General features: G+C 43.7%; 2 long non-coding RNA genes across 2 annotated transcripts; one reads left to right on the forward strand and one right to left on the reverse strand.

Annotated features, from left to right (window-relative positions):
• Positions 1-7429: 7429 nt before the first annotated feature.
• Positions 7430-12192, reverse strand: LOC310766717. The gene is made up of 3 exons (XR_014550386.1): positions 12081-12192; positions 11117-11269; positions 7430-7644 (listed from the first exon to the last, which is right to left on the reverse strand). It is a non-coding gene; the product is annotated as an uncharacterized lncRNA (long non-coding RNA).
• Positions 12193-20683: 8491 nt separating this feature from the next.
• Positions 20684-48943, forward strand: LOC310766751. The gene is made up of 3 exons (XR_014550402.1): positions 20684-22266; positions 48161-48270; positions 48826-48943. It is a non-coding gene; the product is annotated as an uncharacterized lncRNA (long non-coding RNA).
• The last annotated feature ends 23146 nt before the right edge of the window (positions 48944-72089 follow it).

Here is a 72089-nt window from a genome sequence, read left to right on the forward strand (position 1 = left end):
ATTACTAAATCAGCCACGTTAAAACAAATTTAATACATCCCCCCCCAAAAAAAATTGGTTTCCCGCACTCCATTCTTGATGAGTCCAAATGTTTTTCTTGTTGCCACATTATTTCTAATTCACATTCCATTCCTTATAATTAACCTTATACTAAACCACTGAGCCTCATGGGCTTGCCGATCAGAAGGTTGGCGGTTTGAATCCCCTTGAGGAGGAGCACCAGTGATGGGGTGAGCTCCCATTGCTCTGTCCCAGCTCCTGCCAACGTAGCAGTTCGAAAGCACACCAGAACAAGGAGATAAATAGGTACTGCTGTGGTGAGAAGGTAAATGGCGTTTCCATGTGTTCTGCCTTCCATCACGGTGTTCCGTTGCACTAGTAGCGGTTTAGTCATGCTGGCCACATGACCCAAAAAACTGTCTGTAGACAAACGCCGGCTCCCTTGGCCTGAAAGCAAGATGAGCGCCGCAACCCCATAGTCACCTTTGACTGGACTTAACCATTCAGGGGTCCTTTACTTTTTACCTTTACCTTATATTACAATGGCTTTTTGTTGTTTTTAAACTTATTTTCCTTAACCATCAGCCATCCACTTGCCAATTTGTGTGTGAGTGGGGTAACTTTTAACTTGCCCAACGACATGAGTGAGGGCCAATAGTTTGGGTCTTTCCCAGGGAAATCACACTAAAGAAGAATGACAATTTCAGGATAGGGATTAAGAACACAGAAAAAAATCTTATTCAACTCCATCCTTCCCAGTGTGAACACTAGTGGAAGTTTTTGCTTTTGCCCAACTTCTCTTCTCTCTTCTCCTCTCCTCCCCCAACCCCCACTCCTGTGCCCATGCAGCAAAGCAAACACTGGAATGTGTTGCTTCTGCTTAGAACAGCTAATTTTTCAATTTACATACATAAACATACATAAATAACCTGCCAAAACTAATTACCTCTCTTCAAACCCTAAATATATTCTTCCACCCTTCCCCACTCAACTCTGTCTTGGTTTAATTATTTTTGCATCAGTTGTCATTATAGAAGCTAGTTTGGACTAAAAGAGGATAATCAGAAGTGTCTTGCTGATTTAATTTGATTAATTAAGATGGTTGCTTTTGTCTAGGTATACCCAAGCAGAAATGGAGGGTCTGTTCATATTTTCATATTGGTGGTTTCTGAACAATGAAGAGGTGGCTGAGATTGAATATCAATCGGGCAATCAAGAAAGTGCCAAATAAAGGATTTCCAAAACTACCAACTGGAATTACAAATTATTCTTTGAAATAGTAGGTACTGGCTTGGGTCTGTTCCCCCAAAGCTGATGGGCATTCCCATTCAAATGGTGTGTGTGCACTGCACCATGTGTGGCAGGGCTTACCTGGGCCTCCACAATATTTTATTCAAATTGGCCTGACGATTGTAATAAGGTTGCGCCAGAAACGGAGGAGCTTTGGTGTGACCCTTTTATAATCACCTGGCAAGTTTCTGGAAGGCACATTGCCAGTTGTAAAAGTGTCTTCCGAAAGAGTGTCTGGGAGGCCGTGGCTGCCACTGTGGGAAGCAGCAGAGGAGGAGGTGGCAGGCAAGCGTGTGAGGGGGCAGGAATGAGTGGGTGTGCAGGCAAGCAGTGGCCGTATGGTAGTGGGGAAGGGAGTGTGAGCAGGCAAATGACAGTGGGATGGTGGTGGTTGGATGCAGGGGCCATGGTGCGTTCCGGCTCCTTTATTCCTAGAAATAAAGCCCTGCTTACAATCCACTTTTGCTCAGAAGTCTACATGGGAGATTTCCAATAAAGTGCTGTACATGATTTTGCAGCTTTATACAATTGCTTTAAAAGGTCTCCATGCAGGAGCTCAAGGCCATTACGTTCAAAATGATGAAGCATATATTTAGTTACCTGCAGCCTAATGTGGAGAAATTCCTAGTATTTGCCCTCTGTAAGATCTGCCTATCCGTAGAAAGGAACTTATCTTACACATTTGTTTTCAGACTGAAAGAAAGCTGTGGTGTATATTAACAGTGCTCTCTAAATGATTATTTATCTATTGGAAGTATAAATTCAGTATGTGTGCACTGAGCCAGGGTTTAGCTCTTTAATTTATCATAGAACTGTTTTATTTGCTATGTATCCTCAAAAACTCCATCAACTGGAGCTCTCATCACCTTTAACTTGTATTCCACACACTTCCTCTGGTGCTTCTTGATATTTATTCTTTATGTGGTTTGTATTTGAACGGTGCTGATTTTATGTGTGTTTGAGGGCTTTTGTTTTTGAAGAAAAACAACAAGCTTGTCAGCTTGCCTCCTTTTTTTACAATGCAGATTTATTTTGACTCTCCTGTGTACATGAACCATAACTAACTTATTCTTCATCTATACAAGGCAAGTCAACACATCAATAACCCTTCTTGGATCTTCTGGTATCTCACAGAGACAGAACTGATCAATTCCGATTGCACACATAAACAATAATGATCTTAAAGTCATAAATATTTAAAGTAGACATTTCTTTATCTAATACTCTTCTGGTAAAAAGATGGGGGAGCATTAAACATTTAATGTGTTCTTCAGTGACGTATAACTTTCACTGTTGCGACATGTTTATATTGTTATTAAAGCCTCACAACTTCCCTGAGCAAAAAGAAAGGTTCCGAAGCAATGTTTCTGGATTTGGCTTCCTTTGGAGGAAGGGTTACTAGAGATGTAAGGTGTTTCTGTAATATTTGGGTTTATCTAAAGTAGGAATATAGATTCATTTTCAGCCAGCGACCGGGGCCTGACTACAGACGGGTGGGTGGGGCTACTCACCAGCCAATCACCTGAAGTCACTATGACAGCAGGTGACCCATATTTCCTTTGTAGCATAACTTTTGTTCAAGCCACACTGCAAAGGAAGATCCAAGTGGGGGGTCTGCAGTCATTTCAAACCCAGCTTTCTGTAGTAGTTGACTGTGCTATGGAGATCTCTAGGATTTAGAATCCTGATCTTTAATTTAGTAGAGACATATCCCTTTGCAGAAGGTCCCTTCCCAACACAAAGGGACAGGGACACAACAGGGCAAGGCCAGCAGCATGATCGTGAAATGCCTGAGGAGGATTTACACATTCTCAGATCCCAGCGGTGCTGAGCATATCTGAGTGGGGCAGTGGGAAGAAGAGCAATACATCACCAACATGGTGCTGTTCAGATGCTGTGGGAATAGAACTCTTACAGTCTCTGAGCATTGCAGCTGGTTGCAGCTGAGGCAAGTGTTAGGATCATCCTACTCGCGTGTATGACCTTGGCAGAGACACATGCCCAACTGGCATGTTCTCTCCCTCCTGGTCAGTTGGTCGGGAGCTTTAAAAGCTTTCTCCAGCCCAAACATCACAGCGGCTGATACCAAAAGGCATCAGCACACTTAAGGATCCTGTAGAGTATTAGTAGTGTGCGTAACAAACTCAGCAGCACAGCATTTTGGCTAATTTACTTTTATTTACATATAATACACTCGGAGTATTCTGACTCAGCTCCTTCCTCTTTCTCATCAGACAGCAAAGAGTAAGAACAAAGGACAATAGTCCCACTTCACAGAACACAGTAATACCAAAACATCCTGTCCCCGTCACTTCCCACTCTGTGGAATGAAAACATACACCATCATGTGTTAGAAAATAAGCCTATGACTGCAAACATGGAGCAGGAATCCTATCTGAGTGGGGCAGTGGGAAGAAGAGCAACACATCACCAACATGGTGCTGTTCAGATGCTGTGGGAATAGAACTCTTACAATCTCTGACCATTGGCCATGCTTGTTGCAGCTGAAGCAAGTAGCAGCCCAAAAGTTTCTGGAGAGGAGTACCAGATTGGCTATCCGTGGTCTACATCAGTGTTCTTCCATTTGGGGTCCGTATATGTTGTTGGACTACAAAACCCATCATCCTCTGCCAACTTAGACAACTAAGGTCAGGGAGGATGGGAGTTGTAGTCCAACAATATCTGAAGACCCAAGGTCAAAGAACACTGGTCTACATCAAAAGGGACTTGGTTCTCACTCAAACTTGGGAAGTAATGCTCAGATGTAATCTGTTTTACAGCCCTCGGTCCATCTTCCCTATTATGAAATTGGAGAGGACACTGATGTGTCCAGAGCATAGGTATGGGGCTTTAGGGTATTTACTAAAGGCAAAGGCAAAGCTATGGGCTGAATCTTGTGTAAATACTGTTGTTGTCTCTATGTAGTATATTTACATAAATGCTGTTAAAATGCTCGCATTCCCATATTATATGGTTGCTGGAGACCCTTGGAACAGCAGATTGCCTGTAATCATAACAATCAACTCAGATGTGAAAGCTCCTTGTTATGCATAGCAGAAAGGTAGTAGCTGTTGCTGGTGTCAGCAGAAGCAGGTTGACAGACGCAGAAGTGCTGAAGGTCAATGGAAAATGGAATTGTGGACCAGAGTGCCAGAAAAGATAAAACCACAAACAAACGAGGTATATCAGAGCTGAGAGAAGTTACGGCTTCTCTTATTAAATGTGCAGAATCGCTGCTTCTCTGCATTCCAACACTAGTGATTTCTATTCAAAGCTGTGTCTGTTGCCTTTAAGTGCCTGAGTAAAGGGAGGCGATTGAGGCCTCTGAGTTTGCAATTCAAGGGCTGAAATGGTCTTTTGTCATGCATGTCCAGCGAAGAAGAATGAGATGAAGAAGAAGAATGAGATGAAGAAAGATCAATCGCCACTCACATGCACAATGTGTTGGGAGGGAGGGGAGGGATTCAGCAACAGTCACAAAATGGCTATTTCAAGAAATTTGCCGTGGTTTCAAGGACTTTCATTATTCTAATAGACCTCATTTCTGCACACAAACACAAAAACAGCAAATGGAAGCTATTGTTCAGTGTTTATAGAGTGCCGAATTCTGATACGTGAAACCTCAAGTGTTTAAAGAAGGGTCACATTAACACCATGCATTTTAAATGCTATGATGCCCCTATTTCTCTTGCAGAGCTAGAATTCTCAAAGTGGTTTAACCATCAATCCCTCTTCACAGAGACCTCTGAGAATCATAGCTGTGAGGGGAAAGGGGGCTTCCTGACATCTCTCAGCACCTTTAGCAAACTGCAGCTCCCATAATTTTTCAGGGGAAGCCATGACTGTTTAAAATGGTATCATAGTGTTTTAAATATATGGTGTGAATGTATACCTTCCAACATGTTGAGGCTGAAAACTGGGACCTGCGTCTTCCCAGGTGCATGCCTGCACAAGTTACATGAGATGCATGAGAGCATGGAACCCAAAAATGTGTGTTTTGGGCTCCCCAATCTTGTGCGTTTTTTGGTGCTGTGCTGAGAGCACTGTGCCCAAACATGGGATGTCCCTTATTAATGAGGGCAATTGAGGGTTATGGTGAATGTAGCTTTGGTGTGCCCCTTTTAATGTGTAAATTGCATCCCGGTAAATACGGTAGTTTGTGTTTGAGGTGATGTGAGCCTCTGAGGGCTGAGCAATTATGACCTCCCAAAATGTCCAGATTAGTGGGTGGCAAAATGAGGGTAGGGACTGGGGACACAGTTCAGCAAATATTCTTGGGGGAAGAGCAGTATGCCTCAATAGTGTCGCTTATCATCAACGAGCAAGCAGAGGTTTATCTCCAGCCTTAGCACTCTCTATCTGACAGAATAAACATCTTCCTCAGACAAGGCATTGTTAATTTACATACTGCATTGTGAATTTACAAGGTTCACTGCCATGGTTCACAAACAGTGGTGACGGTCACCGTCTTAGATGGCATAGAGAATTAGGCCAATTCATGGAGGAACTGGATACCTATGGTTCTGTGCACAAGCTGGCCTGTCTAGGGCTACAGGCTGGTATATTTCTCTGGCTAAGCAAGGGCTCCCAGGTACTGCAATGGCTGCACCCACTCAGGCTGCCCACTGACTCTCCCCAAGGAAACCTATAATCATCATCATCATCATCATCATCATCATCATCATCATCATCATATTATTTATACCCAGCCCATCTGGCTGGGTTTCCCCAGCCACTCTGGGCGGCTTCCAACTGAATATTAAAAACAGTACAGCATCAGACATTAAAAACTTCCCTAAAGAGGGCTGCCTTCAGTTGTCTTTTAAAAGTAAAATAGTTGTTTATTGCCTTGACATCTGCTGGGAGGGTGTTCCACAGGGCAGGCGCCACTACCGAGAAGGCCCTCTGTCTGGTTCCTTGTAACCTTACTTCTCGCAATGAGGGAACCGCCAGAAGGCCCTCAGCGCTGGACCTCAGTGTCCTGGCTGAACGATGGGGGTGGAGACGCTCCTTCAGGTAGCATCCAATGAGGTAAACAAATAAAGTGAGAAATGTTTTTCAGAGATTGTAGCTTATTAACACATAAACCCAATACATTTAGTCTTGAATGAGCCTTCTTCAGGGTCTTGTTTCTTTACAAGCTGCTCAAAAACCACCTGTTTTTAAGATCTTACACGACAGAGCTAATTTTTGAGCAGCATATAAATAAGCTGGTCAGACACACCCTAGAAGAAGGCTCTTTTGAGATGACATGTATTGGAATGACATGTATAACTGTCATTCTTTCCAGAAGCATTGACTCTCTCAAATAGGAAGTTCTATAATAGCTTCCTGTTCAGGCTGAGGTTTCTCCTGGGCATCTTCCAGGCTCTGTCCTCAGCTTGTTGCTTCTGCCTGACAACTTGCTGGATTGAGAAATACTGATGAGGGATAGTGAAACATCTAGAAACCAGCCTGATGCTCCTCCACTTGTCACCTAATTAAAAGAAGAAGAATCTGCTGAACAGCTAAAGGCATGTGAATCGCTAAACTTGAGGTGGTTTTCTTGGTCTTATTTTGACTTATTGTGAAATTCCTCAGGTGTTTCTGCCCCAAGCGGCACCCACAAGCTCACTTCACACCTGGCTTTGTGTGAAATTTCACTGGCAACTCTAATCAAGCCTGGGCCCTGTGGCTGACTGCAAATGGTGCAAACAGTGAAATGCTGCAACATCAAGTGGACTGGAAGGACACATATCCCACAGCCAATTCCCTTCTCCTTTGTCAAATAAAAGTCCTCTGTCATATTATTAAACAATTCATAATTCCACAGGGCTTGTCAGACTTCCAAGGTTGGACCTCTGCAACTGCCCGAGAATTATAACAGCCCTGTGATATTCTCACTACATTTCACAAGAGGTCTGATGTGTCTGAAACCTGACAGCTGTCAGGGTCTTATTGCACCAAGCAGGACAGATCATTAATAACTGCAGCTTTATTATTCTACCTCCTTCTCTCCAGGCTCATATTGCCTTTCATCTTTTTTATTGCTCCACTCAAGAGCATCAAGAAAATAAACAAAGCCGGAACAAATGAATCCAATAGAAACACATATTAAAATACATCCATACATTATTTTATAGACATGTACGGCAGTAATTTCACTTATGCTGTCCTTGGTTAAATGTTCATGCTATCCTTACAGGCTCTCTGGTTCGATTTAAGGAGCCATAACAACACCTTCTCCATTCTCCGTCTCTGACTAGCTCATCAGGGAATATGGGTCATGTCAATTACTTTCAGTCGGTTCGCTGTGACTATCCCTGAACGAAAACTCCTGGGATTTTGCGGGTATTCATAACGAATCTGGAGAGCCTGTTCAATGTGGAGAAAATGCATGGAACCATTAAAGACTGATCTCCGTTGTACTTGTGTTAGACTCCACCTATGACCTCTAAATTACTATAATTAAACACAGTACTTTCAAAAGACAATTAGAGTGGGAGGTTCTGGCATTGTCAAATGTATTTATTTGTATTATTAATGGTAGTATCCAACTAAATAGATCCACTAGCACAAGAATTTCTGCTTGTGCAATGGAACTTCCTCTCCTGTCCCCATTTGGCCTTGTTCCTTTCTGAAATCTGCTCCAGAAGATTTTGGGGAAATCCCAGAGCAGATGTAGGGGGTGGGAGCCGGGGGGCTCACAGGGAAAGGAGAGGGAGGGGACATTCCCTTGTGCAGCTAAAAGTCCTTAGTTGGTTACCATTTAGTTGGTTAGTTAAATGTCCATCCCATCCTTTCTCCCAAAGGAGCCCAGGGCAACAAACACTAAAATAGTAAAAACAATGGAATTAAGAAATAAAAACATATTAAAAACATCTAAAAACATTTTAAAATACAGTGGTACCTCAGGTTACAGATGCTTCAGGTTACAGACTCTGCTAACCCAGAAATAGTACCTCGGGTGAAGAACTTTGCTTCAGGATGAGAACAGAAATTGCGCGGCAGCGAGGTGGCCCTATTAGCTAAAGTGGTACCTCAGGTTAAGAACAGTTTCAGGTTAAGAACGGACCTTCAGAACCAATTAAGTTCCGCCCTGTGGAACGAACGCCCTTCCAGCAGATGTCAAAGCGATAAACAACTACCTGACATCCAGAAGACATCTTAAGGCAGCCCTGTTCAGGGAGGTTTTTAACGTGTGATATTTTAGTGTATTTTTGGTTTCTATGGAAGCCGCCCAGAGTGGCTGGGGAGGCCCAGCCAGATGGGCGGGGTATAAATAATAAATTATTATTATTATTATTAACCCGAGGTACCACTGTAGTCACATACACACAGAGCCAATAAAATCAAGGATGTAAGGATCAGTATCTACTAGCTACCAGATGCCTAGGTAAACGAGAATGTTGTTAAGTTCATCCTGAAAGTTAATAATAAGGGAGACAGATGCACTTTACCATTCCACAAAAGGGACACTGCCACCAAGAAGGTCCTGTCATGGGTTAGCATCAAGTAGCCAGTGCTCAGTGGTGACACTACCAATAGGGTTTCCCCAGCTGATTGTAGGGCCTGAGGTCATTAATAACACTGATTGTGGCTGCATACCTTCCAACATATCTCCAATGAAAATAGAAACGCCGCATTCCATAATGATAATTTTACTATTTATACCCCACACATCTTACTGGGTTGCCCCAGCCACTCTGGGCAGCTTCCAACATATATAAAAACATAATAAAACATTAAACATTAAAAAAAAATCCTATATAGGATTGCCTTCAGATGGCTTGGTGGGTCAGATAACTCCATACCCTCCAACACTTCTCAAATGAAAATAGGGACATCGTAAGGAAAAGTGGGACATTCTGGGATCAAATCAGAAACTGGGACAGCTTCTCTAAATCAGGGATGTCCCTGGAAAATAGGGATACTTGGAGGGTCTGTGGTTTCCAGGACCGAAATGTTGATAGGAATTTCACTCACAGCAGTGAAGAGTAATTTGATGCCATGGCCTTTGGCTACTGCAATAAAGTTTATGATGGCGATGACAAAGAGTATTTCATCTCTCATTTTGATGTGTCTTGTTTTCATGGTGCACTTTTTAGAAAGTACAGGAAGGATCATGCTCTGCATCAGAGAACAGACAGGAAACATCAGGGGAACAGAGGGTGGACTTAAACTCCCATTAGCCCCAGTCAGCACATGCAGTGGTCAAGGATGATGGGTTTTGTAGTGTGTAACAACATCTGGAGGGCTACAAGTTCACTATGCTTGCTTTATACAGTATATTTCTAGATAGAAGCTGTAGGGAGTGCACTTCTCTGGAACTGGCTTGGGCATGATCACTAATAACGAAGCTCAAATCACATTGTGGCAGCCCTCTAAGCATGGATTGCATTCAATTTATTTCTGTAAATCTGAATATGGCTGAGATTACCAAGTAGCAGCACTGGGTGGATTGCAGATAGTTTGTTCAGAACTGTTTTAAGAAGAATGCATAGAGGCAACTCTCTGTGTTATGTCACCTTGAACACAATAAAGCCTCATTCATCTAGATCTCTTCAATATGGGTCCATTTGAGGTGGGAAAGGCACATATTTTATGTTCCCCATTGCTCTATAGCTATATGCTTTATGTGTCTATCTATTTTGGAGGCCTTTCTGTTGCATACAAATTTTGTAGCATTCCTGGTGACTGGATGTGAATGAGGCTGTGCTCTATTTGAAAGGGAAAATAGAAGGGATTGGTAAGAGAAAGCATTTTTTAAAAATGCTTTACGGTTCTTGTCACATTCATCTTCACAGGTACAGGCAGGGAGAAAGCAATTTGTCCAAGGACACAGGATGATCTTCATGGATGCTGGGGAGAATGGGCTTCAGGTTGCCACGTTCAATTGTCATGTTCAAATGCAACATGCTATTGCTGGTGCCCTATTGCCCACAAGCCATAAAATAAACTTGTTCGTTGTGCCAGAAGTTGCTGCTCCCCAAAGGACTTATATGTGATCTAAGAAGCAGTGAATAAATACCTTCATGCCAGTTCTAGAACTTTCAAGATATTCAAGCATCTTCATATGCCTTAGTCTTTGTAAAAACAAAGGTAGAGCCAAGCAATGTTTTTTTTCTGCCCGCTCTGCCAAGTGTTTATATTACGGTTTGTTTATATGCCGCCTTTTGGCTAAAAAAGAACTGATGCACAGATACAAATATATGAACAATACAAATGCTAAACAAAGAAAACAAAACATTAACATTTCAAGAGTATTAAATCCCAAATACAAAAAAGAAGAAGTTTCCCCTCAAAACTGTTATACGAAAGCAAAAGTGAGGCAATGGATGCACCATAGAGGAGAAATTTGATCCAGTTCACAGTTAAAGCTGAATCTATCACAGGCATCCTCCAAAACACAGGCATCCTCCAAAATTCACACTTATCCAATTTTTTGATGCGGTTCTCCAGCCATGTGGAGGGGAATGTATGCCTAAAAATCAATATATTCATGAAATTAACACAAAAAATGTATTATAGTAGGATAAAGGGTTGCACAAATGTGTGCGTTAATCAAAACTGCATACAAAAATGAGTTTATTAGGAGAATTCATACTAAAATGCTTTAGAATTTTCCGGGAGGGAGGGATTGCAGATTGCTGCAGAAATGTGGGGAACTGAATTGAAGATTGGGAAAATGAGACCATTCCATTCCTACTCATCCCTAGTATCAGCCCAGTGGATGAAAGAAAGAAAGAAAGAGAAGAAGAGATAAAAGTCACTTCACAACAAATTGATTTCCCAGCTGCTTCTCCTTCCCCCACCTCTGGTGCTCTAATTTTGAGTTTATTCTTACAAACGTATGTTTGGAACCCCATAGCGAAGGAAAGTGGTGTCAGGGCGAGGGGACAGTCCACGGTGGAGAAACAGCAGGCTCAGCAAAGGTTCAGTCATTCGTACACCCACCGCTTCTGTGTTATAAATCAGTCCATCCCGGAGGACCTTTTCTCTGAAAAATAAGAAAAAGAAACCATCAGGGTCATGTTAAACACACAGGCACACTTAACTAATTCCTGAAAGGTAGCATCCATTGAAAGCAGCCTCTAAAACAGATCTGGCACAGATTTGGCTGTGCTGTTCGAAAAAAGAATAGGAGAATAAATGGGCACTGCTTTTCTGATGTGCCCTCCTTACATTTTCTGCTCATGATTAACTTGATGTATGGAGCCTTCTGTTTTCATCAAAACAAACCACCTCCCTGCCCCTAAATCTCAGAATCCCATGAAGGGTGACTGTTTGACTTTTCTATACTCTTCACAGTTACTTCACTTTGTCAGGACAAAATGTTTCTCCGTCTCTGTGATTTCCCTTTTCATTTCTGAGGCAATACCACCATAGCCCATCCCTTTCCCTCCTTTTCTTTCTTCTCCTCTTCCTTTCGCTCCCTGAAATCTGATCTTTGAAGAGGATTGGACAAGGTGTGTTATCTTTGTGGACTTCAAACACCCGATGCTTCTTGAGAAGATCTGAGCTGTTTGATCTCACTCTCCCCCTCTCCCCCTCTCCCTCTTTGTGTTTTTCATTTCCTTTTCCAATAGTGCTCACACCATCCCTTTCCCCAGACCTTTTGTTCTTCTCATAATCCTATTCTTTTATTTCTCTCATAAACTTATTTCACCTCACAGATGCCTCCCACTATGCAACCCTCCCCCCTTTAATATTGATGCCTGCTACTATGATACTGAGCTGCAGTTTTTCCCATTGACTCAATCCTCTGAATTGTGTTCAAGAGCCTAGAAATGAAATTAGGAAACCTTTACCTTTCTGTTTAGCAGGTTGTGCATGATAAATTATTTATATATATTAGCAAGCTTATATATTTCAATGGATGACCTATGAAACTTCTGTAAGTAACTTGTGTGTGATGTCCTCAGGTAGGGGTGGTGTGGGGGGTTAGGGTTAGGGTGGCTTTGTCAGTTATGCAGTTCAGTTCCCTGTGGGGAACTGAATCATACAGCTAAACCCTCCAGAAAGCAGGGTTGAAGTCACTGCTCATAAGCTGAATGATGTCATAATTAAGTTCCATGAATGACAGGTGGGTTGTCCCTCTTACCCGTCAGACCTGGTCCATGGGTCTGGCAACCAAAACAGATCTGGCCTGTTAGGCCAAAAAACTTCTCTACCCTGATCTACAGGATACCTCAACCAGACGATTCCTGTTTCCCAATCTGACTTTATGTAGCATCTACCTACAGTACTTACCCCAATACTTTTTACCAAACTACCATTAATGCAGGAACATTATTATAACTCTCCTATTGAATTATTAGGCCTTGCTTCAGGTTTCCTTTTTTGTGTGTGATGTTCAGCTTTGTGGGGCCCATAGCAGCTGGATCAAGCAACCCAGCAATGCTTGCCAGGCAACTTCCATGTAGGACTTCAGATATGGAATTACATTTTATTTGTTCTCTCAGACTTCTTTTAATTTAAAAAAGTTAAACTTTTAAACTGCCTCCTTCATTTTATTTTATTTTTGTAGATCGCTACTGCCATTATTTAAGGGACACAGTTGGCGCTGTGGGCTAAACCACAGAGCCTCGGGCTTGCCGATCAGAAGGTTGGCGGTTCGAATCCCCACGACGGGGTGAGCTCCCGTTGCTTGGTCCCTGCTCCAGCCAACCTAGCAGTTCAAAAACACATCAAAGTGCAAGTAGATAAATAGGTACCACTCTGGCGGGAAGGTAAATGGTGTTTCTGTGTGCTGCTCTAGTTCGCCAGAAGCAGCTTAGTCATGCTGGCCACATGACTCAGAAGCTGTACACCGGCTCCCTCGGCCAATAAAGCAAGGTGAGTGCCGCAGCCCCAGAGTTGTCCGTGACTGGCCCTAATGGTCAGGGGTCCCTTTACCTTTACCTTTACTGCCATTATTTAAGCTGTCATATACTTGTATGGAACTTTTCTGTTTCTTAATTGTACATCTCATTAAATGCCTTTTTAGGAAGCCAAGTGATACATAATTTTAAGAATGTATAATGTAGCATGCAAGTGTGGAGTACTGCCTTAGGATACTAATTCAATTCCCTACTCAGCCATGAAGTCCACTGGATGACCTTGGGCCAGCCACCATCTCTCAGTCTAACCTACCTCACAGAGATGGTATTTGAGGGAAGAGAACCATGAGCACTGCCTTGAGTCCCAGGATATTCATGTAATAAAATGAGTACATAATTGTGACATGGAACTACTATATCTTTCTATCTATCTTTCTATCTCTTCTCAGTTTTATGATTCCCATTCCCTGAAATGTCAAGAGGTAGGAAGCATGAGCAGTCTTGCTTCTCAGATTATTTTATTGCTACTCCCTTCACCCGCATCTGCAGTAGCCATTACAGACCCTCATCCATCCATCCAGTCACCCAAACCCAACTTCAGAGAATGCTACGAATTGCAAGCCAATTGAATTTGATATACTTGCCCCCAAAGAAATGTATTTAAAGTCTGAGATTGCCTTCAACTCACAGAATTTAAAAAATAACCTTGTTTTCCCCAGCCTTCCGGTTCATTACGAAGTAGCAGGGGGCAGGCAGCTCAGTCAATCCTCTGGCCCGATGTGTCATCTTCACCTGGAACAGAATCAGTGTCCTAGCCTTCAGAGGCTCTGGGCTACAGCAGTCATATGGACAGCAACAACCCACTGGACACGGCAAACATATTTTGCTTGTGTCCATATTTCTCTTGCCCTTGTTACATGAAATGTCTTTCTCGACTGTTGACCAATCACAAAGGGGGGAAAAGCCAGTTGTTTCCAAACGATGCTATTAAAAAACAAAATGACCCGTCTTGTATCAAATGGCACACTTCCCAAAGTGATAAGTAAACTTGCATTTTCTTGAGCACTCTGTTTGAGCTAATAATTTACAAGAGCATGAAAATAGCTGCCCTGACAAAGTCTCTGGCTGGTCAAAATACAAACCCAGCCTAATGTCTGGGCTGTCACACTCCAGAATAATGTACATTTCTCCACCAACAAATCAAACTGCTCTGTTCTCTCCCTTAGGCAACCTTTTCTTTATTACCGTCTACAGCTGTCTGCTGAGCCAACTTTTCAGTTTGGTACAATGACCCAGTGGTATTCTACTGTAAATTCCCAAAGCTTATTCACTCTGTCTTCTGAGCTGCGAGTGTTGGTGGAGAACGGGGCTTTATTTTTATTGTGACAATAAATTCTCCTTGTGAGAGAACCAAGCCCTTTGCTAGTAGCACCGTAGGACAGAATGAGGGCCCAGAAACTGTGGAAAACAAAATGTTCACAATAGAAGCAACCGACTGGTAGGGAAGACAAGAGATTTGTTATCCTGACTGGACAATATTGGCAAGGGAGATCACGAGCACCTGCTTACAATACATTCTTGGAAATCCACGATTGTTGGTACAGAATGCGAGCCGCCCCCAGGAAGCAAAGTGGTAAATGCTAGATCAGAAGTGAGGGAAGTTTTCTAACCTGAGGGCCACAAACCCTCTCAGGCAACCTTTCAGGGTCCACATTCTAGATGGATGTGAATCTTACACAGCAACCTGGAAATTTGCTAAGGCTCAAAGAGAAAGTGATTGGCCCATTGGCTTAGCAAGAATTTGAACTTGGGTCTCTCCACTCTGCCCAACGCTGGAGTCCAGGTAGCTAATTCAGGGCCCTCAAGATGTTATTGATCCCCAACACATCTCAGCCTCAATCAGCATGGTCAATAGTTGGGGTGGTTCTTCCAAGACAACAATGCCCATTTACACCACAAATAACTCATAACCCACCTACTTTCAGCAGCCAGAAACACCATAACCAGACACTGGAGAGACCTGTCAGGAGTAAGTATGGACCAATAGTACCAAATAGTATGGGAAACAGCCCTACTAGAAAAATTAACGAATAAACTGAAACTGACACGGGGACAAACAGAAGAAGACGCCTTTACCCCGGTATGGCTCCCCTTTATCACATACACAGCCCAACAAGACAATGACAATAATCCACCAACAGCATACAAATCAATATGGCTAACCTGATCCAAAACACCCACCCACCCCACTCACACATGAAAACAAAGATCACCACAGCCAATCACAAACAAACAACCACACCCTAGGCCAACCCCAACCTCAACCTCTCTCACCACCAAAGGAACACATGAACAGCACAAGCAACGCTGACACCAAACCCTACATACATTAAGCATAATAGAAACCTCGCCACCCGACCCCACCCCCACCCATCTTCCCCCCCTCCACCCCTTTTTTCTTTTCTTTTTTCTCCCCCTAGTGTCTCAACAAATGAAATGGGTTTGTAAAAATGTTACATAGAAAAAATACGAGAGACATTACACATACTTCTGTAAAACAAGAAAATCTTTAATAATAATAATAATAAACTAAAAAATAATAATAGTTGGGGTGATGCGGTTCCAAAACATCTGGAGGGCACCATTTTGGCCACGCCTGCTCTAGCCACTTTATTACTTAGCCACTAAAACTGAATGGGTCTAAACTTTTGTGGAATGGCCAAAAGTTGCACGGGATGAGATCAATTCCAGTCATCGCATTTGTGGATCACCAAGTCCATTCTTGTGTTCCGCATGATTTAACAGGAAAGCAGATCATTCAGAAAGTTCAGCTTACATGCTGGTTAGCCTGCTGCTCACAACAGTAATATGACTTCTTCTTTTTTGCAGGTCAATCAAACATCAGGCGGAGACTCTGAAGCTGCTTCTGGACTTAGGAACACCCCTTTACAACAACTGAAAATATACTTTATTGATATTCTGCTAGAAAAGTATTCTAATAATAGCGTTCTAGATGAATATAAAGGTCTGGCTACTGAAGTGAAATAAATGTAGCATCCATCGATGTGCTCATATTTGAATTATTTCATATCACCACGGAAAGCAGTGAGTTAAAATTGATGCATAAAGTCATGATGCTGAATATTTGATTTTTTAAAAAATGTGGTAATGGTTGTAGTAACTAGTAGACCCCTGTGTATAGGGAAGTATATAAATTCAAATAAATAATAATAATAATAATAATAATAGTAGTAGTAGTAGTAGTAATAGTAGTTTTTGGATCACTGTTGAGGAGGGGAAGCACATACCTTGAATGAATGCACACAGCGGGTGGTAATAGACTAGGGTCTCTCCTCATATCTCATACCCTGCTTTTTGAGGACTGAAAGGCAAGGTACAAATGCTTTTGTATGTAAAATGAATATAAAACAACATTTTCCATTCCTGTGAATTGGACATACAGTGGTACTACGGGTTACATACGCTTCAGGTTACATACACTTCAGGTTACAAACTCCACTAACCCAGAAATAGTACCTCGGGTTAAGAACTTTGCTTCAGGATGAGAACAGAAATCATGCTCCGGTGGCACAGCGGCAGCAGGAAACCCCATTAGCTAAAGTGGTGCTTCAGGTTAAGAACAGTTTCAGGTTAAGAACGGACCTCTGGAATGAATTAAGTACTTAACCCGAGGTACCACTGTAAAACATGAGCTTTTAGAAGAGCATAGCCCTACAGATTTGGAGAGCTGCATGTCATCTAATCCACATTTCTCTGCTGTTACATGGAAGAATATGTAGGAAGTGACCCACAAACCTTCCATTCCAATACGTGGCATGTTCAAAAATGCATTATGCTGAGGTTCAGGAGTGGAAAGTTTCTCATTTTTTATTTGCCACCCAGTTAGCTGAATATTTTTATTAAAATACCCTGCTGAAACTTCCAGCTTCAGATTTGGTCATTAGCTGAGTAACCTGCCAAGGTAATACTCTGTAGTTAATGACCTTATTTTATGTCCTTTAATATTCTTTGTTCCTACAGGGTTGTTTACGGCAATGAATAAAATTATATGATCCATGCATAAGATCAAGGAATAGAAAACAGAGCAGTGAAATTAATGTATATTTATCTATACCACAGCTGAAGAAATATGGATGGACGTTTTGATGGGTAACAAAATGAATTAAACCAAAATTAATCACATGGCAACTTTGTCTGATATAATAAACAATTTTTTCAGGAGGACCTCATAGATACAGGCACCATAACCACACAGTCACTTGACACTGGGCACTCCATTCACTTTGAGGATGTTGCCAAGGTTGGCCACATGAATTATTTGGAAGAATTCCAGCCAAAGAGTCCTTGAAGTTCTACCACAGTTGCTCGAATGAGTGGCTCAATGGGAAAGCTGGCTTTATTTATTTCCTTAATTTTTAAAGGCAGTTTTCAACTGCTCTTCATTAAAGTAAATACAAAATTGTAATAATAAAGCCATTTTAAAAGCAAATAAGAACAGTAAATATTAATCAAATCCCAAAACAGTTCAGCAAAGGTGAAAAAAATCATTTTCAGTTTTCTCCTGCTTTCCAAATAAGGCATGTGGGTGTCCGCAGCAGAAATATCAGAGTGGAGGTGTGCATTCAACTTTATAGTCAACGGTTGTGCAATCTGTGTACCTGTGTACACAAACATTTAGGTTGCACACTTGCAAATATATGCATATGGCATTCAATGGATGTACAGTCCATGCACCTATTTGCAAAACATGGGTGGTACAAATCAACAAGTGTACACTCTTTTACTCAAACATATGCACATGCATAGAATAAGTGTGCACTCATGTTCAGTGTAATGTGTGAATAAGCCTGAACCTCTTTTTGTACATATTGTTCTATTATAGGTATACACATTCTAGATCTAGGATTCTAAGGTCCTAGCCTAGGATCCTTTCTTTTCATTTTATCAGGTATTAAACTTGTGTGTAAATATGGTCTGAAGCTCAACATCAAAAAAAACGAAGATCATGGCCACTGGGCCCATCATCCCCTGGCAAATAGAAGGGGAAGAAATGGAGGCAGTGAGAGATTTTACTTTCTTGGGCTCCATGATCACTGCAGATGGTGACAGCAGTCACGAAATTAAAAGACACCTGCTTCTTGGGAGAAAAGCGATGGAAAACCTAGACAGCATCTTAAAAAGCAGATACATCACCTTGCCAACAAAGGTCCGTATAGTTAAAGCCATGGTTTTCCCAGTAGTGATGTATGGAAGTGAAAGCTGGACCATAAAGAAGGCTGATCGCCGGAGAACTGATGCTTTTGAATCATGGTGCTGGAGGAGACTCTTGAGAGTCCCATGGACTGCAAGAAGATCAAACCTATCCATTCTTAAGGAAATCAGTCCTGAGTGCTCACTGGAAGGACAGATCGTGAAGCTGAGGCTCCAATACTTTGGCCACCTCATGAGAAGAGAAGACTCCCTGGAAAGGACTCTGATGTTGGGAAAGATGGAGGGCACAAGGAGAAGAGGACGACAGAGGACGAGATGGTTGGACAGTGTTCTCGAAGCTACCAGCATGAGTTTGACCAAACTGCGGGAGGCAGTGGAAGACAGAAGTGCCTGGTGTGCTCTGGTCCATGGGGTCATGAAGAGTCGGACACGACTAAACAACAACAACAAACTTGTGTGTGACCCACGGAAGACAACCCCGATCTTGTAGGCCAATTCTCTGAGATTACTATATTCAATGTGGAACTTGAATCTTGAGTTTTTGTTAACAAACAGTTTGAAAGACCTTGGTCCCTGATAATTTTTTTCATCATCTCTAGAATATTGCATTCTCTTAAATCACAATTATCAACATGCCTACACAGAAGTCAGACCCAGTGAGTTCATTGGGGCTTACTCTAATGGTTAGCCTTAGAATGCAAGCCAGAGATTTTCAGGATTGTAAGATTTTGTGAAGCCCCTTGCAAAGGGAAACATCACTCTGGGTGATAGTACAGCTGTGTGACTTCCTTTGCAGAATTAGTAATCATAATAAAGATGTTGGCTGTTTGCAGTATGGTAGCGCTGCAGAGAGCTTGCTGGGGAGACCATGCATTAAAAAAAAAGGACTCAAAAATAACTTAAACAAGGTTTTAATAAGAAAAACAAAAACTCCTTTTACACTAAATACATTAACAACCAAACCAGACCCAACCACCAACCCATCCCCCAGGGTAATGGGAGAACTAGGTGCTGCTCCTTATATACTACACCCAAATGCTGACACACCTTAATCAAATACAACTCAGCAGCACCTGCTATGCTTCACAGCTGCAAATCTGGGTCTCGTTATCTTGCACTGGCCCTTGCTCTGGCCCCTTAAAGACATACACATCGGGTGGAACAATGATGAACCTTTACATTTAAAGAAACCATTCAACAGTACCAAGGTGATTTCAAGATTAGAATACTGCCATGTGCTATATATGTATGGGGTTATGGAAATTACAACAGATGCAAAATGCAGAATAGTGGGAATGCAGTAGCTAGATCTCTTCTACTGAGAAAACGCCATCCTCCTCAATCAGCCAGCAGTCTCTCTAAGAGAGGAGTAGGAAACATTTGGCTCTCTAGATGTTTTTAGGCTCCAACTCCCATTGGCCCATCCAAAATGGTCAATAGTTAAAGATGAGGGGAGTTGTACTCTCTAAGAATGCCTGGAGGGCCACAGATTCCCATCCCTCCTTGGCATTTTCACTCATCAGTGAGCCAGGATTAGCTGAAACTTGCTGTTAAATGTTCATTTTGCCATTGCCAGGCTGGGTGCCTCATACTGTGCAGAGCAACCCTCAGAACTACCTGTTCTTGATTTGCTTTAAGTACCAGAAGTGCCATGTAGATGGAATCAATTTACACTCTGATGTCTCAGCATTGATGAGCTACAGAGCCAATTTAGGTTCTATTTAAATGCATGAATAAGATGAAAGCTTTTGAAATTAAGTGGTTTAGTTGTTTGTAAAGTAACACAGGATTTGATTTTTTAATTTTTTTAAAAAAGAAAAATATATGAGTATATTATCTTGGAATGCTTCCTGTTCCTTATATATTTGAACCAGGGCTTTACAGTTGAAGTTTCTCTTATGTATGTGTGACTACCTGGAATACAATTGCTATTTTAAAATAATTTTGAGCAACTTCCCCTGTATGTACTTTAGTATAACACTTAGAATCATGTTTTCATCTTGATACAATGAGATGAAACCAGCCAGCCAAGCCCCTCAGCCCGTGCTTTAAAAACAGTAATCTTGCCAGCTTTAATTCCTCAACCATTAATCCTGTTTCCTGTTTTTCTTGTTAGTCTGTTTCCTCAAACCCCCATTCATCCTCCTCATCTAGAGTAGCTCAAATATATTCAGTTTCGCAACCTATTTTTGTGTGTATGAATGTGTATGATCTCTCCAAGCCCTCAGCAAGGCATCTGTAATGTTGTGTAATGACAGGATTAAGAAATGAAAAATACCAAACTCATTGCTTTGGACTAACAATTTATTAGGCATTCATTACTGCCAAACTCAATGTGAGCCTATAAATTTGCATGCATTTTATTTTTTTTACTGATGTGACCCAATTAGAGAGAGAATTGAATTTCATTAAAACGTATATATCCACTGCCTTTCATTCCAATAAAGAGCTTCTTTCCTCTGTGCCTTTCATGTCTTACCGAGGGTCTTCTTTCAAGAAAAGCTGCAGGCTGATGCATTGTGTATTTAGACTCAGATCTTTACCTTTCACTTCTGTCAATTCATTCCCCCCCTTCCCATTTTCTAGTGAGCCAGATGTGTCACTTTCAAGTATGAAGGATAATCCCTCTCGCTTCCACAGACATTATTGTTAGGTTCTTTGAAGTGTGATCAGCAAGAACATGCATGGATGAGTGTGTGTTCCTGCACTCACTCCAAAGCTTTGCAACTTCCACAATGCCCACCTTCTCCCTTATCTTCAATATGAGAGCATACAATGCGTATTGGGTCTTCTGCATTGTTCATAAATCTCCAGGGCATAGTCTCCTTTTTCTTTCTTTTTTTAAAGGCCTTTTTGTGTGACATTTACCTTGTGAAAGAGAAAGAATCATCTGGGGACTGCACTTCCAGATAGCTATAATTCTGTCCTAAGGGGGCATTTTAGCTAGTCCTGGTTACTGCCAGTCCATTTTGGATGTGTGTGTGTAATGTACAACCAATCAGTAGTGCTGGGCATTTGTGCCAAGGTGGGTGAGCTGGCATCACTGATGCCTGCAGACTGCCAAGATTGAGCCCACGGATAGCGTCGGATTGTTCTGGATCACATTAGGCATGACTGAAAGGCAATCTGTCCAGAAGCCCATCAGAATTCTGGCCCACAGTGCATTGGCTCCTAAATTTGAGCCTGAGGGATATTTAGCCAGCATCATTCATTGGCCAAGGAAGGGAAATATATTGGAACAGCCAGACCAGCGATGAAACCTCTTTGACAATAGGCCGAACCAGGTCATTAGGTAAAGCCTAGCTTCTGGGACAGGCCTGCTTCCTTGTCTAAATAACAAGGCAATGTGGTTTCTTGTTCATTGCCTGTGCCTCACTTCCCCAAATATGGCCCTGTTGATGGCAGAAGCCAGGTCTTGCAACGCCTCTCCCTTTTCATTGAGTTTGTTCATTGTTGCAGTCTGGCATTTCATCAACACACCTAGTGAGTTTTGGTGTCTGTTTGAGAATTATTAATTTGGAACTTGTATGACATAAGCATGACCTAAAGAGATCATAATGGGATGGAACACAAATGGAAGACATCCTATCTGTAGAATGCTGAAAGAGGGACCATTTAGAAGAAGGTTGTGTAAGAAAAACACTCAGTTAAGCGAGCATGTAGCGTTTGCCTGTTCGTTTGAAAATGTCTGTGCAGGGGGAGAGAAAGGGTTAATATGTAGACCAATAAGAAAGCCGGAGGCAGAGCCTACCTGTTTATAAAAGGGCTTAGCCCGAGGTTTGGGAGGTGGGTAGTTGGTTGGTTTTAGTGGATTGGTTGGTTGGGAAAGGCAGTTGGAAAAGCAGTTGGCAGACGATTGGGATTAGAGAGACAGTTAGTGCAGTTGGTTCTTGTGTGAGGGGAGGTAGAAGAGTTAGAGACAGGATAAAATAAGACCAAGAAGGTAAAGAGTAACAACGTTTTGAATGCAGTTAAAGTTTATTTGTGTCTGCAATAAACTACACTCTTCTTTGTTAAATTAAGAACCTGAGTGAGACTAAGTGATTTACCGGGGAGGACCTGGTTGGTGGCAGCGGATTAGTGGTGTACGGGTCAATAGTCCGTGAGACGATCGAGGGCTCCGTACAAACGCCACAGAAACCAAATGCCTCTTCTTGTTTTTTGCCTCAGACTTGCGTGCTGAGGTCCCCCAAAACACCCCTACCCCAATAACTCACACATCACTCATAAATTTTTGTTTAAGGTTTTTGGCATAGTTTTGGCCACAACTTTATTAAACATACAAATTGTGAGTGGTTGCTTAGGCATTGGTTATGACTAGCTGTCCCCCCCGCCTTGGGGGACAGCACTGACTCCCGGATTCCAGCGAGAGCCAGTGTGGGGGAACAAGATCAGGGATAACTGGAGCTGCGACACAGACCCTCAGCTTCTCCCCGCATGCTCCCAGGAGCTTACGCGGCCCGCACCCGATTCCAGGGGTTTGGACGAGAGGATGGTAAGCCCCTGAATTCCTTTAACAGAATTCCCATGCAGCAGCAGCATTGGAGGGGCAGGCACAGCCAATCCATACCCCTCCACCAACCAATTTAAACCAATGCCTAACCGCCTTGCTTAGGCATTGGTTATGACTAGCTGTCCCCCCCGCCTTGGGGGACAGCACTGACTCCCGGATTCCAGCGAGAGCCAGTGTGGAGGAACAAGATCAGGGATAACTGGAGCTGCGACACAGACCCTCAGCTTCTCCCCGCATGCTCCCAGGAGCTTACGCGGCCCGCACCCGATTCCAGGGGTTTGGACGAGAGGATGGTAAGCCCCTGAATTCCTTTAACAGAATTCCCATGCAGCAGCAGCATTGGAGGGGCAGGCACAGCCAATCCATACCCCTCCACCAACCAATTTAAACCAATGCCTAACCGCCAACCTTACAAGTTGTGACGATTTGCTACGCAGTAGGCAAAAACCAAATGGCACACACTAATCAGCCAAATGGAAAAATTCCTACCAGGCCCCCGCACCAAGGCGGACGACCCCATGATAGGCATAGCAAGGTCAAAGCACAAGCCCAAAAGGGAGGGCGGGCGGGTGATCCGGTTCCCACATTGAAAGAGAAAGCAGCTTGCTGTGAACCTTGTTTAAATAACCTGTTCCCACCCCCAAATTGGCAACATCCATTTTATCCCAGCAACTCAAACAGCCAATCCTTGCCAGGCCCCTCTATCTTATACTGCCTGGCAACTATGGGGTGTCTTGCTAGGCCCCATCCGCAACACGTGCTCTCCTTTAGTGAGAACACGCTTTGCGTGCTGAGGTCCCCCAAAACACCCCTACCCCAATAACTCACACATCACTCATAAATTTTTGTTTAAGGTTTTTGGCATAGTTTTGGCCACAACTTTATTAAACATACAAATTGTGAGTGGTTGCTTAGGCATTGGTTATGACTAGCTGTCCCCCCCGCCTTGGGGGACAGCACTGACTCCCGGATTCCAGCGAGAGCCAGTGTGGGGGAACAAGATCAGGGATAACTGGAGCTGCGACACAGACCCTCAGCTTCTCCCCGCATGCTCCCAGGAGCTTACGCGGCCCGCACCCGATTCCAGGGGTTTGGACGAGAGGATGGTAAGCCCCTGAATTCCTTTAACAGAATTCCCATGCAGCAGCAGCATTGGAGGGGCAGGCACAGCCAATCCATACCCCTCCACCAACCAATTTAAACCAATGCCTAACCGCCTTGCTTAGGCATTGGTTATGACTAGCTGTCCCCCCCGCCTTGGGGGACAGCACTGACTCCCGGATTCCAGCGAGAGCCAGTGTGGAGGAACAAGATCAGGGATAACTGGAGCTGCGACACAGACCCTCAGCTTCTCCCCGCATGCTCCCAGGAGCTTACGCGGCCCGCACCCGATTCCAGGGGTTTGGACGAGAGGATGGTAAGCCCCTGAATTCCTTTAACAGAATTCCCATGCAGCAGCAGCATTGGAGGGGCAGGCACAGCCAATCCATACCCCTCCACCAACCAATTTAAACCAATGCCTAACCGCCACAGAGCCTTAGCTCACCGCCAAACCACTCACAAATGCAACCCTTCCTTCAATCCCAAAGCAACCGTAGCCAACCAGGTGTCGTTCCCCATAGGGGAAAGATGTACCCTAAAGGGGGCAGCAGCCTTGAAGGCAATCACAGGGTGCAAAATCACGGAACCACCTGAAGCAAGGACCTATTTTATTTTACTTTATTATTTATTTTATTTTATTTTATTTTCCACTGCCTTATTAACATGCTTTCCGGCCACTTCGGTGGTAGTTTGTCTAGGCATTGGTTCCCGACTAGCTGCACCTGACCTCAGCAGGGCAGCACTGACGACTGGGCCCCACCATATCGTCAGTACAAGCAAACATTGTGGGGGAGCAATGAATCCCAAAGCAACCGCATCCAGCCAGGTGTTGTACCCCATAGGGGAAAGATGCACCCCATCTGCCCTAAAGAGGGCAACAGCCTTGAAGAAAAACAGCAGGGTGCAATATCACAGAGCCACCTAAAGCAAGGACCTATTTTATTTTATTTGTTATTTTATTTTATTTACTTTATTTATTTTATTTTATTTTCCACCGCCATATTAACATGCTTTCTGGCCTGCTCGGTGGTAGTTTGTTTAGGCATTGGTTCCCGACTAGCTGCACCTGACCTCAGCAGGGCAGCACTGACGACTGGGCCCCACCATATCGTCAGTACAAGCAAACATCGTTGGGGAGCAATGAACCAGGATCAGACTCAAGCTCACCCCAAATGCTCCCAGGGACTCTTGCGTGGCCCTACCCCTCGAAAGGGGTTGACGAAAACATGGCAAATCCTTGGATTCCTTTAATGGAATATCTTTGCACATTGGAGGGGACAGGTGCTCAAACCCCCCCTCCAGATCACCTTGAACCAATGCCTTAAATTATTTTGAGTCCAGGGAGAGCTGCCATCAACTCGAACCAAGCCCTCTTGCATGCAGGAATGCAAACTTATGCTGGAGGAAGACGGCAAATCATTCTCGCCTAGCTGTACCACCAGCACTGCGGGAGGTCCTGCACAGGTCACACTTGACCGCACCAAAGGAAGGATCTCCTCCCAAAGCATTCCCCATCTGGACATCCAGTATATGTTCACATGGGCAGGAAGACTGAGATGGCGCCCCAGTCCAGACTCGTCAGCGCGCTTGCCAGCCGAGTGTATGCTATGGCCCAAATGCGCACAGCTGCTCCTATGAAAAAAGGAAGTAACAGACAAGCATCAGCACAGACATCATTGTGACACTTCCTGATATAACCCTTGTCAGCGTCAGACTTCCAATGACCCGTATTCACAATCCTGTCTACTGACAGGCCCCCAGTGTGCAGCCTTTGCAGCAGCCCTATTCAGAAGGAATGAGGCGTGTTCAGCGGTAGGCAAGCCGCAGGCCGTAATAACTGGTGCACGACGTAAGCACATTGATGCCTGGCTAACAGGAACCCATTTTCATGCACTAGGAGCGGGCCAGCCCCCAGGGGAATGAAAAGCCAAATATTTCTGGTATCCATAACTGGGCAAGGGCCCTCCTCACCTGTAACGGGAAGCCTGATTGTGGCACTCCTGCCCACTAAGTCTGTTTTAGAGTTCCCAACTCTAATGACAAGCTCCAAAGCAGATAAGGAAAAGTCCTGAAGCAATAAGCCTCCAGACTCTCAGCCCCGTGCTGGCTCCAACAACCATTTCCCCAACCCTCAGTGCACCAAAATGCAATGGAATACTGAAAGGAATCTCGCCTTGATCTTTTACCAGCAGATAAGCTTTAGCTTGTTGCAGATACTGCATAGGTAAAATTGACCGACTTCCTGCCCACTGTCCTATGAGGTTGGAGCCTATTCCAACCTTCCAAGGCCCTGCGCACTACAAACTTTATACAAGGGTCTCTGAAAATTAAAGCTTCAGTATAACAGACATTGCAGCGGACTGAATTCTTATAGTTATAACAGCATGCCCAATCTGCAGCAGGTGGACCAAATACTGCAGGATCTGCTCAGAGGATGGGGGCCAGTTCATCTGAATGGCCAAGGACTGCCAGCTTAGGGCTAAGAAATCCATCCAGGCCTTCCCATAAGAGCTAAAAGCAGAAAGGGAAATGGAAGCTGCTGCTCTCTGTAATTACTAATTGTTGTCAAAATGCCACAGGTGGTCTGGAAAAGTCTGGCAGTAGCTGAGTGTTTGGAGCCCAGGATCCGAAGCACTCCATCTGAAAATGGGATAGAGTGTCAGTGACATCATTAGAGGATCCCGTAATCAGGAGAGCAGAAAGCACAATATTAAACCTTAAGCGGCGCAGCTCAAAAGCGTGAGTGGAGGGGCGGAGACTCTGCTGGAGCGTGAGGACTGTTTTGCCAAGACGCTCACCACTACCTGGTTATCAGACCAAAAGCAGATCTGATGTTCACTGAACTCCTCGGGCCACATGTGAACTGCTACTACAATGGGGAAAACTCAAGAAAAGTTAGGTCACATGATTGCCTCACCATACCGGGCTTGAGGCCATGGCTTTGCACACCAGCAGCCCCTGAAATAAAAAACCAAAGGGCAAAGATCCAGCAGCATCAGCATGAACCTGAAAATCCCTGTGCAAGTTCCAGGTATCCTGCCATGGCCAACTACTATTGCATACATTTAGGAATTGCAACCATTGCATGAGATCCCATTGCATGTATGAGAAAGGTAAGGGGACCTCAGGCCGCAGGCAGCCTGGCCTAGTGGAAAGGGAAGGGGCGGCCTGGGGCAACCACTCTGCATGCAAGATTAATTAAGTGACCCAGCAAGATCGGATCTGATGAAGCATCACTTGCTACAGAGGAAGTATTACAAAATAACTTCCTTCAAGGCAGACAGCTTCTCCATAGGCAAGTGGTATGTTTTAGCAAACGATATCCATCTGGATCCCTAAATAAAATGGGAATATGGGCAAAAGGTATTGAGGTATTGCTTGCCAGCTTCCAGCCCCTGCTTGGGCAGGGGGCATCTTGTGCTGCCATCATAATACGTAAATTTACAGGGCTGACGCTGGCCAGAACCCCTAAAGAAGTCCCGACAAAGCTGCTGCCGAGCCAGCTTCCTTTTCAGACACACACTCTGTGCAATGCAACTACACACTCCATGCAACACAACTACACACTCCGTTCAATGCAACTACACACTCCATGCAATGCAACTACACACTCCGTTCAATGCAACTACACACTCCGTGCAATGCAAAAACGCACTCTGTGCAATGCAACTACCCTCCATGCAATGCAACTATACTCCCTGCAATGCAACTACACGCTCCGTGCAATGGAACTACATACTCCATTCAATGCAACTACACACTCCGTGCAATGCAACTACACACTCCGTTCAATGCAACTACACACTCTGTGCAATGCAACTACACACTCCGTGCAATGCACACACACTCTGTGCAATGCAAAAAACACACTCTGTGCAATGCAACTACACCCTCCGTGCAATGCACACACACTCTGTGCAATGCACACACACTCTGTGCAATGCAACTACACACTCCTTGCAATGCGCCCACACCCACACTCCGTGCAATGCAACAACACACTCCGTGCAATGCAACTACACTCCGTGCAATGCACACACACCCTCCATACAATGCGCACAACCTCCGTGCAATGCAAATGCAAATCTCTCATGCAATGCAATGCAAATGCAGCCCGTGCAGCGCTGTGCCCTGCAACGCACAGAGCAAACTGCAATGCGGGCACGCAAAGGTGCTTTCTCCCGCTTGCATATTGCAAACGTGGCGCCTGTTACATCCCTCGCAGTGAGGGAACCACCAAAAGACCCTCGACACTGGACCTAAGTGTCCAGGTAGAGCAATGGGGGAGCATGCAGCTGTCCCATATAGGGACCAATCCTGCAACCTAGGCATTACCGGCAAAAGCCCTGTCATAGTCCGCAAAAACTAAACAATGTAAGGAACCGGTGAAACCAATGCTTCATGGACCACATGGGGACACTATTCAGGCCGGAAACGCTTCCAGGCCATCGAATTCTAGGGCAAAGCCCTAGGATCACGTGCTAGGCCAGGCATGACTGTTTCCATCAGAGACTTAAAAATTAACTGCTACCTGTAGCAGACTTAGGCTTGGAAGTTATGTGTAGGCCAAATAGGCCTCCCTGCCTCTGCTCTTGAGAATCTTAGTCTCATAGCAATATTAAAGGAACTCAATATAGTGCTCCTGCCCAAGGCTAGATTAAAATTTGGCCAACAGCGCTGCACACACTCAAATAAAGCCAACCTTCGGGGGTGCTATAAACGAAAGCGATTCCAGCTAAGCTGGGAACAGCCCTGACTAGCCCCACAATTTACAACAGGAGAAATGGGGGAAACCTTTTTTTGCGAAAGAAAGCCCCTAACGGGGACTCTCTCCCTATTGGGAAAGGCAAGCCACAGATACAGGGAGAATCTTCCCACAGGGCAGGGTAAGGGATGGGGTGGGAAATCGAATAGGAAAGGGGAATTAAATTATTTAAGGGACTAAAGAGGATTAAAAGAAGGGGGAAATAAAGAAATGTAACCAGACAATGAGAAGATTGCATCACTGTCCTCCAGACAGTCCAAGTGCTCCACGTGATCCGGTTCCCACATTGAAAGAGAAAGCAGCTTGCTGTGAACCTTGTTTAAATAACCTGTTCCCACCCCCAAATTGGCAACATCCATTTTATCCCAGCAACTCAAACAGCCAATCCTTGCCAGGCCCCTCTATCTTATACTGCCTGGCAACTATGGGGTGTCTTGCTAGGCCCCATCCGCAACACGTGCTCTCCTTTAGTGAGAACACGCTTTGCCTCGTGTTGTTGTATTTAGTTTCTCTCATTATCTTATTTTGTTACAGTTTTCTTTACTATAAGGGGGAAGTGGGGCAGATTGATGCAGAAAAATTCAATCTCATATTTTATGTACCAAAATGAGTCAAATAATAAAAAATTTTGCTTTATGCATGACATAACTAATAAATATTATAATAGCAATCAAAAGAACCATTGAAGTTAGAAGATAATGAGAATATAATGACTTGAGTAAAAAATGGGTTTGTATCATTCTGCCCCACCTACGGGGCACTTTGATACAGTGGATGGGGCACTTCGATACAAAGTGTAAATTGTATGAGAATGGTAATTATTTACAAAAATTTAGTTACAAAAAACAATTTTTATTGTGAGAGATCATAATCAGCTTTACAATTTGTTACTTAAAATCTAAATTATGTATCAAAACTAATAGTGTTTCACACATATCATAGACTTTATGGCAGGTTTTCTAAACAAAACATCAAAACTTATATTAATCTTTCCTCAAACACCTATCCATTAAAAAAAAAACTTTGGAAAAACTTCAAAAAGTATAAGAACTCACATTTGGTAGTCAAAAAGTAGTAATTTAAACAAAATGCTTATATAAAAAAAGATAATTAATGTTTAGCTTCTATTGCACATTATATCCACTGAAGTCAAAATAAAAAGTATAAAGAGATGATGTTCGAGATGTGCCCTTTGAAAAACTTGGTTTTGGCAACTGCAAAACAACATCCTTGAAATCAACGCTTGCCTTATCTTCTACAATGGGGAAGACAAACATACAAGATCCTGTTTTTTTCCTGAGATATGACACTTGATAATCAGTCAAATTATATTTAGAAATGACTTTGGCCACGTAGTAAACAAGTTTTTTTTCTTTTCAAATTTCATGAGTAGGAAATCAGTTTAGAGATGCAAACTTGTATATTGGGGCACTATTGTACATTAGCGGGGCACTTTTATACGTATCAATGTGTATCAAAGTGCTCCAATGGACATTTTCAGAAAACTAACAATTATTAATAAAACCACTGAAATTCTTTAAAAATCACATGTAATCCTGATTACTAAATGGGATGACTTACCTTTGGTATTTTTAAATCTTAACTAAATGACGTAAAATAGCATTGGAATACTTTTACATTTCACATAATTTTTTAGTTGGCCAAGCTAAAAACACACCTACTGTTGTCAAACGCCAACAGCAAACTGGTGGTCGGTACAGTCACAGCTGTCATACTCACACATGTATAGACACGTTTTAGTGATGTCACAACATGAATAATGTTTCTCGATATTGAAATATTCTTGGTGTATCAATGTGCCACTTGCATCAATGTGCCGCGCCTCCCCCTAAAGCTTAGTTTACATTTACGTGAGCCACTTCTCAAAGAGAAAGTAACTCTGCTGAAGTCTAAGTGCTATCTTATGTAGGAGGGTCTTGGGGGTGACGGCAGAAAGGGAGCTAATGGCTTGCTTAGTAGTGCACTCAGCTTTTCACTTCCTCACACTTATATTTGAATAGTTCTTGGTTTTTGAGGTCAACAAGAGACTGCTCTGCAAATTTTGATCTGCATATTTTTTTGTGGGGGGGTGGGTGGGTGGGATACAGAGAGTTCATTAACTTGTTTCTTCCAAATATTTTCTTTATAGTGCCTTCTCTTTGAAATTTATGGGAGTCACTTAAGTGTCAAATAAGCTAAGTGGTGCATTTCATTAATGGGATTTAATAGAGAAGACCTTAAGATGGTTTGCCGTACTTGTTTACAATACATATAATTCATAAGAAGGACATCAGTCAAGCGAGAATTGCTGTGTGATTGTAGCAAGGTTATAAATGGGATTTTATTCTCTCTTTTTCGAGTTAATGGTAGCCTGACTGGGAAAACTACACATAAAAGAGATTTAATGAGTCTTTAGAAAAGTGTTAAAAAATACAATACACAACTCATAAATTACAGTTATAATCTTGAATCCAATCATGTTGGCTAGAATATTATTTGCTCCAGGAGCCATTTTTGTTAGGCTATGAACAGGCTGTTCCTATGTTGCAGCTACTCATAAGGTTCTGCTGTAGACCCCTTGACTTTTGCTTTATAAAATAAGCAGCTGCACTGGATTGAATACACCTGACAGGAATCATAAGAGCGCAAGCTCAAGTTCACGCTAAATTAATTTGTGTACTAAAGAAGGCCTCAGTTATGGTTTGCATTAAAGAATCTCGAGAATAAGCAAACTTATTCCATTGAGTCTAACCACTGTTGTGCCTTTCCAGGCATTTCATCAGCAGTGGATTAATAATGTAAAGTATTCTATGAGATGAGTTATTTGTTTTTGCTAGGAGATTAAAAGGAATCACTCGGAAAACCATGCGGGTTTATTACAATAATAACTTTCATAAAGCGATAACAAATACGAGTGCCATATTATCATCCAGATCAGTCATTAATAGTCACAATTGCTACTTAAGGTTCCTAAATCAGTTACACAGACCAGCTCAGAAGATCATTTCATTTAATAATACTAATAAACGAAATGAGTTGCTGATTACATTGATCGTAAGCAGGAAGAAAAGACGCTATAATTAAAGAAGATACACGGGCAGAAATAAGCCAGTGCTCATCAAGCTTCTTTAACAACAACAAAAACCCGGCTGCTTTTAATCAGCTTTAGGAACAAACTCTTCCCTCCTGAGCCACAGGTGTCAAAATATGCATGGATTAGGCTTTTGCAAACCTCCACAATTCTGGAGGATTGCTGAATTTTTAAGGTACATGGTCAGCTGCCTTAAAAGCATGGGCCTAAAGGGAGAAGGGAGAGTTTTAAAATAAATTAATTAATATGTTCCATAACGTAACAGCTTAAGGTAGGGTTACCAGATGTCCCCATTTCCCGGGGACAGTAATTCCATACCCAGAATGTCCCCGGATTTCATCTAATGTCCCTGGGAAATGTGGCAGCAGCAGCGGCAGTCTCAGCAGCCTGGAGCCAGCCTGGTAGCGTAGTTGGCTCTGGCTGGCTTCTGGAGCTGCCCGCTGCCTTGGTGTCCAACATTTTGCATCGCTGGAAGTCCCCATATGATGTGTTGCCCACAAGACACATCATATGGGGACACGTGTAGGGGCTGAAGATGTGGTGCTGGGCACTGCCACTGGGCAAGAGCTGCGTGGGGTCGTTGAGCTCGGTGCGCCGCTGCAACTTGGCACTCAGCTTGCCGTCAGCGTCGTTGCCTCAGGCTGTCGGATCGGGCTTGGGTGGCTGCGGCTGCTGCTTGGCTTTACTATTGTGCTCCTCGACTTACAAGCGGTAGCTCAGCTTGTTGGCCAGCTCGTCGTTGGCCATCATGGATGAGAGGCAAGCAGGAGATGAACTGATCTGGCCCAAGTGAGCCTCCTCTTGCTCGCTCGCTACTGGCTCTGCTACCGGATCCACTGACTGGGTGTGCCATGCAGCAGATGGGCAGCCACCGGACGATGCCTGTGCAGGAGACGCCCAGACAGGCGAGCAGGGCAGCAGCAGGAGGAGGGGGTTTCTGCTATTGCTTACCCCTGAGTAAGCCTGTATGGGATCACAGTGCAAGGAGGGAGAGGGAGGGAAGGAGGGGAGAAGCACAGCTAGCACTCCAAGAGAGGCCGGGACCCAGAGGAAGGCCACGCAACAGAGGAGACCACAGAGAAGGTATTACTTCTTTCTTTTTAAAAATAACTTTTTCCCTCTCTTTTTTAAAATATTGATTGATTGATTGATTGATCAGGTAAGCTGGAGTGATGCCAGCCTCAGGAGAGCTGCTCCACGCTCTGCCCCACAACACTGGCAGTTTCTGGGTATGACTCAAATGCACCACATATTTTCTCAAGTTGTGAGATTCACATTTTTGCACTTTCAAATGGAAGTTGCACTTGGAGCCTCTTTTATAAATGTGTTGACGTTCATTTCATGGGTGAATTTAACTGGAAAGATTACACTGCCTTTGATTTCCGAAGTTGCTATGTATTTTTGATCAGTGGAAAAGACCTTAGTGTTAACTTGAAAGAGCCTGACTTTCCCCATCATGTACTTTCTATCAATCCAGCCTATTATTGCAGCAGTGAATTTACATGAAGAACAGGATCTTGAGCTGTCACTCAGACAGGAAGCCTTATGACTATCAGGCCACGGACCCTGAAGTTGTTTTTAGATAATCATCCTGTTAGCAGAGAGAACTGACCACACGCTGTCTAAAGCTTTCGGCGCCATCCTGTGTATGTCATTTCTTTTCCAGAAGCAAGGCCCACTGGTTTCAATACTCCCTAAAAGTGCTTAGAATTGCTGCTTTGGAGTTGAGCTGCATTTGATCTTTTCTGCCTTATGAAATTAACAATCTTATTGGGGGGGAGGGGAGATCTATACCTGCTGGCCTTGCCCTGCATTCTCGGTGGCCCCACCCCTACTGCCCACCACCACCATCCCAGGCAGGCAAAGGTCCGAGGGGTGTGCGACTGAGCAAGTGAGTGGGTGGGCAGGCAAGCAGTGGAGATGGTGGGATGGGAGGGTGCGAGCAGGCAAACAGTAGCGGGATGGTGGGGGGGGGATGGTGAGGCACGATGTATACTGGTACCATTTTTCATACAAATAAAACACTGGATCTATGATATATTATGATATATTTTTGTTGTAATTTGGTTTTGGCTCCAACTGTATAGCGTATAACTACTTCTATCCACTAGAGCATTTTTTAGATATGGAACTCAAACACTCCCTGGAAAAAACCAACATATTTCTGTTTCGCTAGGTGAAAAAACCACAGAGTCTAATGGTTATTCTCACTCTCTTGTGATTTTTACTTGTTTGCTCCTCTGCATGTTTAAAGAAACTCTATAATAGCAATAACCTTGGCACAGTACTTTTCCAAGGGAATTGGCTTAATGATTGCTCAATTTTGCCTTAAGCCATCATGTTTCCGCTTGGCCATTAATCCTCAGCTGGTGCCAAAGGCCTTTGATTGTTGCGGTGTTTAATTCATGGAGGTTATCCAGGCTGCTTCCCGTGAAGATCTGCTAATGCAAACTTAGCAATAGGGGTTTGCTTAATTTCATTCTTTCCAGGAACTCTGTGATTTCTCATATGCAAGTCCAGGCAGAGGAAATGCAAGGGATAGATAAATAAATAAATAAATATTGGATGCTCCCCTCTTGCCATGAAGACCATTTCTTTGGGATCCATCTTCACCTGCATTACCTCCTTTTTTATGACTGACGTGTCTCATGCTTCTGTGAAAACTCTGGACCCTCTTCTAGACAACCTGAGCAAATCTGAAGTTTTTCTTCCTCATCCGACTAGAACTTGGGGACACCTAATGAGGCTGAATATTGAAAGATTCAAGATAGATAAAAGAAACTTATTCTTCCCATATAGCATAGTTATACTATGGAGAACTCGCTGCTACAGGAGGAAGCAATGGTCACCAATTTGGATGGCTTTACTTGAAACTGGGTGGTAGCTATCCAGCAGCTTAGAGTCCACTTATGGGGTCTTAAGAAGGTGCTGTATCACTGCCTTTTTCAAGCTACCAATAGGCATTTCTTCCTCCTGTAATGAGATATTGACCACCCCCTGGAGCTACCTGGTCAATCCCTCTCAACTAGACCTTGCAAGTGATGATGGATAAGGGTCAAGAGGGCATGTGATTGGCGTAACACCTGCAAATGTCCTGTCCACACCCTCAGGCTACAATGACTAAAACAGATCCCCAAATCTAGACACCTCCATAGGAGTGGCCCCAACAGTGGCATTGAGTCTACACACGTAAAGATACTTGGCTTGTGTGATTTTAATGAAGAGTGAGTTATATATGACCTAAACAAACAAGTACTAGGCTCTCACTTGTCATATCTGGTCAGGAATGTGGGAAACTGCCTTGTACTGATTCCGATTAGTGGTCCATTTAGCTCAGTATTATCTACACCAGGGCTTCTCAAACTTGGGTCTCCACATGTTTTTGGACTACAATTCCCATCATCACTGACCACTGGTCCTGCTAGCTAGGGATGATGGGAGTTGTAGTCCAAAACCAACTGGAGACACAAGTTTGGGAAACCCAGGTCTACACTGCCAGGCAGTGGCTCTTCAAGGTTTCAGATGGGATCTTTCCCAGCTCTGCCTAGACATGGAACCAGGAACTTTCTGTGTGCAAATTAAGTGTTCTGCTACTGAAACACAGCCGTACTCTGAAATAAGAACATGTTATAGGCAGCAGGAGGATAATCAACAGGGTGTCGGTTGCTGAACAGTAGGCATAAGGAGGTTCAGATATTTGTTTAAGGGCATGTCCCGACTGGCTGATTGAATGTTGAACTGCCGCCATTACTTCCCAAACCTAAGCATGTCTCCTAAAGTATGCAGACTCTTCTTTTCTCTACACTTACAGTGTAGATCTTACTTTGTCCCCAAATGGCCTTTCCAGTGCCAAGGCCAATATGATGACAAACTGAATGTGTGAGCTTAAAATCCTGCTATCTGGCTATGCACTCCTAACTGAATGACAGAACCAGCCTTTGCTCTTATTCCACTTTGAGGAGAAGGCATACCCTTGGCTTTACAAAACTTTCTCCTACTAACTTCATTCTCTCCTTTACTGGAGTCCTGCGCTCTCTGGCAATCAATCATGAAATGCTTAGACAGTTACTTCCATGTCCCCTTAGGGAAGAGAGCTGCAGTGACAAGGTGATGAAGCAACAATTCTTGGCATTGCACATTCTGTGTGGAAACACAGAGGGCATGAATGGGACTGAGAACAGTCAATCTGATTTGTCTCAGTGTTCCAAAATGAAAGCCACACTCGTATCAGGCAGATACTAAGAGTCAAATAAGAAAAAAACTGGCAACGGCCAGTTACTTTAGACTGTACTGAGGATATCTTTGCAAGCACTGAGCACATAGGTAATATTTTTGTTCTAATGAGAGCTGAAATCCACAAGTAGTGTTTCAAAAATGTGTGTGTCTAAAAGCTGGCTTGTCAGGAACATAGGCTTGACGGGGATTACTAAGAACAGTGAACATATTTAGTCCCAATAACAGCGCTGTACCCAAGTGCAAGTGCTCAGCACTATTTCTCTTATAACAAATTGGTCTGTTGGTGTCCCTGTGACATTATTATCACCGCTTACCCTATGGGCAAGTGCAAAGTGCTACACATGGAAACATGGTAGTGTTTAGGGCAAAGAAAACCAGCAACTGCCCAGCCTTCAGTGATAAGCCTTCACCAATCTCTTCCTTTGCCTATAAGCTGCCCATCAAAATGGCAGGGACGTGAGACTGATGGTTGTATCCCTTTGCTCTGCACTCTGAGTAGAAGGGTGGCTTACAGAAATAATAAAACAATGTAATGTAAATACAAAGCCATAAATAAGCTAAAATGCTACAGAAAGATAAAAACAGCATAGGCAAAGCCTCTGACTTGCTTACATGGGAAGCAGGAAGCTGAAGTTGATGGACCTGGTGTGAGGGTGCGTGTTCATTTCCAAAATGAAGGGAAAATGAAACTGAATACACACCATTCATTTTCAATACTTTTCCACGAGAAGCAAAGGAAAGTAAAAAACAACAAAAGAGGACAAAAAAGGGGAAATCCTTTCATTCTGTTTTTCCCATTTGCTTCTCATTGCGGGGTTGGGGGATTCCTGAAACTGGAAAGTTTAGCAAATATTCCATCCCTCAAGAGTGCCCCCAAGGAAAATCCAAATAAGTAATATTTTTAATTATTAAAAGCATTGAAGAGCCTTAAAACAAGCCAAAAGAACCAATGTTCACAAGGTAAGAATAAAATATAACAAATGTCCAGTGGAACAAAGGGGATTTCATCACTCAACTAAAAACCATTAACGAGGAAGCCAGTCTAAGCTCTCTGGGGAGGATATTCTACATTCATTTCAATTGAAGACCTTGATCTCTTCTATGATGTGGACCATGAAACCAAGGACCACAGCCTTGTGAATTCAGCCAATCCCAAGAAGACACACCCCTTATATGATCATGAACCCAAAAAGTAACAATAGGGATGGATATAGTCTCAAATGCATACAAATAGTGCAAGGCAGTAAGTGTTAACCTGAAATATTTGGCATTCTGAAAACTGAGTGAAGATTGAGTTTCCCTGTCTTTGGGCTGCGGGTCCACACCATAATGGAACACTGATGCAGACCCCAACAGTGTGAAGATTCGAGGAAGGTTTCGGTAAATTAGTATAATTAGTCATTGGCATAAGTACTTCTATATGTTTCACAATAAAGTTGGATCCAAATAGGATAGGGACTAGAAGTGGAGCAGTATTAGATGCTACCCTCCCTCAACCAAGCATGAGGCAAAAATGATAAATGAATGGGGCACAATCATAGCCGCACCAGTTATCACAGTGGCACCAGCTGACTGTATCAGTTGTGGTCACACCAGTGACATATTTCCTTCTCTGTCAGAAGCACTATGCCTCTGAATGCCAGTGGCTGGGAATCACTAGTGCTGATGCACTCTGTTTGAGGCTTCTTATATGTAGCTGGTCTTGATCCAGTAGAGCCCTTCTTATGTTCTTAAGATTCTTTGAGAAATAGTTGGTACGGTATGTTGTTGTTTAGTCGTTTAGTCGTGTCCGACTCTTCGTGACCCCATGGACCAGAGCACGCCAGGCACTCCTGTCTTCCACTGCCTCCCGCAGTTTGGTCAAACTCATGCTGGTAGCTTCGAGAACACTATCCAACCATCTCGTCCTCTGTCGTCCCCTTCTCCTTGTGCCCTCCATCTTTCTCAGCATCAAGGTCTTTTCCAGGGAGTCTTCTCTTCTCATGAGGTGGCCGAAGTATTGGAGCCTCAGCTTCAGGATCTGTCCTTCCAGTGAGCACTCAGGGCTGATTTCCTTCAGAATGGATAGGTTTGATCTTCTTGCAGTCCATGGGACTCTCAAGAGTCTCCTCCAGGACCATAATTCAAAAGCATCAATTCTTTGGCGATCAGCCTTCTTTATGGTCCAGCTCTCAGTTCCATACATCACTACTGGGAAAACCATAGCTTTAACTATACGGACCTTTGTTGGCAAGGTGATTATTCTGCTTTTTAAGATGCTGTCTAGTTGGTATGTGTTGACCAATTAACCTTCCTTCTCCCCTACAATTTTCCCACTAGAAAAAACAAAACAAAACAAGTTACTGATAAGACTGATGCCATTGGAAGGTTGTAACAGTAGTGTGTGTGTGGTGTTATTAATTATTAGCTTTTTTATAACACAGCAAGCTCACATTGCTCTTTTTCCTTCTTGTTGTAATGATTTGATGGCTCCTTTGAAGCTTCATAGATAATTTATTATTATTCCCAGGTATGTTTAATTGCACGCCTGCCCCATCACAACCTATTTGTAAGACAACTTTGCTCTGGTTTGTTTGCCTCGAGGCTTTCTTGTGATTTCAGATTGGTGTTTTTTTAAATGAACATGAATTGTTCTGACTGGGGTTGGTTTTAGGGCATGCACTCAGCTGGCTAGGAATTGTAGTCCATGGAAAAATAAAAGTGCTGAAAGTGCCATGGGTTTGCTTTCTTGATTTCACCTCTGCTTTCGAAAGAGGAAGTGAAGGACTCCTAGCCAGTTCTAGTTGAGAAAATTGGCGGCACTGCTGTGGCTTTTCTGTTCTCCGTAATGCAGGCATCCAGAATATTTGGATAGGAATTTCTTGCCGACATGGCAAGAAACATGTTTTTGGCAAGCCTAAAAAAATTCTGGATCTCTTCATATGACTCATTTTCACATACAAAAATGTTGTGAGACTGGAAAACAAGTAATCTGAATTCAGTGTAAGATAGTGCAAATAACTTATTCCTTGGGGCCAAAAGCATTCCTAGCTGTAACATCTAGTGCTAGTTACTGCATAACTCTTCCAGATGTACAGTGGTACCTCAGGTTACATACGCTTCAGGTTACAGACTTCACTAACCCAGAAATATTACCTCGGGTTAAGAACTTTGCTTCAGGATGAGAACAGAAATCGCGCTCTGGCGGTGTGGCAGCAGCAGCAGGAGGAGGCCCCATTAGCTAAAGTGGTGCTTCAGGTTAAGAACAGTTTCAGGTTAAGAATGGACCTCCGGAACGAATTAAGTACTTAACCCGAAGTACCACTGTATAATATTTGTGGGGATTATCCCTATCAGCCCCTTCATTGTATATACAGTGGTACCTTGGGTTAAGTACTTAATTCGTTCTGGAGGTCTGTTCTTAACCTGAAACTGTTCTTAACCTGAAGCACCACTTTAGCTAATGGGGCCTCCTGCTGCCACCGCGCTGCTGCATGATTTCTGTTCTCATCCTGAAGCAAAGTTCTTAACCCGAGGTAATATTTCTGGGTTAGCAGAGTCTGTAACCTGAAGCGTATGTAAACCAAGGTACCACTGTATAGCATTCCACTCCATTGTGTGGAGGTTTTCCTTGACAATCACATAATGACAATAGGATATCTGCCACTCAGTGTTGCTTTTGGAAACTGGGACAAAAGAGTGAGGGGCGAGGCAGCGAGGTCAGTGTGGTGCAAACACACCGGCAGAGCCAATCTGGTACGTTTGCTGGTGTGGTTGCACCACTCTGAATTCACCACTCCTCTTCTCCATCCCAGTATTCAGGAACAGTGTCACCCTGCAGCCTGCTACTGCTGCCACTGGTGTAGAGAGTCTCATTCTCATAGGAAGCAGCCATGAGATAGTCAATGGAAAATGTTACAGCAGGGAGTAAGGAAATACAGATTCCCTGTAATATAATGCATTTTTTGATGTCATGTCCATGTATATATGCATTTATAGACACACTTTACACCAATGTGTGCATTTTTAATGCATTATTTGTTTGGGAACCTGAATTGCTAAAATTTGGAAAAGTATGGATTTTGAACGAATGTTGTCTTTCAGTTTGCATCTTGTTCTGGCAAATGGTTTGCTCTTTAATGTGAGCGAAATATAATTTATTTTCCCCCTCCCCTCCCTATTCCCAAGTGATAGCAGTTTATAACATTATTAACTCGGTTCCGTGGATTTCAAAAAAGCTCCACAATACCTATTGCTCTGCATCTGCATCAGAATAAGACTTTAAGAGCTTCTGTTTCCATTATGATAAAAACAAGAACCTCCCTGCCACACACAGAGAGAAATGTCCATGTGTGAAAACTGTAGGGCAGGGAAGTCTCTGGCTATGCCTAGGAATTGTTGCAGTCAGAGATGTGTTGGTGGCATTATGATTTCTGCTGCATCCTGAAAGAGATCTCATGAGTTTGGGAAGTATATGTGCCTGTGCATTCCTGTTTCCCTTTCTTATCTACACTGCTACTGTGCATTGCTCTTTAGTACTTCTCTTCCTCTGCATAGGATCTGAAAGACAACAGCCTGCCAGACCACATATTTTGTCTTTTGTGTTCCATATTCCACAAAAATGTAGCGCAGTTTCTCTTCATTCCCATTTGCCAGCAGAGGGTGCTATAAGTATATGTTTAAATGATACATGAATTTTGGATTAAAACATACGCTGAGTTGAAATGGTGTGTGCTTGTTTTCATGCACCCGTCTGCCCGTCATGAAGAAAAACACTTACTTTTAATGTTTTTTGTACTCCTTTGCTAATATGCTTGGTAAGGCAGTGGGTGTCCAGGAAAAGCAGTTGGTGGGCTAAAAAGCACGTATACCAGTGTCCAAGGACCAGGGCTGGCACACTGTCTATGAGTTGCAGAGGTGGATGAAGCTATACATTGAGCTACAACTGTATGTATCCCATTGGAAGTAATGCGGCATGGATGGGCAAAAGCAAGAGTATCTAAGAAGAAGAAGAAGAAGAGTTTGGATTTGATATCCCACCTTTCACTTCCTTTAAGGAGTCTCAAAGCGGCTAACATTCTCCTTTCCCTTCCTCCCCCACAACAAACACTCTGTGAGGTGAGTGGGGCTGAGAGACTTCAAAGAAGTGTGACTGGCCCAAGGTCACCCAGCAGCTGCATGTGGAGGAGCGGAGATGCCAGCCTGGTTCCCCAGATTACGAGACTACCGCTCTTAGCCACTACACCACACTGGCTCTCAATGTTGATATTGCCCGTCTACACAATGTTCATACCTGCAAGTGCCAGTGTGGTGTAGTGGTTAAGAGCGATAGACTCGTAATCTGGGGAACCGGGTTCGCGTCTCTGCTCCGCCACATGCAGCTGCTGGGTGACCTTGGGCCAGTCACACTTCTCTGAAGTCTCTCAGCCCCACTCACCTCACAGAGTGTTTGTTGTGGGGGAGGAAGGGAAAGGAGAATGTTAGCCGCTTTGAGACTCCTTCAGGTAGTGATAAAGCGGGATATCAAATCCAAACTCCTCCTCCTCCTCTTCTTCTTCTTCTTCTTCTTCTTCTTCGGTCCACCAGTGGTGCTGCTACACAGAAACAGATGGATAGGCAACTTTTGCTGGCGTGTAATGAAACTGCCAGTGCAGTGACACACAGCAAGAGGAAGAATATCAACCTGGTTCCCTTGGCAATAGGGTTGTGCTCTCCATCCTCTCCCACTCAGAATAAAGGCAATTATTCTTCAGTTGTAGAATTGAACTGAAACTTCTTCAAGGAAATGCCAGATATTTTTCTGTGTTTCACACCACTAGAAAAATAAAGTCACTCTGCAGAATTTTTACTGAATAGTCTCATATATATGTAGCTCATTTTCCCTTCAAAATGTTTCATGTACAAAATGGCGGCCAGATGGCCAGCACAGTTACTGCTGCCATTTTGCACAAAAAAGGGCACAGGAAAAGAAAATAAGCTGGGCTACTTCTACTCCTAATGGTGAGCGCTGCCCCTGAGAAATTGCTGCTTTTCCCTCAGGGGAAAATTTGGAGAAATCCCCCACCCCCATTTCTTCTTGGGGGGATTTCAGAAGGCCATTTCCTCACAGTTCTGTTCCTTAGTTCTCAGTCCAAGAGAAAGAAAAAAATAATGGGGTCATAATGCTCACTTACACAAGTCTTCAGTCTTAATATTCTGAGCTAAGGCATTATGAAAGTGAGAATTTAAGGATTCCCCTCCCAGAGCTACAATTCCCAAAGTGATTTAACAAACAATTCGTCTCTCCTTCTGAAAATTGTCGTTTCGCAGAGGGAACAAGGTTCTCCACACCACTCTTAACACCTTTAACAACCTATACGTCACAAAATCTTTTGGGGGAAGCCCTGACTGTTTATTGTGAATGTGGCCACAAAGTCTTTTAAGACACGAAATAATTTAAAACAGATATTTTGAATTCTCCTGTTGTCACACTCATCAGTGGGAAGAACATGTAATCTCCAGATATCCAAGTGATATGTTTCATATGTTGTTGTTGTTGTTTAGTCATTTAGTCATGTCCGACTCTTCATGACCCCACGGACCAAAGCATGCCAGGCACTCCTGTCTTCCACTGCCTCCCGCAGTTTGGTCAGACTCATGTTTGTAGCTTCGAGAACACTGTCCAACCATCTCGTCCTCTGTCGTCCCCTTCTCCTTGTGCCCTTCATCTTTCCCAACATCAGGGTCTTTTCCAGGGAGTCTTTTCTCATGAGGTGGCCAAAGTATTGGAGCCTCAGCTTCAACAAAGGCCAATGCAACAAGATTTTCTCTGTGAACCGCAAGTCCCATGTATGAAACTTCTCTGCACATAAAAAAGAAAAGCATGTCAAGAGGTTTTGTAGCCTAACCTTCTACCTGGTACGCAGGGGTGTGCTCCCTCACCTGTAGCCTGAAGTGAGCAATACAGCTCAGGAACTGGTCTACCTCCTCAGCCACTGTATGTAAGTACTAGGCTGACACGATAGGCAATACATTTTTTTTGGAGGTAAGGTTAAAAGTTAAAGGACCTGTGGGTGGTTAAGTCCAGTCAAAGGCAACTATGGGGTTGCAGTGCTCATCTCGCTTTCAGCCGAGGGAGCTGACATTTGTCCACAGACAGCTTTCCAGGTCATGTGGCCAGCATGACTAAACTGCTACTGGCACAACGGAAATGATGGGGTACCTTGGTGTCAAACTGACTCCGATTTCTTGTTCCGTTCTCTCTGTGTGAAGGAGTCCAGTGCAGACAAATACTAGTTTCATTCAGAGGCTTTCTCCTGTTCTCAGTGCAAGAACTGTGGCAAGACCATAAGCTATCTTTCAGTATCTGAAATAACTGTTTTCTGACAAAACATCTAATCTAATGCAAGCATGGCATGGCATCTGCGCATGAGGAGGAGGAAGCAAGCAGGCTGTGCGTGAGTGTTTGTGTGTGTGCGTGACTGATTCTTGGCAAGTTCCCTCAGCTTAGGGAGGAAAACAGTTTAGGTTTTTATCAGGAACAGCAAGGGCCAAAGCAAACTGTCTAAGCTGCATAGATATTTAATTTTTATTAACCCTCCCTCCCCCCAATCCTACAAATCAAGAACATGCAGAAAAGAGACAGCTTACTTTGAGGGAAGCTTTTAAAACATTTTTCTCCAGGACCTGGTGATCTGTATCCTTTGAAGGTTTCTCAGAATTGGCCACTTAACATGTACAATGACATGCCTACTTTTTAAATCCACTTCTTGTGTCGCATTTGTGCTACACTCACTCAGGAATCGTTGTAGCTATTTAATAATTCCTTTAAAAAATATTCAGGATTGAAGACAGGCTAAAGTTTACTGCTGGGTTATGAGTGGAGAGAAACATTTCACATGAGCACTGCAAACTTGCTATCTCTTTCAAAAGCTGGTGGAACAAAGCATTCCCTCTCAATTCCTTATTGGGCCACTCCCCAGTTCCAGACAATCGCTTCGGTACCTGGCTGAGCCTTCCAACTCAGTTCTTGTGTAATAAGAGGCCATGAAACACGGCAGCAACAATTGCCATTGTAATCTGTTCTCTAGCTGCTTAAAAACAGGGCCAGGTGGCTCATTAACTGGTAACAAGCTACTTGGTGCCGCACACCTGGAAAACATTAGGTATCTGGAATTTACATATTCATGAGCTTCTAGCATGGAGGCCTTGTGGCTCTTTGCTAACATTCGCTTGTTCCTCACTCTGTTCTGTGCAGCTTTCAAGCCCCCTTTTCCCTGCTCCCCCTTCCCCAAGACAGGCAAATCTGTCCATTTTGGTTTCTCTTGGTTTCTCATTTTTCCACCCTTAAGTTCAGCTCCCCACGTTTCCAGAGCATTGGTCTGGGTGTGCTGTGTGCATGCGACAACTTTGCCAGGCGGTGCAGGGCTCTGCAGGCAGTGGTGGAGGGGGGGGGATTACATTTCCTTGCTGTGCTCTCGCAAAATGGCGACAGTCCCGTAGGATTGCATGAGAGGGAGGAGAGGCGGTGGGCTTTAGAAAGCCTTTCCCTCAGGGATTCAGAGCTATTTTCCTTTGTGAACTTCCTGCCCCATCCATATGGTGTAGGTGGGCCTTTGGATGACAAGGCCAGAAAGGGATTTCTTGCTCTCAACCATAATTGGAGCCTTTGCTGGTGGCTGGGGTTCTCCTTTCCCTCAGTGTATTGGGAGGTTTTTAATGTTTGAGGTTTTACTATGTTTTTATATAGTAGTATAGATGGGCAGGGTATAAGTATAATAACAATAACAATAATTGCCTACATTGGGTGTTAGCAAGTATTTTTGTTATGACCTTAGGGGGAACTGGCATTGGGCAGGATTAGAATAGTTAAGCAGGAGGCAGGATTTACTAAGGGCATGCCCTAAGCTTTGGTTAGGGCCTCTGTTGGGCAGAAGTCTCTCCTTCCCTTGTCACTTAGATGCTTGGCTTTCACCACAACAGGCTGGCTGACTCCATAATAGGCTTTGGGTACTTCCCAAGCCTGACTGGAGTGCCATTCCATCAGCAACGGCTGAATGGAATGAGGAACTGATCTTGCCCTACCACCATGCTAACCCTGCTTCTGTTAGCCAGGAAATCTGGCCTGATCATCACCCAACACTGGTGTCTGTTTACATTATTTCCACCACACACATGAGCCCCAAAATGCACCTTCCAGGGCAATCAGTTTGCAGTGCTGTTGTTTTTTTTTAAAGACGTATTTATGGTGGACTTCTTAGCATTTTTGTGTAAATTTCTCTCAATATACACCCCCCCTTATATAATGCATGTTTATGCATCATCTTCACAAATATATGCACTTCCCGATATTTTTTCCAATCTTAAGTTCATTTCTCCACATTTCTACATCAGTTTAATTTTTTAAAACAGCAGCATTTTAGTGTGAATTTCTCCTAATCTACACATATTTGTATGCAATTTTGCTTTTTTTACACACTTTTGCAAAACCATTTTCTCCAACAAAGGCCTTTCTGTATGTCATGTTCACAAATATATGCATTTTTACCCTAGAATATGCATATTTGGGCACATTAATTGGCTGGCGCAATTTGGAGAAGTGCAAATCACAAAGGATGGCTGTGGTTCGGTTCCTGTATTGTATTTGAAAATTTGAATTAGGTTGGTTCACTTTTAAATGTTAACTGAGTTGACTCTCTCTCCCACTGCTGCTCCCCAATAGCCACAATTCAAGATAAATGCAACAAGAGTTATCAGCAAACAATGTCCAAACAAGACCACTTTCCTTTCCTTTCCAGGTGCAACTAGTTCAATATGTTGCATGTAAGTGACTGATAGAGTAACTATTTCCTGGGAGCTGAAAAGGAGGGGCACAGCTGAGGTTATGATGAATGTTTGAGTCATATTCTCTGGGTAAAATAACCTCCATTAGGGGAAGATAAAAAATAATTAAATAAAATTAAGGTCTTCCTCTCTCACTCTTTCTTTGAAAAGGTCAGCTCGAAGACACAGCGGAGCAAGTCACCCTTTGAACCCATTTGTGTTTCACATGGCAGATGCATTACGAAGCATGAAACATTTATTATGGTGGCCTCCCAGTCAACGCCAAAGATGATAAATGGGAGTGCAGCGGTAGCTTATGGGAAATTTTGAGTATAGATCAGCAGCCTCCTGGGGCATAAGGGTAAGAGAGCCTGCACTTTCCAGGCACCTGCTGTAAGCAGGTTCTCAACCCAGAGTAATGGGAGGGGGCAATGAATGAGCGATTAAGATGCATGATCATAACCACAGGTCATCTACCAATGTGTGTAAGAAAACCTTGGTGGCATCTTTGTCTAGGCAAAGGAGAGCCTTGCAGCAGATAAATGAAGGCAGGGCACATCTAGAACCTTGTGTGGTTGGTAGTGGTTGCAGAAGGGTTAAGCACCTCTTTTACTGCTACCTAGTTCACCCTTTCCCAAAAGTGACTTGGTGCATAATAAGGGCAATTGGGGTTCCTTTTATTGCATTTCTTTCAAAAAGTAAGGACAGAAATCACCTTTAATTCCTGGTGAGCACTTGGAGACACAAGTTCATAGGGTTTGTGTTGGTGAGGGTTAACTGCACCCTTTTGAATGGCTGCCCAGAGAGGATGTGAAATATCGGGAACCCCCTCAGCTCACCTTAATGGTAAGTTGTCCTTGATAGACTCACATAAGCTCACACCTGAGGAGAAACAGGATGTATAACCTGCCATCGCAGACATGGTTGGCCCACAGATAGTCAATGCTCACTCTTTGTTTTAACATCCATTGATTTGTTAACCATTTAACCATATTTGTCTTATGTCTTCATTCTGGGTGTCAGGGCCATGTGTACACATCATGGCTTGTATCCAAAGCAGCACTAAGTGTCCCACCAGCAGAAGGGTGTATGTTTCCATGGCAAGACTTTCCCTCTCCTGCCCTAAACCTGTTCTGTGTTTCCTCCCAACCTTCTGCAGCACATTTGGGATGTGTTTAGAGTGTGTGTGAGGGGAAGTCCCATAGTGCAAGCATAAATCCTTATTTCTACATTTTATTTGAGCCAGTGTTTGGCCCTTAGCAGTGGAGATTGGGTTAGGAAGGCTGTTTTGTTTTTGCTGAATTCAGCTCTCCTTCATTTTTTATTTTTTTTCAGCAACTCGTTAATTTGTTCCCCTTTGAAATATTCTGAAGTGTTTGTAAAGCTATTCTATTAGCCTAGGATTCTGTCTCCTCTTCTGTTCCAGCAATTTGAAACTTCAATGCTGGTGTGCGTAGGTGACAATTTTATTAAACAAAAAGAAGAAGAAAGAGTAGGGGAGGATGGAAAAGCCTAAGCACAGAGATAGATAAAAGATGCTAAGAGAGAGAGGGAAATCGGCAAACAGACAGGAAAGCTGTTATGTTTGTTGACAAGTTTATATAGAAGATCAAATGTTCTTTTGAGTATTTGGTGCTGTCACTCCTGCCCCTCCATTCTCATCACCTCTAGTAACATTTGAGGATTTACTTGACTAGATGCACAATTGACATTCCCTCGGTGAGAAGGCAGATGACAGAAAAGATATATAGTAAGGGTACACACAGGTTTCCAACATCTTTGGGTGAAATCAGTTCAGAAGTCTTTCAACTATCATTATATTGCCTTTAAAAAAAAATAAAAATAAGACAAAGACAGTAGAGATGCAGTTCATAAAATACAAAAGCCCTGGTGCCCAGTGCAGTTGAAATGTCTAGTTTTCTTGCTATTGTAACTTTTGATCTCCTGGAAGACAGCAGAAATCAAGCAGATCTGAGACAGCAAGGACAAATATAGGAGCCACAGATTGTGTGTTCAGTTTGGTATATGGGATGAGCCAAATGAAGATGGTTAAATAATTGATTTTATATTTATTTTTTATCTGCCAAGACATTTATCAGAAGAAAATGGAAATATTTAGGGAGGTTAAATAAAGATTTATATCCCTGTCAATCTGGTCCAAAGATATACAGACAACTATGTGCAACTCACGGTTGTTAAAAAAGAATATCTGATGTCAGGATGGGGCCAAAAATATGGCCCTCACTCCAGACAGACATGCCTTCAGTTGTTTTCTAAAGGCTGTGTAGTTACTTATGGTTAACTAACTAGTTGGAAAAACAAAGAAGCCATGCTTGCCCTTTTGTTTTCAGAAGATACATCCAAGATGATCTTGTACCTTGAAGTCCTGAGAAAGTGTAAGGAGGAAGTTGCAAATGTTCTAAACTTCAAAGGGCAGAGATCAGACAGCATGGAAATACAGGTAAGGGATCATCTGGGAATCTGGAGGTCTAAACCCCAGCAAATCCCTCCCAGTAAGTTGAGTTGCACCCAAATTTCCAACAGAACTGAGGTGTCATAATATCCTTAAAAAAAACCCCACACCCAACAAATTCAATAACAAGCTTTTCAACCTTGCTATGAAACTTGACATAGCTCTCCAAGTAAATTCCTTTGCTCCCCCTTCTGTAAAAATATGACACATTGTTAGATTAACAGCCTAACTCATATTTTGTGACCATTAGTTTAATTTTCAATAAACTTGTACTTACTGGTCATGAATTGCGTAAATCAAGTGAATTATTCAAATAAAATTCCCACAATGCTATCTCAGCATTTTCTTCATCTAAATAATTGTTTTCCTTCATCTGAATAATTGTTTTCAATTGCAAACAAGTATGTGTATGAAAGTAATTGCTATTCATAATATTTTATTCCTTATCCTTCTTTTTAATAATCCCCAGATAGCCAGAGGGTAATGCGAGTTTGACAAGAATTATTACACTTCTAATTGTTAGGTTTTTGTCTTGTAACACAGCTTCTTACAGCAGCTGAGCAGAATTAAAGACAATTTGAACAAAAGATGAACCTGTTTATCTTAAGAAAAACAAAACCCTCCCGAGTGATAAGGACATTAACTGAAAAAGAGAGAAAGCTAAAAGTAATTCAAATTAATATATGTATTAAAAGTTTTAAAAAGAATATAGAGTAACTTGCTTATGTGGTATTAATGGGTGTGACTTCCAAATCATTAGTTGGTTGACATCTGTCCGTCTTGGGTGACCATGGAAGGTGTTGCCTTTGGGGGTGAAGTCAAACAGTGGATAGAGACTAATTTGGGAGATACATGTTTTGTTGCAGCTGAGGCAACTGAAGGTGTCTGCTTGGGCTGAGGCAGGTATACCATGACATTTCTTCTTTTTGCACTCCTCCCATTCTGTGGTGTTGTTTTAAAACCAGCTCAGTGTCATAAAAACTAGACATAGGAGATCATTTGGCTTTTATAGACTTACTATTTTGCAGGTAGGGTTCAATTCTACACCAGCAGATTTAGATTGAACAATGAAAGTGGATTTGGTGCTCCTGTACAACAACTCCACCCCACTCCTCAAAATCAGACTTCTTGCAGTAATGAAAGTGACATGAAAGTGCACTGGAAAGTATGGGATAACAATCGCCTGACACGACGCCTTCCAACATCCACACCAACGAATCAGAGTGACTGCTCAATGAACAGCCAGTATCATATAACCTCTGTGCAAACTTGGTCAGAACAAATGCCTAGTGATGCTTTCCCCTAGAGAAAAACAGTTGATGGCAGCAGGAGGGTTCAGGTGTTGCAGTCTGTGAGGGATGATTAACTCTCACCCCACCTGCTGCTTCTCCACTTAAATCTTCCCTGAACAGCTCCTTCAGGGAGTTCCAGCAATAGCTTGGTGGGGAAAGGATTGAGCACCCTTTCTGGCCCACTGCTTCTCTGCTCCAAATTGCTCTCCAAATTGCTTCTCTTAAATTTAGGGAAAGCAACCATTGCGCTTTTTGTTCGGCACACATGAGTGTAACATGCAATCTTTTTACACATGCTCAGTAAATACATGGAATAAGGAAGAGTGAGGCTATATTGCTGCAGTGTTGTAGCCAACACTGCTGACCTCATCACGTTGATATATACACAGTGGTACCTCAGGTTACATACGCTTCAGGTTACAGACTCCGCTAACCCAGAAATAGTGCTTCAGATTAAGAAATTTGCTTCAGGATGAGAACAGAAAGCATGCTTTCCGGCGGCGCGGCGGCAGCAGGAGGTCCCATTAGCTAAAGTGGTGCTTCAGGTTAAGAACAGTTTCAGGTTAAGAACAGACCTCCAGAACGAATTAAGTACTTAACCCGAGGTACCACTGTATACAGTTTATTCGTTCGGCATGATGCCTACAAGGGACACCTACTCACATACAGAACCATGAGATTGAGGCTTGAATCCAAAGTAGTGCTAAGTCTCTCATTCCATTAGTTTGAGGATTTAACCTTGCTCAGCATAACTTGTCCCCCAGAACAGTTCTGGGTTTCCATCCCACCCCCCTGGATCAGTTATGGGAAGGGTGTGGGGTGCACACAGTGGGGTGAGCAGATGGGAACAAGTTCCATTGCACAAGCATAAATCCTTGCACTAACAGAACAGCAGCAATGAATGAGACTGCTGCACAATCATGGGTCCTAGTTGTGTGGAGCACCAAAAGGAAAGATGAACCAATTTAAGGAACAGCTGGTCTAAGGGTTACAGTGGACAGCAAGCAGACCATGCATTCACTACATTATGATAATAAAGCTCCCAAATGTTGTTTTCAGTTTCTTGCAACAGGACTATAATTTTCAGAAATTCATGACAAAAGTAGTGTTATGAGTTGGGGGCTTGTATACTGTTCAGTATACTGAAATTTTCACCCTGGGCCAGCAGGGGATACTGTAGATAGTTTTCACTCAGGTCCGCATATACAAATATGGAATTGAAAGTGACGTTCAGTGATTGGATAGTTACAGAAAGTTGTTACTGTTGCTTTGTAGTTGAGCTCTATATAAGCAGGTTGGCTGAACCCTTCAGTTCAGTTCTGTTCTGGCCTGTGAATAAACAAGAGCTGCCTGAAGAATCGCTGTGTCGTCTGATATGTTCACCCACAACTTAACAGGGCTGGCAGGCACAGTTGAACTGTATGCTGAGGCCCCTTCTAATTCCTCAGTGCAGCATGAATTCAGTTCCTGGAATAGCCAGGCTAGCTTCCTGGTGAGGTAATCCCCATCTCAGTATGGGCCATTAAGGTAACAAAAGAAGTGACTCTGTGCCACATGGCAAATGGTTGGGCCCCACTCCCTCAACTCGCTGGTAGTTAGAAAGACAAAGGCCAGAGTTGAGAATTGAGTTATGTGAGCTAGAAGCTGCAAGTTGGGCAGCTGGCAGAGATAGAGCCATGCTTGATTTCTGTTGGAATCCAAGGCTGCGGTTATGGGAGAAAAAGACCCTCTTGGGGTGGGTTAATGCTGTGAACCTGGCCATCGTAGGCTCAGCTTGTATATATGTGGTGTAAATAAACCATATGTTATAAAGACACCACAGTCTCTGCTGTCCCTCATTCCGAAAAAACCAGACTCTAGGTAAGTGCCTGGAACCCCTGGAATCTTGCATTGCATGGAGATTGGGGTGGCATGAAACAGTATTAGTACAAACCAAGCACAAAAAAGGAAAGATAGCATGTACATACAAATACACCAAGATAGGGATGGCATGGGTCAACTGGTCCAAAAGAGATTTCAGCTGTATCTTCCTGACAAGTCTGCTACTACACACTGCAGTGAACTGTACAAACTTATTCCTAATGTTCTTAGCTGTCACTGCAAACACAGAAAGTCTGTCGGTAACAGAACTAGTTGCATTTGCGAGAAACTGAAAATCTTTTGAAAGTTGGTAAACCCACATAGACTAGTAAAGAACTCTGACAGGAAGCAAACTGGGGGTGCTATGCAATAAAAAGCATAAAACATGGTAGACAATATCCTCAATGGCTTTTTGGCTGCTCCCTTATATGGAAACATAAATTTGTTTCGGTGAATCTGCCATCCAAGACAGCTGAGAGCATTGTCTAGAGAAAAGCAATCCTGTAAATGCTTTCCTCATAGCACAATATGTAAGCTCCTGAAAATGCCTTTGCTGGGAATGGCCCATCTTTAGAATACTCTCCCCCTGGAAATTAGGGTCTGACAAATTGTTCTTTTATTCAACCACACCGATGCTGTGCATTTAAAGCACTCTGAAACCACTTGAAAAAGTCATAGCCTCCCTCAAAGAATTTTGAGAATATGTTAAGGATGCTGAGAGTTGCTAGGAGACTCTTATTCCCCTCCTAGTGCTATAATTCCCATAGTTCCTGGAGAAGAGGGATTACTTGTGAAGCCAGTCTGGAAACTGTAGCAAAATAGGGAGCAGAATAGGCATCTCCTAACAACTTTCAGCACCCTTACGCACCTGAGGAGAATTTCACAAGGCTGTTCACACACAGTTCTATTTCTCAGCCCTGTTACCCTCAAAAGCTAACATTCCCAAGATGAAATAAATATATATATATATTTTAAAATAGCATGCACATGAAAGCTTATACCCAGAACAAACTTAGTTGGTCTCTAAGGTGCTATTTTTTTATTTATTTTGACTGCGTCAGACCAACACGACTACCATTCCCAAGATGGTTTAACAATCAATCTCCCTTCATGGGGAACTTTGGCGATAGTAGCTCCATGAGGAGAATGGGGACCTCCTAACAGCTCTTGGCACCCTCAACAAACTACAGCTCCCAGAATTCTTGGGGGGAGGCCATGATGCTTTAAAGTGGTACGGTACTCCTTCAATGAATGGTGTGAATGGGCTAGCATTATTGGATATTGTTCCTGTTGGGAAGAACAGCATGGGAATGCGATTTAGAATGGGAGCCTTCTGCCATTCCAGTCCCATAATGTGCAGTTTCACTCTAAGGTGTAAGTGAATGGGCCAGGGAAGTAATTTCCACACATGCAGTTATTAAGTAAGTGCTTGGCTACACGTTTTAAAACAGTATCAGAAGATGGGCAGCTGTGGCCTCTTGTAATATAACAGGAATTTGGTCTCAGTTATGTAATGCAAGGACGTGCCCTGACTTTGCTAAATGGGTGCCCTTGCTGCTTGCTGTATGGAGTCTGTCAAGAGGAGCTGTTCTTGTTCAAGATAGCGCTAATGTAATGTGATGACTCTACCCTTCATTGTACATTAACACTTTGAAGATGAAGTGGAGTGCTGTGTCTTTTAGGAGAGTGGAACACTCTGGCTGCACATGCCAAAGACGGTATTGCTGGGAGCTGCGAAAGGCAATTTTGACTCGGCGCGATCCCTGCTGCTTTAGCCCTAGGCCTCTGCTGTGTGCGATACTGGTTTGTGTCAGATCGGAATGGTGGGGGAGGTGGAGTTAAAAAGCCAATTACAAAACACTTGGTTGCAGCTAAGACTGCTTAAGACAGTCACCATCCATTTGCTTCAAGGGTGGGGACTTCATGGTTTGAGAAAGTGGCTTCTTATCTCATGCACACACGGCCTGCATTCCCTGCTGGACCACCAGCATCCTTCTAATCCTGACGGATAAACAGTCGTTTCTCCTTATTTTGTTTTGGAAGGGCTGGAGGGGAAGGAGAGGGGATTAGTAACAGCTCTTCAAAGCCACCATTGGTTACTGCTATGTAAAGGTCTGAGAACTATACATTATGCTAAAGATGAGAAAGCTGCTGGAAACAGTATCTTCATCTCATGTTCTCCCCATAACATGTACAGTGGTACCTTGGGTTACATACACTTCAGGTTACATACGCTTCAGGTTACAGACTCCGCTAACCCAGAAATAGTACCTCGGGTTAAGAACTTTGCTTCAGGATGAGAACAGAAATCATGCTCTGGTGGCGCATCAGCAGCGGGAGGCCCCATTAGGTAAAGTGGTACCTCAGGTTAAGAACAGTTTCAGGTTAAGAACGGACCTCCGGAACGAATTAAGTACTTAACCCGAGGTACCACTGTATAACAACCCAGGGCCGTCTTCAGCAGGGTGCAAATATCTGCCCAGTGTCCCCAAATTACCATGGATAGTGTTGGGGTGGCCGTAGCTGCCACTGCCAGCCATCTGGGGAGGGCGCACAACTCTCCCCCATGCCGCTGCGGGAGAGCGATCCCTGCAGAGGCTTGGGAGGGAAGCTGCATGCCTGCCAGCCTTATAGTTGGCGGGGCGCTGCTAGCGGGCGTGCAGGGAAAGGGGAGGCCGCCAGCAAAGCTGCGCAGCTCCCCCACTTGCTGGGGCACCCCTGAGAGGCCGGCACCCTGGCGCGAAGCACCACTAAGCCCTATGGGAAAGACGGCTCTGTAACAACCCTTCCCAGCCTGGTGCACCTCCACAGGATTTTGGACTACGTCTCCCATCAGCCCCAGCAATCCCATGCTTATAGAAGTTGTAGTCCAAAACCTCTGGAGGGCACTAGGTTGGAGAAGTCTAGTTTATAAGGCTTTTGTTCTTACACAGACAGCAGAGACTCTGATCCACACCAGAATCATCTACCCAATTCCATCTTGTGGGGAGATGCTCTGTTCATAGGGCTGCAGGGGGCTCAAGCATATGGCTCCATACATAAAAACAAAAGAAGAACCTGCTGGATCAGGCCAGTGGCCCATCTAGTCCAGCATCCTGATCGCACAGGGGCCACCCAGAGGCTTATAGGAAACACACAAACAGGTCCCAAGCACAACTGCATGCCCCGCAACCCCTCTGGTGGTTCCCAGCAACTGCCTCCGACCATGGAGGCAGAGCAAAGCCATCATGGCCAATAGCAACTAGCCTACATGTTTCTGCATGCTTTAAAGGCATAACGGGTCTGCATGAAATGTCTGAATTGGGTGAGCCATCAAATTCCTTGCACTGGAGGGTAGGGGGAGAACCAGATATTATTTTTAGACTGCTTTTCCGCTCACAGGCATAAAAGTGGTTTAAGCTGAAAGCACATAAAATATAATCTCAAAACAAAACAGCAAAACAACCCTAGTCCAAAGCTGGGTGTTGGTTTTTTTAAAAAAAATGCCTAATTGCCCTCTTTTAGGATACTGTCCAATAATTCTGCCTGCTGTCATGAGTCATTTCAGTCTGACCGAATGAAGCTCTGAGAATGAATGCTCTGAGGTAAATGCTGCAAGAATGGGATACCTTAGAATTACTGGGAAATCTTCCTTTTGTGATACATTTGGTAATTGCAAGCCTGCTTTAGGCTTAAATTTATATCTCCTTGTATTATTATCTATATAACATCAACCTGTCATTGTGTGTGCTCCGGGGGGGGGGGGGATTTCTACCAGCCTGTCACAGTGTACTCCATGCCATTTGTGTGTACGTATCAATTATTTCCTGCTGTGATACCAATGATTTTTCCCCTGTCCTAACCTGGATTCCTTAGAGTCAACGCGTTAGGGGTTTAACTGTGGGGATTTCACTTGTGCTCCTCTCGAGACGAGAGATAATGTGAGGAGACTTGGACTTTAATTTATCATAGGCAGATATTATCTCCTACTGCTACGCAACAGGCCAAGCGTTTATCCTAAGAGCAGAAGACATTGATCCTCTCAGGCGATCTGCTATTATGATGTTATCCCAATTGACGGTAGCAATTTTGTCTGATGGATGGGTGTGTGCTTGAGTGGCAGCTGCTCAGTGTTCTACCTTTTCTCTCTGCCCAAAGCCCACATCAGCAGAAGGATTTGTTTACAGTCATGAATGCTATGCTGCTGAAAGGTGATGGGATGGCAGTCCTGAACACAGGAAGCTGCCTTCTATCAAGTCAGAACATCGGCTGATCTTATTCAACAGGCTACCCTGCCTGGCAGCATCTCTCTAGGGTTTCAGACAGGGGACATGCCCAGCCCTACCTGGAGATGCTGAGGACTGAACTTGGAACCCTCTGCATGCAAAGCAGATGCTCTGCTACCTAGCTATTGCCCTTCCCTTAAAGGTTACTGAATTCTCTTTTGTCCAAGAACAAATTGCACATAGATTTCCGCAACGACATGTCTCACTGCTTGAAGACTCATTGAGTCCATCCTACTTATTGGAGCAAGAAGCTTCGGTGGAGATTTGAGAAATGGACTTGGCACTTGACTGAAGACAAGGAGTGCATTTATTACTTTCTCCCAAGGAAACTGCAATCAACAGTGGCTTGTATCTAAAGTAGCACTATGTGAATGTTCCATCAGTGTAAAGATTTCTGCTGGCACGACTGAATGTTCTCCCTGTCTCCTCCCGCAGCACCCATCCCTAAATCTGTTCTAGGGCTTTTCCCAATTCCCTGGAGCAAAATTTGGGAGACTGTAGTGGAAGGGTGCATGGGGAGAGGAGAGCATTCTGGCTCTTGCCCAGACATAGACAGAGGCTCTTACTTGGAAGGAAGAAGAAGATCTTTATTCAGACAAGTAACAGTACAACAGACATGATGCTCAGGAGTCACAATTCGGGAGTACAGGAACAGTGCAAGAAGTTCTGAGCTGGATGGAACTGACAAGTTTCTGCGTTCCTTGCACCAAGCTTTTAAAAACGATGTGTGGCATGCTCATTCATGAGACTTTCTAACTTGGAGGGAATATTAGGATTCTAAGCATGCACTCCATTGGGGTGGGCCTGCTTTCATTTGCAAAAGTGGTGCCAGCTTCAAGGCAACACGATTGCACCCTCCTGCTTAGGCTCCTGTTCATTCACTGCTCCTCCTGTTCAGTCTCCCCCAATGACTGATCGAAGCCTTCTGTAACTCCACTGAGGCTTCTCACGACACGGGAAGGTTGAAGGAGAGAGCTGGCATCCCTGCTTTGCCTTTCTCCCATCCAGGTTCCTCCATTTCAGCTGCTCCTCCATTTCTTCATTCTCCATCAGAGTCTGCCAACGCAGGCCTGATCCTAACAGTGTTTCAGGGATCATGACAGAGAAGGGGGTGTGTCCCATTGCTCAAGAGGAAATCCTTGCACTGATGGGTTGACTGAGTTGAATACTCTCCAGTAATGCTACGTTAAAAGGTGGAAGGTGTGGCAAATTTGAGCAGAAGTATGTGATGAAACTCCTCTTCATCTGCTGATAAAGGTAAGAGAAGCACTGGTGGTTCCATGCTGGCATGTCCGGGTAGCGGTTAGTTCCACAAACAGAAGCACCTGTGTGCTGGAGTCTAAAGATGAGTGTCAGTCCTTATGGATAGTCTCAGGTGACTCAGAACTAGGTGCAGCTCCACATTTATAATACTGAACTCAAGCTCAGCCCTAGCATAAGGAAGAAGGAAGCATCAGATGGCAAACCCTGGGGACATCTTTCAGAGCCACCTGGCTGTACCCTTCTGTTGGAGAGCAGAGCTGTGCGTACAACACTCCCATCCTTAGCTTGCTGCCCCCAGGTGCAGTGAAGGACATGATTGCCTGTATTGGAGTAACGTTAAACTGCCATCTCAGTATATGGAATTGGAGGGGGGGGGGACAGCAAAAACACATTGGGTGGCCCCGACTGATCACCTGCAGAGAAGTGTATTTTGTGACAAGGTAACAATCTTTCTCTAGTACCTCTTAAACTGCCAATGTTATAGCAGCTATTGGGCAGATCTTCTCTGCTAGTGGCTCTGCACAATTGCTTTTTGATTGGATAGATCAGAGTAGCAATTTGATCTTACGGGAAGGATACTCCAAATCACTGCTCCTTTTCATCCACAGGACGGAAGGCGCAGCAGACACAAATTTAGAGGGTTGGCAGACTCCTGAAGTCATGTGCACAATTCAATACACATTCTCCTGTGCCTTCAGCCATTGTTCCCTCCCCCACTCTGCCTAGTTTGCATATGAGACCACACATCCAGCCACTGATTACAGTTTTTTCACTGACAAAAATCAATCAGTACTGGATGTAAAGAATCTTCAGGATAATTGCCCACATCAGCAAAACAACAATATTCACACTGGAAATTGACCAAGAATACAAATGCAACCCATAATGATTCTGACAGGTGCTTAAATTGCATTGGGTTACACTAGCAAGGTTTGCAAACATGCACACATACAAAATAGTGGCATTCATCAAAGTTTTACTCAGAGTAAATCAATTGAAAGTAAGAAACATTACTAAGTTAGGTCCATTAATGTTAGTAAGTCAACTCTGAGTAAAACATAGCTGACTATCACCCAGTGTTTGGAATGAACTAGTCTGGTTGAGCGAAGGTCACTGAACCAGGTCAAAATATGTGAACTACACTTGAAAATAATTCCCATAATTGTTGAGTGAATTAAAGGTGAATTCTGTGCATTTTAAAAATAGAATTTGAATGATTTCTATTTTATCTTCAAGTTCATTCCATTCTCATCCCCCTCCTAGCAAGAGGCCCAGACTCTTAGCTTTTTTTAAAAAAAGAAAAAAGTAAGTGAATTGGACAACTATATAAAAAGTTAGAAGGCAAAATGTGGAGCAAATGTTCCAATGCTTATTAGGCAGATACAGAGGTGCTGCTGTTGTTAAAGGCACTTAATCACTTAATCATTGTTGCTAAGTAATAAAAAGGAAGGATTGTGAAGCATTTCCTGTATCTTCCCTATTGAAGAGATTGTATCTTTTTGAATGGGAGCAGTTTGCAGTGAGCACTGATGGCAACAACAAGAACAAAGCAAACGATGCCTTATACCTTTAACAGCTCTGTGGCTGGCACAAATTAAACAGGTCAAGCAATTATGGGGAAAGCTTTGCATGCTGACTTTGGGTCTGTCAGATATCTTGTATGTGTCCCTCATTTACCTTTGGGCCCTATACCTTAGCACACTAGAATTCTAGATCAGAGATCGGCAAGGCTTACTGGGTATGGGCCAGATCATTCCTGTGGAGATCCTCTGTGGGCCGTGTCGGCACAGTGTGATGCCAAAAATTGCGTGTGTGCATGTCTGCGGTGCCGGAAATCGCTTCTGCGGATGCCCAGGTGCTGAAAATTGCACCTGCGCAGAAGGTTTCCGGCATCTGGGCATGTGCAGAAGCGATTTCCGAAGCCAGGGAAAAGAGTCCCCATGCTGTGCTGTGCTGGTTTAGTGCAGCGCGCAGGGACTCACCAAAAGGGCAACTCGGTTCGGGGTCGGCTCATAGGCCAGTTAAACAACCCTCATGGGCCGCTTCCGGCCCATGGGCTTAGGTTGCTGACCTCTATTCTAGATGCTAGGGAAACATTCATTTGCCCAAACTAGTTCATTTGTAAAAAGACAAACTTGAACTGGAATTAGTTCCTTTTGGGACAGGATAAAAATTGCTTTTTAAAATGAACTTTCCAAGCACTGCTAAAGCAAAAGGAAAAGCACCCCCCCCCCCCGCAATTGATCACTGCTTCACTCAATTTTGGTCACACATCACATGTAGCCAAGATAGCCCCAGCTTTTTTCTTATTATACCCCATTTTGTGGCCTGCTTTCTCCATTTCCATTTGAGATTTTATTCCTTCCACACATTTTACTCAATTTGGGGGAAACCCAAGCATTTTGGTCTTCCTGTGTCCTCCAAATAAAGTTTTCTTTGGCAAACCTGACCAGGTTCAAGTCAATAATTGCTTGACGTGGAAGAATCCCTGAGGACAAAACTAAGAATCAAATTCTACAATTGTGCACAATTTGGGAAGCATCTGTCTCTTTGGGGAAACACGTCAGGTAAAGTGGCGATAATTTCTAGTCTGACTGGATGTAAGCAGGAAGTGTGCTGGATGAAGCTTCCTGGCCTGAGCATGAACAGGAGGAGTAAAATGGATGGGCAAATAAGATGAAGAGACAGAGGCATTAACAAAGAAAAATGTCTCATTTCCCCCCTTAGTACTAATTGAAGAAATGCTAGCAATTGAGGCAATAGTAATTTCTCAAGGTGCTAATAGCTGCAATGTGTCCTGGAAAGCAACTGTCTACTTTTCCCATCCTGATTTGCAATTAATGCCCTCGAGTAGTGCAGAAATCTTAAGTTAAAGATGCACATATACAGTATCATTTTCACCACTATTCCATCCTTGCTTGGGGCCAGACTAGACATGGTGATGGAGATGCACCCATGCATCTCTGTCTTGTTAAAACTTACAAATAACACCGGGGGCGGGGAGGGCAGAAACAAGATCAGGATCATAGCATAGGAACAGAGAGGATTAACGATTCCCCCCCCCCATTGGTGTTTTCACAGTGGGGGGCTATTTCTTTCTAAGGGCAGGGGAGAAAATTGTTTCAGTTCACATTTAAAGGTGAATATCAAATTCATATTTTCTGAAACAATATGAGAACCGAAACATAGCCGTCCTTGAAAAGTGGTACTAAATTTTGCAATGCAGTCCTCCAACCAACCAGCATTTACACAAAAAATGTGTATTTTAGGAGGAAGTAGGCATCACAATGAAGATAAGAGTGAAAATAAGATAAGAAAAGCATTATTTCAGGGGAGATTGCTTGCAAAAACATGTGTATATTAATCAAAACTAAATAAAAAAAATGTGCTTATTAGGAAAAAAATGCACTGATGAATTTTCATGAGGTTTTGTTTGTTTGTTTGTTTAAAAACTGACAGATCCTCTCATTCCTACCTTCTGTCAATGTCGCTGTGACTGCTTTAGAAATTTCTTGCTTGAATGCGCCATGGAATGGGGAAGCTTTCTATAGAAATTTGATAGTGCTGCCCATGTTTCGTGCTGCAGTGCCACTGCAAAGAGTGTTTTGAGAATGAAATCACAGTTGGTTTGTCAAGAGCTTAACCTTAGCTGAAGAGCTCCCTGCTACATCCCTCATCTGCAGATACTTAGAATTTCACAGAAAGGATAATTCTCTCCCTCACTCCCTCTCTCCAAGTATTCTGAACATTCATTACTGCAGTTTTTTATACTCTGATTTTTTAAAAAAAAACCACATGATTTTATATTGTTTTTAATATATTTTGAAGCTGTCTTGGGCACTTTAATCAAAAGCAGATTAAATATAGTCAAACCATTTTTATTGACATTATTATTATTAATTGTTTTTATTATTTTTTTGCTTTGTTATATTTATTGTTTGTTTAGTATGTTGTGAAACATTTTGGCAACAATTTTGTGCAAGAATGGCATACAAATAAACAATTGACGGTGATAAATACTTAGAGAGCAAGCAGTTCCTGGCTGTGTACATTAGGCGGCAAACCCAAGGGTTGTGGTTGTTGTTTCTGCTGTGTCATGTATGACTCACCAGATGTTGCTAGACTCCCATAAGAGCATAAGAAGAGCCTGTGAATCAGGCCAGTGGCCATGTAGCCCAGTACAGTGGTACCTCAGGTTAAGTACTTAATTCGTTCCAGAGGTCCGTTCTTAACCTGAAACTGTTCTTAACCTGAGGAATCACTTTAGCTAATGGGGCCTCCCGCTGCCGCCGCGCCACCGGAGGACGATTTCTGTTCCCATCCTGAAGCAAAGTTCTTAACCCGAGATACTACTTCTGGGTTAGCGGAGTCTGTAACCTGAAGCGTATGTAACCTGAAGCGTATGTAACCCGAGGTACCACTGTATCCTGATCTCACAGTGGCCCATCTAATGCCTATGAGAAGCCCCGAAATATGACCTGCTCTCCCTTCCTCTGGTTTCCAAAAATACTTCAGAAAAACTTCACCAGGATTAGGAGCCACTGATAGCCTGATCTTCCTAACTCCCATCACTGCAAGGCAGCATAGCCAATGATCTGTGATAATGCGAGTTGTAGTCAAGTACCAGAGATTTCCCATCTCCATAGTTGAGATTGAAACTTGTACAGTCAGAATATCACCCTTATTTTATTAGGATACTTTTACCAAATTCCCAGTCAAATCCAGGGCCATTTCCACTTCCTCCCCATGACCATTCATACCTTGGATCAAAATGTATATACCGTATAGCTCTAGAGCCTTTCTAAAGTTGGCTGGATCCAATTGCTTAAACCAGAGGAGGAATACTTGGTATATTGATTTGTTGCTATTCCTTTGGTCTCTTTCTTGCTTTCTAAATATATTAGTTAGTGCAATCTCACTTGATTTGGGAGTAAGATATAAGGAGATTTGATTTCCCATTTTGGTTTGGTGATAACAATTTATTTAGTCTTTTATGCTTCATGGCCTGATATATAATATATGTTGGTATTTCTTATTTGGACTGCTCTATCACTTAGCTCATGTCTGCTGCCGCCTCCCCCCTCCCCAGCCCCCTCTGAAAACCAGCTGTACTGGGGAAAATGATGCCATTGCTGCTGCCCTCCTGGATGAAAGTGAATGCAAATGTAGCTGGAGACATATCCTTGCCTAGCTCAGCCAACAGCGGGAAGACCCTTGAGGCTTGTCGAGAGCAAAAAGCTAAGAGGAAAGCCAGTCAAATTCTCAGCTTCATTATGACCCACAAACTGCCTGCTAGAGATGAAATGCCCAGTGGAAGGAAGTCAGCTCTGTGCGTGCTCATACACAAGAGAACGTGACAGCATGAATATGTGTAACCAAACTTAATGAATGTGCGTCTATGTGTGTGTATTGTTACAAGTTTTTTTTGGGGGGGGGCAGATCCCCCTAAATTACAGGATCTAATAAAAGTTAGAATTAATTAAGGTTTGGGGTGTTAAACTGTGCCAAACACTGAACCCCTGAATTCAGCTTATGCTTAACATACTAGGTACCCCAGCCCGGTGACAGCTCTCTGAGTGTGGGTCATTAAGCAAATAAAGCTTGACATAATGGCCAAGTCATTAACCTAATAAAAGGTAGGCCAGTGGGCAAAAGGGTGAAGCCCTTCCCTAGGCCCTGGCACTGTAGTTTGAGGATTGCAGTTTGCCTGATGTGGAAGGGAGGAAAATATTTCCAGTCTGTTAGTGGCGACAGGAGTGAGCACAGGATGGGCTGACTGCTTTTATCCTGTAGAAAGGAGTCAAAGAGTGTGGCTGATTCCTGTTTTGGATTCAAGAATGCTGCGCCTATGCTCCCAGAGGCAGCTGCTTGGAGTGTAATGCTATGGACCACTCCATCACAGACTCAGGTTGTATATATGTGTAAATAAGCCATATATCATAAGGACACCACAGTCTCCGCTGTGCCTCACTTCCAAAGGAAACATAGACCCTGAGTAAGCATCTGGGCCCCTGAAATCTCGCCTTTGTTTTTTCATATCCATGGAAGAGAGTATCATTAGCCCCTATCATACATGCCGATGATCAACAACACTAGTCTGAGCATATACCAGATGTGAAACAGGTCCTGTTAGTAAAACATGATAAAGTGTTTGTGTGTTTGAGTCATGCCATGGCCTTGTAACTAAGTCTTCTCTGTGCCACTGCCTGATTTTCTTCAGCTAGAAATGCAAAGGCTTGAATTGGTAGCCTTTAGCATGCAGACCTCACCACTGGAAAACAAGCCTTCTGTAAGGTAAGGGCCTGATGGGGCCTGGCTCAAAAACCTGAAGCCCTGAGGGCAGCATTCCATGTTGGGGGAAGGCATGTCATAGTGAACGTTTGCTTCCATCATCAGCATTTCTAATAAAGAATAGGGTGGGGGAGGCAAAATATCTAAAATAAGTTGTGTGAGAGAGACATTTTTATGAAGGAGCTCATAGATCCATCTCTACAGAGTCCTCTGGAACAAAGGAGAGAGCCAGAGAGAGAGAGAGGGAGCGCCAATCTCTATTATCTGCAAAGCGCTTATGGGTTCAGTGATTGAAATACTTCCACTGGCCCATGAATAATTATCTCTATCCTGAGTGCTTGCCAGCATGACGCATCTTCATTTCATTAGGGGGACAGGACTGGAATTGGCAATGGCAGAATTCATTTATCACATTTTAATAGAGAGGCAGCCTGGGAAGGGTGGGACTAATGAGATATTTCTAAAGAAATTAGCCAGCTTCTATTAGGACGCTGTCTCCTGCACAGAGACTACAGCTGGTGACGGATGGTGGAGGGCATGCCCCCTTGAGACTCCTTCCCTGTCACTCTCCCACCCCCCACCCCCGCCACCCTGCTTCACAGCATATGATCTCCTTTTGATTATTCATCTGCTGTTTAAATGGGAGAATTATGAATAAATGATAGCGAAATCTGGTATCGAGGTACTCCAACAGTTATGCTTTTGTAGGGGGTGCAGATCTTTTACACTGGCTGTCTTGGAAGGCTGCACACCTCCAACTAGAGATGGGGGCAGAATTCGAGCTAGTTTGCATTTAAAGGCAAACCTACCCAAATTGTACTTCCTGAAACAATGTGAGTACAGTGGTACTTCGGGTTACAGATGCTTCAGGTTACAGATTCCGCTAACCCAGAAATAGTACCTCGGGTTAAGAACTTTGCTTCAGGATGAGAACAGAAATCGTGTGGCGGCAGCGCGACAGCAGCAGCAGGAGGCCCCATTAGCTAAAGTGGTACCTCAGGTTAAGAAGAGTTTCAGGTTAAGAACGGACCTCCAGAACAAATTAACCCGAGGTACCACTGTACTGAAACTCAGTCTTGCTTCAAAAATTTTCACTTCTCCAGATTTTGCGGTGTAGTTCTCAAGTCAGGGGTGCCAACTTGAATAAAATATTGGGCTGGGGCAAGTTAGCCTTGTCCCACTTTATTGATCACATGACGTGCTGCATGCACACCATTTGAATGGCAATGCCCATCATTGGGAGCCCCCCTCAAATATATATTTTTTTGGGGGGAAAGACACCTCAGCCTCTAGGCGTTGGCTCCTATACCCCCAGTCAAGTAATGTGCCCCAAATGCATGAACAGGTGTAAAATGTACATAAAAATTCATGTATAGCATACAGAATTGCATTATGTTGGGAGGGAGGGCTTTGCAAGTAGTTTGCACATTAGGCAAAGTAGCACACAAAATTGTGTGTATTGGGGAAATGCACACTAAAATGCTGGTGAATTTCCACAAGGACTTTTTTAAAAAATTGCAGACTGATGTGAAAATGTGAAGCACTGAACCGGGGGAGGGGGGAATGACAAACAGAACCTGAAAGTACAGATTTGCCTATCCCTACTCACAGGCCAAGAGACGCGGGTGGCGCTGTGGGTTAAACCACAGAGCCTAGGACTTGCCGATCAGAAGGTTGGTGGTTCGAATCTTGGCGACGGGGTGAGCTCCCGTTGCTCGGTCCCTGCTCCTGCCAACCTAGCAGTTCAAAAGCATGTCAAAGTGCAAGTAGATAAATAGGTACCACTCCGGCAGGAAGGTAAACAGCGTTTCCGTGCGCTGCTCTGGTTCGCCAGAAGCGGCTTAGTCATGCTGGCCACATGCCCAGCAAATGAATTCCATGCTTAAGGAGCAGCAAAGGCAAATCTTTTCAGTGAGGAAGGGAGTTCCTGAAGTAGGGCTGTCATACGTCTGGAATTTCCCAAACATGTCCGGGACTCATCAGCCAAAAATAGTGTCCGGGTGGAATTTTCAGCGATCGGCTAAAATGTCCATATCGCCCCTATCAAAAGTGTTGAAAGCTCAACAACTTTTGTGTCCGGATTTTCACTTTTTGAAATATGGCAACTCTACTTGAAGACGCAGGTGGCACTGTGATCTAAACCACAGAGCCTAGGGCTTGCCGATCAGAAGGTTGGAGGTTTGAATCCCAACAACGGGGTGAGCTCCCGTTGCTCGGTCCCTGCTCCTGCCAACCTAGCTGTTCAAAAGCATGTCAAAGTTCAAGTAGATAAATAGGTACCACTCCGGCAGGAAGGTAAACAGCGTTTCCGTGCGCTGCTCTGGTTCGCCAGAAGCGGCTTAGTCATGTTGGCCACATGACCCGGAAGCTGTCTGCAGACAAACGGTGGCTCCCTCGGCCAATAAAGCAAGATGAGCGTGCAACCCCAGAGTCAGCCACGACTGGACCTAATGGTCAGGGGTCCCCTTTACCTTACTCACAGGCCACATTCTGGGATCCAGTGCCTTCATCTGAGAGCATGTAGGCTGGCAGGGAGAAAATCTGTTGCTACAGGGTCTCCTCCTGCCGACTGTTGATACAACAGACACTTTGCTCACACTTCTCTTTTGTTTGCTGCTGGCGCACAGCTTGATAGTGAGAGCTCTTCTTGTGGGGGGCGGGAGAGGAGGCTGCAGCTTGAGAAACTGAAGCAAGTGCTGCGCAGTCTATGGCTTCCTATGAGCTTTTCATACGGGATGAGGAATCTCCAGTGGATGGGCTGAATGGGGCCCATTTTGCCCAGACCCCGCTGCTCACTGGTACTCCTCCACACTTTCCCTGAGTGCTTCTGCCATGCTGAAATGTGTCCTTGCTTGCCTGGGTGACATGTGGAAAGCATAGCTCATCTGCTTTGCCTGCAGAAGGTCCCATGTTCCATCTGCAGGAGAGACTTATGTCTAAAACCCTGGAGAGTCGCTTCCGGTCAATGTAGATAGTACTGAACTACATGGACCAACAGTCTGATCCAGTACAAGGCAGCTTCCTCTGTTCCTATAGGAATATAGCCTATTATGTGAAGGGAAAGAGTTACATCAGTTGCTCCAAATATATTGCTGCATGCCACCTCAATCTCCAAACGGTGAGAGATTCCAAGGTTTCCAGGCATTTACCCAGGGTTTGGTTTCCTTGGAATATATGGTTTATCAGAAATTCAGACAGTAATTTTTCAGGGAAAGGTTTCAGAAAACAGAGACTGTCCCTAGTAAATGGGAATACAGTGGTACCTCGGGTTACAGGCACTTCAGGTTACAGACACTTCAGGTTACAGACTCCGCTAACCCAGAAATAGTGCTTCAGGTTACGAACTTTGCTTCAGGATGAGAACAGAAATCGTGCTCCGGCGGCACGGCGGCAGCGGGAGGCCCCATTAGCTAAAGTGATTCCTCAGGTTAAGAACAGTTTCAGGTTAAGAACAGATCTCCAGAACGAATTAAGTTCTTAACCTGAGGTACCACTGTACTTGAAATATGGAATATGCATGGAATAATGGATTTACCTCTTCTGCTCTGTTTCCATGACATATGCACCATTTCTGCCATGCTTATTCTACTTAAGCTAAGAAGCAGAATGGCTGCCTCTGCCTCCTCTCTCTGTTTCCTTGTGTACATGGCCCTTTAATGGACATAATGAATAGATCTTAACATCTCTTGGCAGAATAAACAACAAGCGGCCAAGTGGCCTACTTGCCTTTAGAGCCATTATCCACAACTCTCTATTTATCTTTCCATATCGTCTGTCTAATAATCCCTAATTATGAGGTGCTCCCTGTCTTAGCAGTGCTAACCACATTTTCATTGAAATGCAGACATTCACTGACCTTCTATTTATGGCTGAGCTAGAAAGAGCTCTGCTTTTTTGTGAATTTAATGATAGTGAAAGAAGACTGTGTGGTTAGCACAGAGGGGTGTAAGTAAGAGATTGTTTTTCTTCTCTCCCAGTTGTGTGGAGGTCTCACAAAGAGGCAAAGATGTGAACTGGTAAGTACTGTACTGGAAAAGGTAGTGGTGGGGGATACTGGGGCCCTCCAGATACCACTGGAGTCCAGCTTTCAACAGCCCCAAGTGGCACGGGAAACGGCCAGGGATTACTGAAGTTGTAGTTCAGTGACACTCGATGGGCTACAGGTTCCCCATCAATTCCTTATATGCTGATATTTTGTAGTCACAGATTGGCTACAGGAGGGATGGGGAACCTGTGGTCCATTAGATGTTATTGGAATCCAGCTCCCATCGGTCCCAGCCAGTATGGCCAATGGTCAGGAATGATAGCAGCTCCAGTAAGCTTACTCAGCGTTCCAGTTTGCAGGGACAGCCTATGCATGTGAGGCACACTTCTTCCTTCATGGCTTTCCCCAACACATCAGAAGTGGCCACATTCACAATATACATTTAAAGCACTATGAGGCCACTTTAAACACTTGTGCCTTCCCCCAAAGGATTCTGGGAGGTAAAGGTGCTGAGCATTGTGAGGAGACCCCCTATTCCCCTCTCAGAGCTACAATTCCCAGAGTTTCCTGTGAAGAGCGATTGTTAAATCACTCTGAGAAATTAAATTTTGTGGGAGGGATAGGGGTATCCTCACAACGCTCCGCACCCTTTATGAACTACAGCTCCTATAAATCTTTGGGGGAAGTCCAGACTGTTTAAAGTGGTATCATAGTGCTTTAAATATGACCAGTGACAGGAAAGGGCCAGCGGCCGTGTGTGCAACATCGGAGCAGGGTAAATAATGTGGCCTCACTATCTTTCTCCATGCAACTGAGATTGTGTGGAAATACTGGAAGCCTTTCGAAAATCTCCAAAGTGGATGGTGAGGAAGAGCAAGTCAAAGGAGCCATTTAAGTTATTTTTCACCTTTCCTTTCCTTAATGAACAGTAAAAGAGTACAGACAGTGAGTCTCTTAGCTTACTTCCTGCCTCGGATAAATTTTATTAAAATCACATTATTTTGTGGATTTATGAATTTAATTTTTCTTTTATCTCTCAGCCCTCAAAATTCCAATATTTCACTGATAGGGCTACCTCTCTGAAATGTTGCAGAATGTTGGAGGACAGACAGAAATCTTGTAAACTGAGAATAATATTTAGGCCATGAAAATGTAACAGAAGTAAAATCATTTGTCTTCCACACCTCTTTTTAGATAGCGTTTTACAACAGCGAATAAGTTATTATTGTTAATGATGATCCAGCCTTGCCCAGATATTATTCACAGGAGCTTCCCCTGTGGAAATGTGAGGCCTCATAATGTGAATAATGAGAAAATGGTATAGTGCAGCAGATCAGGGGCAAGAGCCCATATCAAAACCTGCCCTCTACCCCTGGGCAGAATAAATAATACAATTCTGAATTAAGAGAGAAAAACACCATATAGCAAAGCAGTTAATAATTCAGAAGCCCCACAATATATTACTTATACATTCAACTTAAAGGGCACGTCACACCATTTAATAAAACCTATTAATCAGTGGTTTGCACAAAAAGAACCCTCTAAAGGCATTCTTCAGTTCTAAGATGTTAAATGTGGGGAATTTTACTCGGCTTTTACTCAATTTTTAAGCATTTCTAAGTGGAGGAGTATGTTCATCCAGGGCAGGCATGGGGAATGTTTCCCAGCCAGCAGGCCATATTCTTATCTCTCCGCCCCTGGAGGGCCAAATTTGACCCCACTGAGGGGTATAGGAGGGTCCCCACCCCTGATCCTGATGAAAACAGAAGCAGAAATGGAAAAGTTCAATGCCTTGGGGTAAGGAAGGGCAGGGCAGGGGTGTAGCTAGGGGGTGGTGAGGTGGGCTCCCACCAGGGGCACAGATGATTGTGGGGCACAAAATGGGCTAAAAATATGTCCATAAGTATAAATATAAACTATTGCCTCATAAGAAATGGTTTTAAATAGAGGGCAAATTGAATGGGTGGAGGAGAGGCAGAAAGAAGAACTAATTTGTCCGTGGCTAGGGGGCGCAATCTGGACGGTTCTGCCAGGGGCGCAAGATCACCTAGCTACGGCTCTGGGGCAGGGCCAGTCCAGGACATTTTGTCACCCTAGGCAAAACTATAAATGTTGTTGCCTGAACACTGCTGCCTTCACAACACATGCACACGAGGTAGAAGGAGGCATGCGCCATCATGAGTTCATGCGTGCATGTGGATCCGCTGCCTGAGGCTGTTGCCTCATCCCGCTTCCTGAGTGATCCGGTCCTGAGGATTTGGAACTTGAGGTCCTCCACTAGCCAGGGATGGGGCTGATGGGAGTTGGAGTCTAACAACATCTGGAGGGTCACAAGTTCCCCATCCATGGCCTGGAGCTTTTCCTGACCTGAATCCTAAGATATGTTAACTTACGTTCACAGAAGGAAATTTTGCTCTCACCCTCAGGCTCCACCAATTCCTGCAGACTTTAAAATAGGTCTTCAAGACAGCAGGGGTTTTCCCCAAACAAAGCCAGATGATGTGGGAAGAAGGATATGGGAAACTTTCTTTCTGCAAACCTCTTTAACTTCTCTTACGATCTAAGCAAGTTTGCTTTCAGCACAATAAATGTATGCGCACTGTCCAATTGTGTTGCCTAGCCTGAGACACTTCCCTAAGGTTGTGCTTTTCATTAGTTGAAACAATTTGCCACACAACTGTGACAGTTTAATTAAAGCTGAGCAGTCCTTTTCTCTGGTATTCCTTCGATTGCCCATGTTCTGGCTGCGTGGTGTGCAGTTGCGCTCATGGCCTGCCATATCTGACATTGGCAGAGGCATCCTGTGGCAGGACTTGCTGTGGAAAGGCACAACGTCTCTGTGCACATATCAGTGTGCCTGAATAGGCATGTTGCAGATGTGCCCATGTATGGCTGCGGTGTGGGGCCTTCCACATGCTGTCATGCATGTTCATTGTGGCAAAGACCACTTGCCCTCCCCCTCAAAGAAGACTCATGAGGCAGCATTGGGAAGAAAGGTTATGTTTATTAAAATGTAGCAAGTCAGAGGAACTGCAAACCAATGTTAACCCTGTTCACCATATTAAAATAAGCATGGACAGGTGAGGATTTAATTAACACTCGTAAGAAAACACTCCTCCAGTTACCTGGGCATGTGATGCAGCTGCATGCTGTGGCCCCTCAGCTAAGGTGTACCTTGGGCTTGCATCCAGGCCCACCACCAAGTCTTCACCTGAGATGTGGGTTCTCTCCCCCAAGCTCCACAATGGTACTACACTGCCAGATTCCTGAAATGTACATTTCAGGGGTGCCGACTTGTCCCCCACCTTGAGGTGGTGCAGTCATGTGACGCATGGAGGGAGATCTCCGCACTTGCTTGTACAAGCCGAGACGATCGCGAGAGATCCAGTCTTTGCTTCACTCATCCCAACTGCATCCTGGGCTCCCAGGCTGAAGCTGGGACAATCAAGTGCAGCTTGCCCCAGCTGTCGCCTAGCTCCTGCCAGGCAGAGGCTGGGGCACCCGGTGTCAGCAGGGGGTGGTGCTCCTCTCCATATTGAGGGAGCACTGCCGCTGCCAAAAAATATTGGGGGAACTAAAGCCCTCTCTGTCCCATATACCTGGCACTGCTAGTACCTTTAACCCAGTAATGCCCCAGTTTGCCTCCTATTTTGTCTCCCACTTCCTTATCTGTCTACAATGGGTCACAGAGTGGCAGGTTTTGTGTGAAGCAGGCTTATTTTATCTTATTTTATTTTTTATTAAATTTCCATACCAGCCTTCGTTGGAGGATCACAGGGCCATTTACAATACAAATACACAAAAATACATACCATAGTAACAAACAAGAACAATAACCCCCTCACAGTTTAAAAGGCAATAGATTGTTTAATTAGCGAAAGTCCTGGGAGAAGAGGAATGTTTTTTGTTATTGTTTTGTTGATGCGGTTGATACTGTTTTATGGATGATGAATGCTGTACTTTGTGAATCCTATAATATGATTTTTTATTTTTAGAAATTGTGTTATTTAGCTTATCTTTTTAGTTGTTTTGTTAATAGTGTTGTATCACTTATAATTGTTTTATGGATGATTTGTTAATTATTCTATATGATTTATGTTGTGACATTCTATTATGTGATTGCTGTTTATTGTTTGTAAACCACTTTGTGAATCAAAAGCAGTATAAAAATATAATAAAGCCAATCATTGCACAAGTGGGGAGCCACCACAGAAAAGGCCCGTTCTCATGTAGCCACTCTCTGGAACTCTCATAGAAGGGGCACATGATGAAGGGCCTCACATGATGATTCAAGGTCTGGGGAGGTTCATATTTAGAGAGGTGACCCTTATAAAGCTACTCTGCCTCCTTCTACTTCCCAGTTAGTTGTCAAGACTCACATGACCTTTTCCTCACCCTTCACCTGGGAGCACCTATAGCTCCTGGGTCATCTTATAAAGGGGTGGTATGGTGAGGTGAGGAGAGTGGGTGAGCGAGGGCAAATGCACCCCCGCTTAGGTGTGGGAATGGCATGGTTTGAAATAGGCTTATGTTTCCCCATCAGTCTAGAAAATTCAAGGAAGTGTTGCAGGTAAGGGAGGTACTTCTCAGCCCAAACTGTTCCCTGCCAGTTGTATCGTCCAGTTTGCAGCCAGACAGAGCTGTGTATTGCAGGGCTCGGGTGTGGTGAAACCATGTGTCTGGCGGCTTAAATCAGAGCTGCCAAAATGCCTTGGAAAAGGTTGTGCGAAATCATTTTTTTGCTGCTGCCCTTAGAGCACTGGAGCTGGTGTCATCTATTAAAATTCCACTGAGGCTGGTGCTTTGGTAATTAAACATTTTATTGATTCTTTTTTTAAAAAGAAAGAAAGA

This window comes from Podarcis filfolensis, assembly GCF_964270895.1.
Source record: "Podarcis filfolensis genome assembly, chromosome: 1".
NCBI lineage: Eukaryota > Metazoa > Chordata > Lepidosauria > Squamata > Lacertidae > Podarcis > Podarcis filfolensis.